Here is a 52,559-nt window from a genome sequence, read left to right as displayed (position 1 = left end):
TTTGACACCTTTATTGGCAGTATCAGGAGAGAGGCTAAGGACTGAATCAGCAAAGAAATCAAATAACAATCTCAGTCCTTTCAGCACAGAGTGTAGGTTCACTAACATGGATGGGAATTCCCCCCCCCCCCGATTGATGGCAGTCTGTTGTATGGCATTGTTGACATACAAACTGTGCAAAAACTACCAATCTGTCTTAAACTCAGCCAACTGTACCTAGGTATTGCAGGGGTTTGATAACGCTGGGTGATCTCCCATAGCATCTGTGCTTCACTATTCATACCCCACAAGGTAAGTTAAGGACAGAATGATAGCCTTAATAGGAAACTCTTCTGTAGGTGTAATGCATCTCTCCAAAGTAGGTATTTTCTAATGCACCTGTTACTGTGGTATCTTAGTGCTGATGCCAACGGTTAGTGACATTCTCAGATGTCCTTGTTTTAAATTTGTCTTATTTTAACAGTAGAACATAAGCAAAAGGGGAAAACAGGCTTTGAAGTCCTACAAAGACACCGTTCTTTATCCTGCATGTCATTGTGCGGCATACAGCAGAAAGCGTGCAGCTGCTATAGGAGGACATGCATGGGCACAAATAAGGTGACGTGCTAGGTGCAGGCAGCCAAGTGGCGGGAAGTGTCAATTCCATTGTTTATTTTCTGTAGTTAGCTTTTTATTTATACTATGCTAAAATGTGCGCCTGTTCCCTTATTTGCAACTGTGCAGGATGGGAAAGGGGCAGACACATCTGAGGAAATATGGATGTGTGTGATCCAAATGAGACACTTAGAAGAAGGGGGTAAATTGGCAGCAGGCTCACTGATGTGGGATTTAGGTTCCCTGGCGCTTCCCACTCCTTGCTGCATGCAGCTCTCCTCTCCTGATATGTTCAGCTTCATATCCTCAGTATGGGCTGAAGGGGACAGAGAAGATTGCACCACAAGGCAGTGAAGCTGAGCTCCCTTCCAGGCCATTCTACCCTGTGGGAAGGGGAGACTGGACAGCCAGGTAGAAGGGAGACCCATGAGAATGGCCTCTCCTCTTTATTCCCAACATATCTGCTCACCCCAAAGGTCACATGCCCATCCCCAGCATGTGGCTGTGGAATCCTGCACTCTAAGGGGAAGGCAGCCCGGGCAGTCGATAAGTTCAAAGCTATAGCAGTTTCAGTTCATGTTGCATCATCTCTTGGGTTTGTCCATGGAAGAGCAATACGTGGCATTTAGTGATCTTTGCCTAGGTATCCAAGCAGTGCATTTTATAGCCATGTGGTTTGGGGCCCAATGTGTCATCATGCCAAGTAGCTCCAACTAAACAGGTGCAGGAACCACATTTCCAACTGTTCTAGAAAATGACGACATCCACATTATGAGCCAATACTCAATGTTATATAAGCTTTGGTTAAGCAGAATAGTGCAAAATATGTGCCAAGATGATCCTGAGTTCCTGCTGACTGGGAAAAAGTCGTCACTGGATCAATATAGATCAAGCTGCTTTAAAAAATCACAGAACAAGTCTGAAAGATTTAATGAGTTTGTTTTCCAATAGCACTGTAATGGCTTGTTAGTACAGTATTATTTGAATGTATCAGACTTTTGGGTGATTTTTTTTTAAATGCCTTTAGTCCATTACCAGTGCAGGGCCTGAGCCTGCAAGGTCTTCATGTGCAAAACTCCTTGAGAGTTCTGCTCACAGGGCCATGCGGTCTGGAGTCCTAGCTTTGTTAAAACTAACTCGAAATACAATGATGTGGGCATTGCTGGGATGGATTATTAGGAATCTGAACCTGCAACTACATAGCGCTTTTTACAATGAGTAGTCATATGGACTTCTTCATACAGCTTTTGCATGATTGGGGCTATAATTTGTAAATGCATTCATTATCTATTTATGCCTCTTTCTTTCTTAGATGACCCAACCAGCGGCTTTTCTCTAGAACCCTGCAATATCTTTATATAACTATTGTGTGTGATGCTCTGAAGCTTTTGATGGGATTCTGTTTGTATTTTCCTTTAAAATAGTAGCGTTTCTGCTTTATCCTGCCCAGCTTCTTGTTACTGACTAGGAAGTTCAGAATGGTTTTAAAATTTCTAAATAACTTTCTTACTCACATTAACACAAATTTAAATACTCACTTTATAAACCTGTCATATACTTACAAATCTTTAAGTTGTGAGGCTTTCCTTACAATTCTGAAAGACTTTTTCGTAAGCCATTATAGGAATAAGATAAGACTGTTTTGCAGCATGTTAATTTTTTGTAGCATGTTCGTTTATCTAGAGAAAGAAGCAGACTGTCAGACTAGCACTGACTCGTTAGTAACTGGTATAAGCTAGCTTCATTTCCCACATCCATCTATGCTATTATTCTTGCACGGTGCACTTGTTACAATTTTTCTTTTTGTTACAGTTGGTCACATTTCTGTGGACAATAGATGACACTTAACTCTTCTTTTCCAGCAAAAAACCCAGCGCTAACATTGCAGCTTTGGCCTACAGAGGCAAGTGTTAGAGATTCTGTGCAAACAGCGTACATATGTAGTTTTGTCCCAGTTTATTTCTAAGTGGTTAATTGTGCATACATTTGAGTTCACTCCCATTCCAAAAATACTTGTGGTTTAGCCTTATCATACTGCCAAGTTAACAGTAAGAAATAGGCTCAGGTGGCTCAGTAGGGATTAGATTTACCTGTTATGCAACAGAGTATAGGCTGTAATGAGAACAATGAGGTTATAGACTTGAGATGGTAACAGCTCCCATCCACACAGGTCAGGGAAACCCTGAGCCCACCTCTGAAGCCAATGGGATATTTGCCATTGACTTTACTGGGAGCAGGATTAGGTGTTGGGTCTGTTAGAGAGGTACTAGCATGTTTTGTGAAGCCATCATAAATAGCACCTGAAGATTTCTGATGTTCAGTGTCTTTAATTCACTAATGGATTTCATTGTTTTGTGGCTTTTTTTCAATAGTGAGATTTTTTTTAAGCTGATTCTCTTCCAAGTAATTAACAGTGACCCATTCAACAGGGCACATTTCCCTCCTCCTTTGCCTAAAAAAGGGATTGGGACAGCGCCAATTCCACAGAGAATTCCCCTGGCTGCACAGTGCGGTTTCTGAGGGTGTGACAATGGCATGATTTTGACAGTGTCTGTGACACTGGAGAAGTGTCTAGTTCTGACTGCCTGATGCTGATTGACTCTTCACTCCAACCACCACCCTCTGTCTCTTCACCTCCGCCTCACTTCACATCTGCCCCCTGACCCTCCTCTTCTCCCCAATCAGCTGCTTTCCCTTCAATGTCTCTTCTCCCTTCATTTTTCTTTCCATTTAGCTTAGCCCCTCCACCTACCCCTCCAAAAGGAGATGGTAATCATGGAATTAACATCACATTTGTTGCCATCACATCCTTCACTCTGCTTGTGTTAAGTCCCTTATCCCCTCCCTGTGTCTGTCTTGTCTACTTAGATCGTCTGCTCTTTGGGGTGGGGACAGTCTGCTACTCCGTGTTTGGTTGGTCCTTAGGCACGGCCATCATAAACGTGATCACAGCAATATTCAGGTTACTCCCAGTTTCAAAGTACCAGTCACTTATCCCAGGTCAATTGTACCTGCAATCTCACACCAAGGACAACGCTTATAGCCAATCCTATACTAAAACATATAAAGATTTATTAACTAGGAAGAGGAAATGAGTTATTTACAAGGTTAAAACAGGTAGATATATAAACATTAATGAGTTACAAACGTAAGTTTCAAAAGGTAATGGAAGCGACTATAATCAGCAAGCTCTATATGTCTGTAGGCCTAACCGAGGCTAAGCAGCTGGGGATTTCTTGCTTATGCCACTTTGCGCCCCCAAATCCAAGTAGCTTAGCAATACCAAGTTCCTTCTGTATGGGATTTTTATCCCCCTCCTGCCATGTGCTCTGAGCAGCAACCTCAGCTGATAGAAGGAGCCCACTTGCATGACTCATCTTCATGGAGAGGAAAGCAGAGCAACACCAAATCTTGTCCTCTTCTTGATGATACATAGGGAAATTGCAGATGCAAGATGCCACAATAGTTGATCTGGGGAACAGTGTAATACTTTCTGTTGAAGATCAACCTTTCACACTAACTAATGTCTCTCTCCCGTCTGGTGATTTACAGTCTCAGAGGTTCCCAATCCTCAAATATGACCTCACAATATGGGATACAAATGTTGTAAGTGAGATTAATTTATGGAGCAACTCAGAAGCATGCAAAAGTCTAAACGTCAATCAGATTCTTATCATTCTAATGCCCGTTTTGACAATACTAACACAGAGGTGAGCCAGACTGATTTCAGCTCTGTATTTGTCACTGTTCAATTGAGACATCAGGACCTTGGCATGAGCTGGCACATAGGCTGCCAGCCAACAGCACAGTTAGCAATGGGCAAAAAACAGAACCTTGTTTTCTAGACTTTTGAATGTGGGAGATACAGATTCAGATCCCTCATCTGAGCTTGTCCCTACAAGATGGGTTCCAGGCCAAATCCAGAACTAAGAGGCCTGTTTTCTAGTTCTGGTCAATTAATTCTTGTGAGATTTTCCACCCAATGTGGCAGAAAGTCTGAAAGTTCAATGGAACTATGTGCAGAGTAAGGAAAACTTGGTGTGAGTAAGGATAGAAGAATCAGGCCCTTCGTACAGAATTATATATTGTGTGTTTTACTGGAGCACCGAGGAGCCCTAGTTATGGACTAGACCCTCATCGTGCTAGGTGCTGTACACACACAGAACAAGCTTGCCAGTCTTGGGTTTTTTTTAAATCACAGTTACAAATATCCTTCCTAAGGTCCCAGTGGCTAGTTACCCATAGGAAGAATAGCATCTACTGTAACATTTTTTAGAAGAATCAGTATTCTGCATTTGGACCTAAAAACCACCCAGAGTGACAACCACCTAGTGGGTTGTCATACTGAGACCTATGACATTGTTCTACCAACAGACTTCTAATGTTCATGTAGTAAGCATGGGCAATTTTTTCCTGACATTTAATTTACTGTGGCTCTTTTCATTTAAGGATCTCAAAGCAGCTGACAAATATCAGTCAAGCTTTGCAATATCCTCTTGGCATAGGTCATATCCTACCTATTGTATAGCTAAAACAACTGAGGCACAGAGAGGTGATTTGCCCAAGAATCCGTAAACCCTGACTACCGTTCCTCAGCTCTGGAGGTCACATTAGACCCTGGGTATACCTAGTGCTTGGTCATCTTTTTGTGGGAGCGGAGGAAAATGAAGCAAAAGGCTCATTTTCTGAACTGGGTGAAATCAATCCCTATGCAGAGGTCCAGTCCAGGGCCTATGTACTTGTTAAGGCTTGTACTCCTATTGTGCGGTCTTAGGTGGTGCATAGACCTTGTGCTGGTTTTCCTCACAGGGGTAACTGTGCTCCACTGTCTCTTGTAGGACTGGATGTTCAGAGATGCCTGCTCAAGACCCAGGCTATAAAGCCTTATGCCAACATGTAACAGCTTTTTGTTCTTAAATTTGACATTTTGTTTCCACCTCTAAGCCAGAGGAAAATAGTGAAATGCCAATCACTGGTTTTATTTTAAAATACACAAAAGCCAAATTACATCTGTGATTTAAAAAACAATCAAACCAAAAAAATAAATCTCAAGTTTCCAAATTAGAAAAACACTTAATGGCTAAAACCTTGAAGTGTCTCCTCTCCTAGTCCTCTTAAAACCTGCAGGTTAAAAAAAGGCTAAATTTGTTCTAGCTTTCCATCTATGTCTACAGTTCAGTGTTGGGCTTGCTTATTTTTTTAAATCCTTTTTAAAAGCTTTAAATCCCCACTGCATAACCTCCTCCGCGGCTGAAAAGATGGTGGCTGATCTTTTGATTGGTGGGTAATGGATTTGGTTTGATTGCTTGACACAAGAACAATAGAAGGATAAACAATTCCATTTGTGGCCGTGAAATTCCCCATCTGTTGAGTATGTCCCTGTTCGGAGAGAGACAGATGAACACGCCAGTCAAGCCTGATGTTAATGACATCAGTCATACAAGCAGAACATGTGGCACAATAAATCAAAAACTAATTGAACTTTTGGTTGATTATATTGCCGTCCCGCTGATCATTTTAAACACTCCAGCATTTTCTGTAACAATGGATTGCCTAATAGCTTTGCTTTCCTGAAACAGCAGGAAACTGCCCTGGAAGGTAACAAGTGATGCCAGCTTGTTCTTCGTCCTCTTATGAAACCCCCTAAAGCTGAAACAATTCTTGGTCCAGGATTATAATTGGTTAAATATTGGGTGGGAGGAGAGTTAAAGAAAAAAGATTGTATTAAAATGACAGTGACAGCTGGTATTTCTCTAGCACCTGTCATCTGGGGACGTCAATAATGGATATTACACTAGGTGGATGAGGTAATATATTTTATCGGACCAATTCTGTTGGTGTAAGAGAGAAGTTTTCAAGTTTATGAAAAACTCCGCATACACTAATGGATGTTAACAATTCTGGCGGAGGGCTAGCTTAACTTCTGCGTCAATTATATTTGCATGCTGGTAGTGAATGTGCCTCTCACTGGACTGATATAATAGTAGCACAGTAATTAGGGGTAGCTATTACACTAGTTATGTGAGTGCTCTAGCAAATCTATCCAAGGCATTTCTAATACACCCATCACATGTGGTATCTAGGGCCAAAATTTTCAAATATAGGTACCTAAATCTGTATTTACACACCCAAAAAATGTTCAGAGCATTGAAGAGCCACAACTTCTTTTGATTTCAATGTGGGCTCAGCACCTTTGTCAATTAGCCATTTATTAAGGTGCCTGAATATGGATTTAGATTCCCAACTTTTGGCACCCACGTTTGAAAATTTTGGTCAAGATACCAAGGATCCAGGCACTATCATCTGTACATATGCAGTTATAGAAACTTTGAAATACAATATACCTTTTTACTATATGTGTCAATTACTGGATTCCCATTATATGGAGAGACTTAAAAATGTAAAAGAATATATAACATGAAACCTAAGAAAAATCATAATAAGAATGCCTAGCAGTAGCTTTTCAAAGAACAGATATTCAATTTGATAATTCACCAGCTGTACAAAACAGAGCTAGCTTGCTTACATTACTAACCACTTTTATTCCTGAGGCTTTGGCAACCTGTATAGGAGGAAGGACACACAAAACAAAATGTGGCAAAGGCTTAAGTAACAGCTAAATTAAATCTTTGCATTAATAGAATTCATATAAAGACAGATGGTAGTAGAAAATGTTGCAATTAAGAATATGGAATGAGATGAGATCACAGCATCAGTCTGTCTTTTGTAGACCTGGACAATGATCACAGAGCCAGATTGGATTAGTGAAACCTATTTACCAGAAGTTCAGAGCAGTTGCATGAAGCCGACAGGCAGTCGGAAGAGAGAGGTGAAAAATGCACCAGATTTACAGCTGTAGCGATGAAAATTTAGAAGTTTTCACCACTGTGATTTCATCCAAATGTGAGTACATGTTAAAGCAGAGTAGCAGACAGTGCTGTCTTTTATCTAGAATGTTTTACCGGTAGAGAAATCCTTTCAAGTGATAAACTCATCTCTTCGTTCTACTGTATTATACTTGCACTTCTGTGTTCTCTAGTTGCTCTGAAGCTAATGCATGCAGATGCCTGGATAATGTAGATATGTGAAATATTTCCACAGGAAAAAAATCTGAGATGAATGTTCTTGATGCCATGTGATTGTTTATATTCTGAATAGGTGATCAATAAGGCATAGCTCACAACAGTAGGGCTGGTTTATGACATAGAAAATAACAATGTAATTCCCTGAAGAGTTATTCACTCACTGGAACTGGCTATATATTGATCTGCTGGATCAATAAAGGGAACATTTCCAAAATCATGTCTTAGGAATGAATGTGTATTAACCTGACTTACATCTGATAATTTGAAGAATAAATACCAGACAAAACACAGTATGCATTTCAGTGAAGAACATAGTTTAAACTCAATAACTGCTTATACCAAAAGAAGCCAGATAAAAGCATGAAAAACTATTTATTTGTGGGGGACAGATCTAATTTGCATTTGCAAGCTGTAAACGCAGGCACTCTGCTGCTTATTTTCACAACATGAATAGACCCACTGATGTGGCCAGCATTGTAACTGTTTTCATCTGTTAAATTCTGTGGATCATTCATATAAACATCCTTTCAGCAGGCAAATTACAGAAGCATGTTTCTGCTAGAATTTATATCCCCCATCAAGAAAAAAAAAGGTTCACAATGGTCTCTCCTCTGTTTTCCGTGCTGTCATTGTATTCCTGTGCAAGTAGGTCACTAATGTCTAGCTTCATGATTCACTCATACTTCAATGGCTATTCAAGTAGCTGTATGTTTGCCAGTACCATGACTTCCCTTTCATGCAGTTTCTTTCCTCAGCTCATGTAGGCTGATTGCTACTTACATTGGCAGAACACATGCAATGATTTGGCCAGTGGCTCACAAATAAACTGAAAATGTGCCCACACCTTTATCAGAAACTCACCATGGAGTATCTGGGCATCAGCGACATAATTAAAATAACAAAATATTTCCCCAAATTAGAGAAAATATGGAAACTCAACACTACCCTGCACTGTCCAGTAAGACATTAAATAGGTTAACTGCCCTGAGAGACATGGGTAATTTTTCTATCAGTTAAACTTATCTGCCTCCTCTTTAATTAAATGTTTTGTTTGTAAGGCATCAGTGAATGTAGCCATTACTTACCCAGTGAAATCTAGACTTGTGTGTGTGGTTTTTTGTTTGTTCATTCCATTGGACACCTCTGGACAGCTTCAAAAATGAGCCATAGCTTATTTATATCATTTATGGAAAATCCCCTTCACTCTGGTCAATTGATTTTGTCTCCCTCTTGCACTGTCTTCAAATATAAACCTCACAAGGCAAAAGGTTGTAGGGATGCTTGTGAATTCCCTCCCACTTCATGAACTTGGTGAAACTGGAGCCATAACCGCTTAATGGCATGTGTATTATTTTAACTGATGCTTATACAGCCCCCCGCCTGCAGCTGAACACTGTGTCACATTTTATACATACCTGTAACTATTTCTTACCTGGGAGCATATTCTCAGTGTAGTGAGTCAAGTGAGCAAGCACCATGTGTTATAGGGAGGCAGTATTGTCTAGACGAGGTTAGAGTGTGGACCTGGAAATCAGTGGAGTTTGGACCTATTCCTGCCTTTGCTACTGTCTTGTTGTATAACCATGGAAACATAATACAGGCCAAAATTTTTGAACCTGGATTGCTAAAGTTAGACACTTAAATCCATATTAAGACATCTAAATAGTGGCCTGATTTTCTGTGGCAGCTACAGGTACTCTGGACCTCTAAAATTAAGCCACTAATATGGGTCTAGGTGCCCAACATTAGGCACTCAAGTTTGAAAACTTGGATCTTAACTTCACTGTGCTTCAGTTTCCCTCTCTGTAAACTCTACATGGTCAGACACATTCATCTCTGCAAAGCCCTTTCAAGACTATTGGATGAAAAAGTCTGTGTAAGAGCAAAGTATTATTAATGGGAGATGAGTGTCCAATATTAACGATACCTCATAGTAGTATAGAGAGAGCCAGAATAGTAGCATTAAATGATTCATTAGTCAAATTATAATACCTAGAGTTAGCACATCTTCAAAGTGCCTTACAAACATTCATTTGTGCTGGTAACCCCTGAATCTGAATGATTCCAAGAACGCAAAGCAAAACTCAACTGGAGATTAAGAGTTACACCTGATTTTGCAACAAACCATCCAAAACTGCAGGTTTCATTTGGTTTTGACCAGAGTTTAAGACTGAACAGAATCCCTGGACCCCAAACCTCCTCAAACTACAGCAAAGCAGATTTAGATTAAAGTTTAGGAAAAACTTCCTAATTTAAGAACAGTAGGACCATAGAACAGACTGCCTAGAGAGGTTGTGGAAGATCCTTCATTGGAGATTTTCAAAAGGAGGCTGGATAGCCATCTGTTTTGGATGGCTTAGACGCAACAAATCCTGCTTCTTAACAGGGAGTTAGACTTGATGAACCTTGCAGGCCCGTATAACCCTATGACGCCCCCATTCTCAAAGTTTGGCTCTGGATGAAGATATGGATTTGAATTTTGCAGCTGCAACCTACCCCCTTTCTCTGTAATGAGCCTGAATGCGAACACCAAATCCTGCATGTCTGAATGCTGGAGAAATGATTAATTATTCCTACTCACTGCATAGCACTCAAATGTGTGCGAGGCACTTGACAGCACAAAGAGTAAGACCGGGGCCAAACCTGCCCCAGAAAGTTTACAATCTAGCTTTAAAGATACAAAGAAAGGCAACAAGTAACAAGAAGGGGATGGGGCGAGGAAACACAAGACCATTCAGCTTAAACATACTGGTGTGCTGGAGGGTGTTGGTGGCTACCAGCAAGCATGTCGTTGATCTATGGGCAAGCAAAGCCCCCATTGAAGCAGCTGGGTATGCTAGCTGCCTTCCATTCTGGCCAAATGGAAGAAACAATTGAGCTCCTTTATGCACTAATATAGCTGCAAGTATAGAAGCCACTACCCACAGCACTGGCCATATGGAATTCCTGAGCAAAAACTAACTCAGGGAGAATAAGAGGGGTTTCTCTGGGAATGGATGGCAAAAACACAAGGGCATTGACTGGATTGCAGGTTTGTGTGTCAGTGGCAGAAGCAAGCAGCCAGTGAGAGAAGCCTGGGTAGCATGGCTCCAAGAGGAAGCCAAGAAAAAGAGTTTCTTTTGGACAGAGTGCTGGCTGCATAGGCAGGCTTAGAACTGTGAGCAAGGACACTGCCTGCTGTTCTTTGTTTCCACTGTGTTCAGGGTAACAGGACTTGTCTACGTTTTTTGCAAATAAAAGGGATTGCACCAAAGAAATCTCTCTCTCTCGTACTAACAGTTTTCTCTCTGAACAGAAACAATACAGCTAGGCCCAGAATAGTGGTTAACTGAGCAAGCCAAAGGGGCTTATTAATAAAAAGTCATTAATATTGTGATGGGATCCCTGGGGTACAACCTGGAACTGAGGTACCGCCTAGAGTGTCTTTCCCAATGTTTTGCTAGTGACAAGCAGCAAACCCTTCGGGAAGCTGTTATCACTCAGCACAACTGCAGGTGGAGCCCCACACCCAGCTAGATTGCATGAAAATCCCCCCCGTTCCCTGACTTTGCATCCCTGAACTGTACCATGCTGCCCTGGTCAGAAGCCTGTATTGTAAGTTTATAGCCCAGTCCATCCCTCCTTCAATGGGGAGAGGACACACACAAGCCTTTGTAACTGAGCTGAGAATTCCCTAGCACTTCAAGCAAATACACTGTTTTAGGTAAATATAAAACAGGTTTATTAACTATAGAAAGATAGCTTTTAAGTGATTATAAGTGGTAAGCATAAAAGGACAGAGATGTTACCAAAGAAAATAAAAATAAGCACAGAGTCTACACCTTGAACCTCATTACACTAGGCAGTATTTAGATCAAGCAATAGTCTCACCCCCTGGATGTTACAGTCCTTAGTGCACAGACTTCCCCCTGAAGCCTGGCCCAGTCTCCTCTGATGATATTTGTCGTCTTGGCATCCCAGTTGTGTCCAGCGAAGGTGCGGGAAAAGAAAGGCTAAGACGCTTGTTTTATACCTTGGCCTGTGTGCCTCGCAGCCCCTAGCCCAGGCATGGCTTGGTTGGCTTTGCTGAGCCACAGTGAACAAGCAGCCCCCAAGTCACAGTGAGCCAGCAGTTTCCATTGTGTGGGGCTTGGATAGTTGACTCACACAGTTGAGAAACACCCACCTGGGCAGGGATCCTTTACATGTCAATAGCAAACTTACAGCACCTTTCAGTAACAACCATACAGCACAATCTTATAACTTTATACACGCTAATGAGAGACATATTTGGACAGAACACTGGGTTTCAGTAGATCATGACTTTTCATAGGATACCTTACATGGCATGATTTGTACAAAATATCACAGCGATATCTGACGATGGGGGTTACAAGGCGTCATTCTGAGGTACAGTGTGTCACAAATATGTTCCATCAGCACAGCTAGATTACCTGGCTTTGAAGTCCACAGTTCAAACCTACCTCTCATCTCCATATAAAACTATAAACTGGCCCATGTTTACTTGAGTCTGGGCCTAGGCCCTCTCCAAAAATGTCATTAGCTTGGCCTGTGTCAACTGGGTAATGAAACCAGGTGAAATTTGAAAGGAACTACTCGCACAGCTCTAATTAATGAAGACTTCACTATATGGCAGCTACACAGTGATCCTAAAAATCTGAGAGGGATGGTTTTTCCAGGCAATGTCCCCTCTTGTTTTTATTTCCCAATTAGAAGAAAGCAAGAGGTTGTGTTTCCTCTGCGAGGTCACTTGAATTGAAGGTCCTTCTCTTGGTGGCATTTGATGTAAGTAAAAGCATTGTAGATTTTGAAAGCCATATTAGCCCCTGTTTCTTCCTCTAAGAAAACCAGCTTCATTTGGAGACTTTGTTAGAAGCACCATCTACTACTATAGAGACTTTGTATCCGCTTCCTAAATTTCATGAGTAAAAGGAATGTGCACAAACTACTTTCAAGTGCATATTTCACCTAACATCACTTGCAAACCCCAGTTTAAAAAATCATGACATTGGCTTAAAAATAGTTGCATGAGATATTACTAATGCCACCTTTTGGGTTCTTTTTATTTATCTTCTAGTTTTTTAGTCTTTCGGGTGCATTGTGGCCACATTTTTTCCAGCTTCTCTCCTGAATTACAAGAGCTAGCAATTTACATTTTTTTTAAACGAAAGCCAAGAATCTCATGTAATTACATGGCACTTCAAGACTATCACAAATATTGTGAGAGTGGTGCTGCCAGCTACATCCACCAAAACACAATTCCAATGTTGCCAGCTATGCCTGGTACCCCATGGTTCTTTCAGTGGAACAAGAAATATGTCCCAGCACCGCATGCTATTGTAGGCAGAGTGAAGATATAACCCCCACACCTCCTGGGGGTGGTGCTCTGTCCCATCTAATGGCACAGAGAGAGAGAGAGAGAAAAAAATGAATCTGCTCTACAGCCATCACAAAGCACCATAGGGTTTTTAGCTCATGCAGTAGAGGCTCATGCACTACACTTCAGAAGCCCCAGGTTCAATCCCACCCACCACTATCTGGAGTCTGTTAGTGTTACAAAGACACAGCCTCAAAGCTGGTAATGACATTTCAAATAAATTGTGCTTGCATTTTTGATGATCTCATAACAAATTACACCAGCCTGAGATTTGCCAGTTTCTATTGCTAATCAACAAAAACCTAAATAGTATATAATATACATCTGTGTCTGAAGCTGTCGTCTCTGGTGTCAGCCACTATTGCACGCTGATCGTGTTTCTTTCATTCTCTTTGCAGCATGTAGTCCAGCCAGAAGAAAAGACAAAAGCACGCAACACATCCTAACAAAGAGAGTAAGAAAAGTATCCATTTTTTTGTATTCAAGTTGGCTTAACTTCTCCTTGAAAGTCTCATGGATGGGAAAGCAGACCTTTCCAGATTGGGGCATGGGGAGCATAGAACTGAAATGGTGTCTGGAGCTGGGGAAAACTTTTAGAAACGTTTCTGGAAAATTGCAGGTATTTAGAAAAAGTGTTTTTGAACTCTTCAAAAAGATTGTTTTTTTTCCCAAGCAAAATTATTCAAAATTAATTTAAAACATTATAACAAAATAAACGACGTAATATCTTGTCAGAAAATGATTGTCTGAAGGAGCTGGGAGGGTCGTTCACCTCAGGAACCAGCCTGTGACTCCCTCTGAGACTCACACTCTGGTACTTCCCCTTGATCGAGGGAGATGCAATCTGTGCCAGCCCTTTTTGCTAGCACAGCTTGCTTTCCCCTCTGTGCCAGTTCTGTACCATTAGCTTGTGCACTGGGGGTTGGAGCCAAGGCTGTGTCCACTCCTGATTACCCACTCCTCACTCAGCTGCTAAAGAGAGAAACAGTCTGACAGCAGTTGATTCCCCCTTCCCCCCACGCGCGGATACACAGATGCACACACATAAGCTCCAATTCTGGATAGCCCATGCAGGGAAGTAGTGGGGTTCCTTACACCTTTTGACTCCCTTGTGTGGGTGTGAAGGAAGCTAACAAGTGAACCCAAAGGAGGCCGAGCAGTTAGTTATTAAACTTTTTAACTTTTTCAAAAGCGTATTGTGCAGCTGTGTGAGCCTGCCCTCAGCCTCACTTCTCCTTTCCCGCCTACTGGTTCTTACACTCATTTGTTGCAGCTGTCCCTTAAAGAGCCTGTAAGTTCTTCACGGCAGGGACTGTGTCTACTTATGTGTCTGTACAGCTCCTGGGGGTCCCAGACCTGACTGCATCTTCTCCACACTGCTGCAGTGGAAATAACACAAGTGTTAGCCTTAGCCCCTGTGAAAGGCTATTTGCCAGGCTTAGATACTCTGGCACAGCTATTTGGGCCTGGCCTTCTTGTCTTAGGACCCCCTTTTCCCTCCCTTGCCCTCCCAAAACCCATCTAGCCAGCTCATAGACCCTTTATTGGGTGTCTCTCTTGCTCTTTCTGTGACAGTTCTGCTTTATCTTTCTCTCATACTGTGCAGACCCCTCTTTATCAGCTTTGGGACTTTGTCTGGAAGGTATTTGTGCTTGCCCCAGACCTGTTTCTTCTGCAGAGCTCTCTACATAGAAATCTCTCACCACCATCTTCCATTGTCAAAGACATTCTTCTCCAGTTCCCCGGCTGCTCCCTCCCTTCTAGCTTAATCTCTCACTCTGTGCTCCAGAGTCAGCAGGCTCCACTCTCTACTTCCGGAATCCTCCCTATTTCTGCAGTGTAGCACACCTATCAATGGACTGAAAACAACACCACACTACATTTCTTGCAATCCCAATGCCTATTCTTGGTTGCCCCAGTCAGCCCATTGCATCTATATATCTGAATGGGATGGTCTTAAATGGAACATGAACCTCAAAAAGATCTGTCCCAGAAGAAAGTCTACACTCAGGGTGTTTGAATGAGTAAAAACATTCTCAAACATGCATTCCTACAATCCTAAATCATAATTTAAAATGGCCAAAAAATGGAATTTCCACTCCATGGGAAATTCAGAGATTTCAAAATCTGGTTTTGTCCTAAATCAGGACAAAAAAGTTGAAATCTCAGAATTTTTCCAGAAACAAAATACTGTGACATACTTCATTTGGACGTTATCATTTCATTTGGACTTCATTGTTTTGACTAATATACAATATAAAAGTTGAAATGATGAAGTCGAAACAAAATACTTCTACATTAGTTTAAACCTGATCAAAATGAAATGTTTAGGTAATCTCCTTTTGAAATTTTTGACAAAAATCAAGACGTTCCTGCAAAACATTTTGATTTTACCAAATCAGCATTTTCTGACAGAAAACTTTTAACCCGCTCTAGTCACAATCCTGTTCTGCTATTTTTATCCTTTAACGTGATCATTATAATCTCAATATACATTTATCGCTACTAATCAGGCAGTGGCTTCTGCAACATTTAATTTGAGCTGCGTGTGCCTGTCTTGTCACTTTTTAAAAGAAATCTTTTGCATATTTATAGTTTGTTTTTCTTCCATTCCTAGAGAATAACCCTCTTGACTGTCCTCTTTTGTCAGTGCTGATGATCCCACGTTTACAATCAGAGTACCACAGCACAAGGATAGTCTGTGCACTGCAAATAAGGACATAAACTGGGCTTTCAAAAATAACTAACTACCAACCTTGTAGTTGTTTATTTCCATGTTTCAGTTTAGTGCAGCTGACTGCAGCTAATGTGTAATCACCCAATAGCATTGTATGTGCTGGAAAATACAAGCCTTTGAGGATATTGTGGTGATCAACTTTTTCTTCCACACAAAGAAAAGGAGTGGTTATATTTTTTTTCATTTGTACATCTGCCTACTGTTAGTATTGTAGGTCTGCCAGGGATGGCATGAGGTCTTCTACCTTGGTAATCACCGTGGATGCACAAATTTAATCCCAGACAAGAGCAAAAATAGCAAGCAATGTGGAAACCTGCCAGGTTCTTTCATAGCAGCAGCACTTGAGCATGCCAGTGCTGTATTAAGTGATTTATACATTCATGTGACTGACCTTGTGAGGTAACCTCAATCACTTTAAAATTAATCCTTTCCAAGAGGGCAATCATGGAAATTAAAAAAAAAGATGCATGATTTAAAAATTCAAATGTTCCCTCAATATACTCGTTTTTGTCCTTCTGACATTTTCACTATAGCTCCAACCCTCATCTGTTCCTTCCATTCTCCCTTCTTCATCCCCCAAAATGTGGACTGGAATTATATAAAAATAGTCTTGACTGAAACTGACATTTGATTACACGGCAGAAAAAGTGGCAAATATTGCTGTACATTCTAGCACTTCTACTGCTAAAAGTAGTGCCCAATCTGCCCCGTGACAAGAACGTAGCTCATAAAATATGGCATTTTTCCATTGACCGCATAATTCTTTAGAGGCTAAGCCACAAAATCGCAATCAAAGTCATGTCTTTAATTGCTTCACTTTTGTTTGTTTGCTCGGCTCTTTGGAATGGGAATGCTGTTTGTTAATTCCAAGAGCAGGGGTTCTCAAACTGGGGGTCGCAAGATTATTACCTGGGGATCGCGAGCTGTCAGCCTGCACCCAAAACCCCGCTTCACCTCCAGCATTTATAATAGTGTTAAATATTTTTTAAAGTGTTTGTAATTTATAAGAGGGGGTCGCCCTCCGAGGCTTGCTGTGCGAAAGGGGTCACCACTACAAAAGTTTGAGAACCACTGTCCAAGAGTGTTTTTGTGTGTTGTTGCTATAGCCCACAGGTCACTGTACAGCACTCCTGGATCCTACCTTGCCCACTCTTCCATACTCGTTTCAAGCTAATTTTAACACTGGGGCTGCGAGACAGCACCTCTATGTACTGCCTCACTGCTTTTAAAGCATAACTCTCCGTGGTCGAACTCAGTAACAGAAGTCAGTGGAATTTGGCCTCAGGATTCACGAGCATGGGAACAGGATAACCCAGTAAAGCATAGTAAAAACAGTAATCAAATATTGAGAGAGCAGCTTAGTAATGCTGTTTGGTGTGGATGATTCTGCCAATAATTGGCAATTCACCTGAATAACTGCAAAACCCACATGGATTTTGATTTACTGTTACATTTAGAAAAGTGATTTCAAAATAATCCATGTGATTTACCCAGCATGTTCCTGATGACCTAAAGAAGTGTCAAATCTTGTTTAGATCTAAACTGGGCTGCAGCAGGTTCGGTTTCCTGGCCTATCTATATCTTGCCTTCTTATAGTAACACGTTGGGTAGGGTCAGTCATGATGACATCATGCTGGGAGATAAAAAACTGTGAAAATGTACTGCTATTAGTTAGCAGTGTGCTATTAGTACGTGTATGTGAGAATGTTCAGTAGGGGGTTGTGCTGTTACATTTGAGTTAGTGTGACAGAAATATTATAATTTATTGCTATGGTTCCTCATGCTTCAAGGCCTCTTGTACCTAATATAACTGGAAATCTTAAAAAACATAGGTAACAGGGCTAAATAAATAAATCCTACAGTTAGCACAGAGTTGAAAACAAACCACCCACCTATGTACACATAGAAGCCTGAAATTTACAAGGCACAGGTGTACTGCTGGGCCTATGCAAAGCTTTCCTGAAGTCAGTGAAGCTCTGTGCAGATGCAGCAATCCACCTGCATGTCATGAATTGCATAAATCAGAACCAATCACATACTCTTTCTTGCCCTCACAACTAGCATCGTGCTTACCAAAGACACCCTCTCGAGGCCAACATCAAAGTAAAGGATCTGAAGTTCCTCCAGTCTGACAGAAGGGTGTAACACATCCTCTGTCATACATCCGGGGAAGAGCAATCCGCTCCATACCCTGTCCCCAGTGCCGGGGAGAAAAGATCACACATCTGGCCTCTGGCAGAGCAAGGAGGAAAGCGAAATCCATAGTTGAGGGTCTGAATGGAGAATGCCCTGCCAGCAGCAGCTTCATCCAATTAATAATGGTGCAGTCTGCATGTCTCTGCTGACCAAATTGTGGCAGTGTGTGATGGGGCCTCTGATAACCAGGTTCCAAACCATCCGGGGTTTTGTTACAGCTTGGATTGCATGCACCTTTAGTCACAGCTGATGCAGATCCTCAAGAATGTGGATAATGTGCTCTTATCATCAAACTCCACTTAATATGTGGGCACAGCATTTGGGAGTTTGCAGAGTGTGAGTAGCTGCTACAGAGGGCCTGGGAGATTGCAGCAACTACATGAAAGCCAGTAGTGACTGCTTGAGCTGCAGCAAGAGGCCTACGGCTATTGGCATCCTTGGAATCAGGATTTAAATCAGCTGGAGCTGTCTGGAAGAGGGCTGGTAAATATTTTCAAATGCCTGGGAGAAGCTGAGAACCAGTTTCAGGAGCTCTGCAAGGCCTCATGGGGGAACCCTCGAACCCCAGCCTCCAGCACACCCCACGAGGCTGAAGCCTGCAACCCAGGCACCCCCATAGGATTGAAGCCCCGAACACTGGAGTGCCCCATGGGGCTGAAGCCCTGAGAACCATCATTGCAGCTGAAGCATGAAGCCCCAAATGCAGGGTGCGGGGAATCCAGGAAATAATCTATGAGAATTTAAACCCTCCCCGTTTGTCGTCTTTGCCCACTACTGCCTTTCTTCTTGCATTCTCTCCTCGTCTTCTGGGAGAGAAAAGCAGAGCTGAGAGCACGAAGGTCTCCCCTCACGCTACCGTTCTGCCTCACATAGGCAGCATGGCCATCCCAGAGAAAAACTAAGGTGTAGGGGCCAGTGGTGCAATGGATAATGTGTCTGACTATGGCTCGGGAGAGTGCATGGTTGACTCCTGCCTGGTTTGTGGCGTGTGCCTTCACCCCTCTTGTGGCAGCCCAGCTTCTGAGCTCCCCTTTGACCTCTTCCAAGCAAAAGCAAGCTCGTTGTGCTCTTCAAGGGGCCACTAAAGCAAGGAACCACATGTACACCCCTGTAGTCTATGGAGAGGATGCTCCCACTGAGACGAACGGGGAAGAAGTCTGCCCAAGGTACAAGGCTATGAAGAATTATATCCACAGTGTTTCAAATTGGGCATCCAAAAACCAGTGTTTTCAAAATCAGTTGTCATTTTTAAAATGTTCACTTTTGCCCTTGAGATAAATACGGAAAGATGCACATACATATTGCAACTGCAAAGAGAATGCAGGTTATTTTCCACCGTGTTTATCATTCCTCATGCTCACACTTCAAAATCAAAATATTCCCCTTTCATTTATGGGGAAACAAGTTGAAGGACTAAATGCAACAGAACCAATGACAGAGATTCCACTGTAATGACTCGAATGCCTTACATTCATACCTAGGTCCAACGAAGGATGTTTGTAATTGGACAGTTTTGTCTCTTTCCCGTAGGTGGTGACAGTGTCTGATTATCGGCCCTACAGGACAGAGGACTTGCTTCCAAGCCAAGGTGATCTCACCCAAGTCCTGTACAAAGATGTGGTGAGGAACTTTGGCCGCTTGCAGAATGAACAGGAAGGATTCTGTCCTGCCAAGCACAGTAAGTCCTCAGCTATGACTTCGTTACTCTGCCATCTCTGTGCTGATTGCTCAGAACATTGTTTGATGTTGCAGCCTTCTAGTTGCATGAAGTTTTCATTAAAATGGGTATTTATCTCAAAAAAATTCTGTGCCAAAAAATTAAAAATTCTTCAAAATTCTGCATATTTTATTTGTCAAAATAACACAATGTAAAGATGCCCTTTTGTATTATTTTGGTAATTTATTTCAAAATACCTATCAACAGCTATTTCTGTAACAATACAGACAACAAAGATGATTCAGAAAATGTTTTTTGACAAATAGATTCCTTACTAGGCATATTTATAGAGAACTCTGAGTAATAATTAATTTAAACTACAATACTGAAATGTATTTCCCGCACCCCTCAAGGGCACTGCAAAGGCTTCAGGGAGTCAGGGATAGCCAAGGAGCATGTGTCCTTGCACCCCTCCCTCACCCACTGCTCCTCCACCCATCCTTACGTGTCCCTGAACCTCCTTCCCCCATCCCCATGTATCCCTGCACCCCCACTCTGATACCTCTCCCCCCAACCCCATGTGGCCCTGCTCCCCCTTTCAACCTCACCTACTCAGCCCCCACCCATCTGTCCCCCCAACTACCCCTTCTAAACCCCATTCTGTGACCCCCCAGGAGCTCCATGTCTGTCCCCCCATATCCTGTGCCTCCTAACCTGGCCCTATGGCCAGGCCACTGTGAAAAAGGCAGCCTTTTCTCTTCCCTATCCACAGCTGGTGCTGGCCCATGAGCAGCTGCTCTCTGTTCTGGTACCACAGTGGCCCCTGGTGGGTGAAAGGCATAACCACAGTACCTTTCTTGAAGAATGTATTTTCTGTGGAAAAAAATTCTGCATGGCAAATGAATTCTGCACATGTGCAATGGCACAGAATTCCTCCAGAAGTACAAAACAGGTCAGCTGTTTCTGAGAACCAGGCAAGAGAGAGAAATTTTTTTTGCCATTGTTAAAAAATTCTTGCAACTTTTTTTTTGAACAGTTCTAAGTGCCCTTGTGCTTTGCAGCAGAGTCATGAAACTTGGCAGAGAGGTGGTCTGTGTGTCATGAATGTGCCCTTAGCTACTCATGACAATCCACCCAAATTTGGTCAAGTTCTAAGCCTTTGAAAAAACACAGTTCACACATGATCAGTAGAGACTTCATAGATTTCACTGAGCCTGCTCAAGCCTGACAGGGGTGCACATTCACTGTGACCATCCCCAACTCCAGCCCAGAGCTACTGGGGCTCAGAAGGACTTTCCCTGTGGCTGTAATGGGTACTCCAGGCCTAGTTGAGGCCAGACACTGGAACTGATAGCAGGGAGCCTTTCCGTCCTGTGCTATCAGTGAGCCCCCTGCACCCAGGCAGTTTGAAAGAGGCAGCATCTGATTTGAATGAAGAAGAGACAAACGCTGGGCCAGCAAGGAGGGAAAGGAGTAGATAGGGACAAGGAGTCTGGGGAGACTGGGACTAGAGGTGGGGAGAAACTATGACTGGTATTGGCTGGGCAAGGAGACTAGGAGCTGGAGAGGGGAGGCAGGAACTAGGAGCCAATTACGGGGAAAGGGGAGGCTGGGCTGGTTGGGCAAGGACACTGGGACTGGGAGCCACTGAGGGAAATGATGGGGAACTGAGAGCCAGTTGGCTGGGAGTTGGGAAACATAGATAGGATAGTAGCTCGAGAGGAGACTGACTGGACAAGGGGACTCGGACTAGGAACCAATGAAGGGTGAAAGGGGGGAATGAGACAGATCTGACAAGGAGCTGGAGCGTGAGGAAAGAATTGGGAGTGGCTGGGCAAAGAGACTAGAGCCTGGTCTACACTAGGCGTTTAAATCGGTTTTAGGAGCGTAAAACCGATTTAACGCCAAAACCGTCCACACTAGGAGGCACCTTATATCGATTTTAATGGCTCTTTAAACCGGTTTCTGTACTCCTCCCTAACGAGAGGAGTAACGCTAGTATCGGTATTAACATATTGGATTAGGGTTAGTGTGGACGCTGATCGACGGTATTGGCCTCCGGGAGCTATCCCACAGTGCACCAGTGACCGCTCTGGACCGCAATCTGAACTCGGATGCAGTGGTCAGGTAAACAGGAAAAGCCCCGCGAACTTTTGAATATTTCCTGTTTGCCCAGCGTGGAGCTCCGATCAGCACAGGTGGCGATGCAGTCCGAAATCAAAATAAAAAAAGAGCTCCCGCATGGACCATGCGGATGTGATCGCTGTAAGGGCAGGCAAATCCGTTCTATCAGCGCTCTGTTACAGAAGATGAAATTCAGAATCCTTTTTTAAAAATCTCCAGACAGACGCCATAGCAGGGACTCAGCGCACTGCAGCGTGACAAGCGTAACGGAAAGCCAAAGAATCAAATGGATGCGCATGGACTGGAGGACTGAAGCTATCCCACAGTTCCTGCAGCCTCCGAAAATTATTTGCATTCTTGGCTGAGCTCCAAATGCTTCTAGGGTCAAACACAGTGTCCACGGGTCAGGGCATAGCTTGGCAATCTACTCACCCACCCCCCACCCACCCCCAGAAGCGAAAGGTAAAACAATCCTCTGACTCTTTTACATGTCACCCTATCTTTACTGAATGCTGCAGATAGACGCGATAGTGCAGCACTCAACACCAACATCCTTGCTCCCCCCCCCCCGCCATGGGCGGCTGATGGTACAATACGATGGAAATCCATCCTCATCATCAGCATAAGCTGATCGTACAAAAAGATGGAAATCCATCCTCATCATCAGCCTCAGCTGATGGTACAAAAGGACTGGTAACCGTCCTCGTCATCAGCCTATTGGCCCTAATTTTTTCTGGTGGATGGATGGTGCAATATGGCTGGTAACCATCCTCATCATAGCAACAGGGGGCTGAGCTCCATCAGCCCCCACCCTTCATGTGTAAAGAAAAGATTCAGTTGCCCCTGGACTAGCAGTGGGATGCTGGGCTTCTCTCCTACACACTGCTTAATGTCCTGTCTGGACTATCATAGCAGCTGGAGGCTGCCTTCCACTCATTTCTCACTAACAAGTCAGTGTGTCTTATTCCTGCATTCTTTATTAATTCATCACACAAGTGGGGGGACAATGCTACGGTAGCCAAGAAAGGCTGGGGGAAGAACGGAATCAACAGGTGGGGTTGTTACAGGAGCACCCCCTGTGAATAGCATACAGATAATAATTTCTGCAGGCTCTGACACAGAGCAGCTGTGCTCTCTGGTTCTATGATACGGTGGTTCTCTAGCACACTTGCCTATATTAGGCAGCACTGATTCTATTTTTAGATACCAAAAAGGAGGGATTGACTCAGGGAGTCATTCCCAATTTTTGCTTTTGCGCCCCTGGCTGATCGGCCAGGGGCACTTATGACAGCAGCTAATGGTACAAAACGATGGAAGGTGCAATATGGCTAGTAACCAATCTTGGCTTTTGCGCCCCTGGCTGATTGGCCAGGGGCACTAGCAGCAAATGGTACAAAAGGACTGGTAGCCATGATCATCCTCAGTTCCAATTTATGGAAGGATTTGGATGGTGCAATATGGCTAGTAACCATCTCTGCTGTCATGCAAAAGCAAAAGCATGCTTCTGTGTAGCGCTGCTGAATCGCCTCTGTGAGCGGCATCTAGTACACATACGGTGAGAGTCACAAACGGCAAAACAAGCTCCATGATTGCCATGCTATGGCATCTGCCAGGGCAATCCAGGGGAAAAAGGTGCGAAATGCTTGTCTGCCGTTGCTTTCCCAGACGAAGGAGTGACTGACGACATTTACCCAGAACCACCCGCGACAATGATTTTTGCCCCATCAGGCACTGGGATCTCAACCCGGAAGTTCCAAGGGGCGGGGGAGGCTGCGGGAACTATGGGATAGCTAGGGAATAGCTACCCACAGTGCAACGCTCCAGAAATCGACGCTAGCCACGGACCATGGACGCACACCACCGATTTAATGTGCTTAGTATGGCCGCGCTCCACCCGATTTTATAAATTCTGTTTTACAAAACCGGTTTATGCACATTTGGAATAATCCCGTAGTGTAGACGTACCCTAGGACTAGAGCCAGGGAGAGGTAGGAGGCTGGGGCAAGGAGGCAGAGACTTAAGCTAGGTCTACACTGGGGGGTGGGTCATTGACCTAAGATACACAACTTCAGCTACACGAATAGCATAGCTGAAGTCGGCGTATCTTAGGTCGATTTACCTGGCCGTGAAGACGGCGGCGAGTCAACTGCTGCTGCTCCCCCGTCGACTCCGCTTCTTCCTCTCCCCGCGGTGGAGTTCTGGAGTCAACGGCAGAGCGATCGAGGATTGATTTTATCGCGTCTACACTAGACACGATAATCGATCCCCGATAGATCAATCACTACCCACCGATCCGGTGGGTAGTGTAGACGTACCCACAGATCAGATGAGGAGTTTTAGGAGTAAGACTAGGATTGAGGGACAGTAGAGGAGGGTGAGGGAGAAATCAAACAAGGAGCCAGGAGAGGGGTACTGGGACTGGCAGGCAGGGAGAGTGGGACTGGGATGAGAAGCCTGAGGAATGGGTAGGTGAGGGGAATGAGACAGGTACAAGGAGTCAGGGATGGGAAAAAAGGCAGGACTAGGAGAAGGACAGGTTGGAGGGTATGGAGCAGACTGGGACAAGCTTGTGGGAAATGGGCAGAAGTGTCTGTGTCCACCAGAACGCATTCCCCTCCAGACCCTGGAATGGAACTCAAGATTCCTGAGTCTCACCATTGCTCTGCTATCAACAAATATCTGCACTCTCCTACCTCTCTAGATCTGGTCCACACAGAGGATGACAAGCTACTTCTATCTGTTGCTCCTTGGCTCAAATGGAGGCGATCCAACCCTGCTGATGAACCACATGGGTGTCAATATGATGCCATACGATGGAATCTCTGTTTTTACTATTTGCTTTTTAAAAAAAAAATCTAGGAAAATACACACACAAAAACAATGTTAAAAGAACATTATTAAGGTAGCAAAAAGTGAAGCTCTCAAAAGTATGAAATGCCTGAATTGAGGGAGGTGGGGGAAATGCTCTTTGCAGCTTCCTTTTTTGCCTCCACACAAGGCCATGCACAATGAAACATGGAGTAAGGACGTGAAGGTTTGGTCCATTGTTAATAGCTGAAGTTACCATTTCAAAAGCCAAAGAATGGGAGATTGAGTGATTTTGCCCTACCACATTGCAAGTCTACTTTAGCAATTCCAAGTCCTCCCATTCCTGTATAACAAAAGGTAGTCAGCCCTTTTGTGATATAGATCTTTGCAACTGGCCATAGTGAAATCTAATAGGACTATTACTCTAATTACTGGCTCTTTCCACATAATCTTTTAATTACACAAAGTCCAAGGGAAAAATAATTACCAATAATGGCATCTTAATTATGCATTGCAGTGGGAATTTCTGAACAAGAGTCATCAAAGTCCTGTGATAACCAGTCGGATGGAAAATCTTCTGTAAGTAAAATTCAGTAAGACCAGCTACCTGTATGTGATGTGCTTTAAACTAGCACATGAAATTCAATGGTGAGAAGTGCAAACTAATGTACACTGGAAAAAATAATCCCAGCTAGATAAATGATTGGTTCTAAAATGCTCGTTACAACCAGAGAAAGTGATCTTTTAATCACCGTGGATAGCTCTCTGAAAAACGTCTGCTCAAAGCGCAGCAGCAGTCAAAAAGACTAAGACTATGTTAGTAACTATTAGGAAAGGGATAAAAAATAAGACAGAAAATATGATAATTGCACTGTATTCACAGTGTGAGCATACCATGGATTCATACTGTGCCCAGTTCTGGTCACCCTATCTCAAAAAGGATATAGTGGAACTGGAAAAGGTTCAGAGATGGGAAACAAAGAGGATCAAGGGTATGGAACAGCTTCCATATGAGGAGAGACTAAAAAAGATTTGAGCTGTTCATCTTAGAAAAGAGATGACTAAAGGGATATATGGTAGAGGTCTATAAAATCATGAATGGTGTGAAAACAGTGAATAGAGAATTTACTTTTTCACCCAATACAAAAATCACGTCACCTACCTGCATTTAAACTGGTCAAATTGGACTAGATTCGCAAAAGTAATGTCTGACATTTTTAATGATTGCTTCTTGGAACAACCCTAGAAAACACAAGAAGGAAGGTCTAGTCTTCTCAGTTTAATCCTATGTGACACACATAAATTGGTTTAAGAAAAGTGGAGCCACTAAATAATAGTGACCACAGTGAATTAAGTCCAACATCCTCAGCAAAACTAGCCCCTCTAGTTGTAGCCTGAAGTAGCGGTAGTAATAATACCTCGCTCTTATCTAGCCCTTTTCATCAGTAGGTCTCCAGGTGCTTCACAAAGGAGGTCAGGATCATTATCCCCACTTTACAGGCACAGTCAGGGCCCAATATGGAGTTGCACCCACTAACAGCAGGTGAGTAGTTGTCCCTCAGTACTGAAGAAATGATTTACCAAAAAGCAATGAAACCTACAGGGTTTTTTTAGGCATCAGTCTCACAACCCTTGTTCACACAAGTAATCCTTGCTCACAAGAGTGCCTCTATAGAAGTTCCATTCTATGCATCCGAAGAAGTGAGCTGTAGCTCACGAAAGCTCATGCTGAAATAAATTTGTTAGTCTCTAAGGTGCCACAAGTACTCCTGTTCTTTTTGCGGATATAGACTAACACGGCTGCTACTCTGAAATCTATAGAAGTGACTATTCATATTAGTAAGGATTATTTTGTGGTTAAGGGTTTAAAAACCTCTCCCCTTAAGTCCCCAAGTAACCTGCAGTCCCCATTCATTAGAGAAATGTGTAGAAGTTTCTTAATGACCTTTTTCTTCCCCAGCAACCTTCGACATCCCCAGTCACCCATATCACAGTGAAACGGGCTGCAGCCATAGAGCCAGCTATACAGGACAGTGCTTCTGCAGAAGAGTAAGTCAGTCCTCTTTCACTATATCCACCCACTCTTAGTGCAGTTCTGCCTGGGGCTTTAAGGCTCTGTCTGTAAGGAAAAGCAGCAGGTGGCCCAGAGTGTAGGTCATCAATTCACACACACATATACAAAAAGTCAGTTGCAAATTACCCATGACTGGAGTAATAAATCTCAATGATCTATAGTAGATGAGTAATTAATTTCCAAAATATTTGCCTAAGGTGTTATTTTATTGATTATGCACTATAAACCTAGGCTATTTTAAGCGTGGGACATATGTCAATTTAATTTCTCTTGCTTAATCAGAAAAAAAGTTAATGATGTCTGAGTAATTATTTATAAAAAGAACAGGAGTACTTGTGGCACCTTAGAGACTAACACATTTAAGGTGCCACAAGTACTCCTGTTCTTTTTGCTGATACAGACTAACACGGCTGCTACTCTGAAACCTAATTATTTATAAACATCTAACTAGTGTGACATCATGAGTCCAATTTACTCAAGCCAAGGTCTCCCTTAGAAAGAAAAAGAAATAGCCATGGTCAGTATGTGGAGATACTGGGCCAAGTTCTGCTCTTGATTACATCCTTCAGACCCCTGGATTACATGACTTCAGACTGAAGTCATCTGCAGAATTTAGCCCAAAGCACTGAGCCACCATAAGATGCAGTTTCCTTATATTTTCTAAATAGATAATTATATTAAATAGAAAATGGCTCCTCTGGGCCAATTGGACTCCTCACGTAAATTAATCTGTCAATCAAGTTACATCAGAGATGAATGTAGATAAATGGATTGCTATGTGGAGGCAGTAACAACCAGCCCATATTTATTCTCATCATTATTTAGACATGTCATGGGCATGCCTTTACACTCAAATTATAAACCTGGGGGCTGTTCCTCTGGTGTATCTCCACTGAAATAGATGGAGCTACACCAGTTTACATCAGCAGAGGATCTGGCCTATGGTCCCTGCTGCAGAGATCTTACAATCTAAGGATGTCACAAACACTACTGGGCCTAGTGCTTACCACCAGACTTAGGGGCTGTCTACACGGGAGTTGGCGATGTGAATTCCAGCTTGAACAGGCATACCTGTGCTAGCTCTGATCAAGCCAGTGTGCTAAAAATAGAAATGAAGCCGCGGTGGTACCAGTGGTGGGAGGGGTTAGCTGTCCTGAGTGTGTACCTACAGTCTTGGATAGGATATTACTCAGGGCGGTTAGCCCTTCCCACCACACACATTGCTATGACTACTCTTTATCTTTAGCAAGCTAGCTTGATCAGAACTAGCATGTGTATGTCTACTTAAGTGGGAAATTACACCTCCAGCTCCAGTGTAGGCATACCCATAGTTAAGGCTAAGATTTTGTCATGGTTATTTTTAGTAAAAGTCACGGACAGGTCACGGGCAACAAACAAAAATTCACAGAAGCCGTGACCTGTCCGTGACTTTTGCTGCTGCAGCTCCATGGCTTCCTGTGCCGCTGTGTTGTCTGGGAGCTGTGGGTTCCCCCTCCACCCATGGTGGCTGGGAGCTGCAGGGTGACCATATTCCCAAAGAGAAAATGGGACACCCCCAGCCGCTTGCCTGAGGTGTTCCCTTTCCCCCGCACAAGGCTGTTGCCCATCGCTGGAACCCCGAGGGCCTGCTCAGGAGTCTGTCACCTGTCGCTGAACCTTGCAGGGGGCCCCCTGTTGCTGGAACCCTGCCAGGGCCCCATTGGCTGCCAGCTCCAGAGTCCTGCAGCCCCTGGAGCTGAAGCAGAGAATGTCATGGAGGTCTCTGGAAGTCACAGATTCTGTGATTTCCATGACCTCCGTGACATAAACGTAGCCTTTCCCATAGTCCAGTGTTTCCCAAACTTGGGATGCCGCTTGTGTAGGGAAAGCCCCTGGCAGGCCGGGATGGTTTGTTTGCCTGCTGTGTCCTCAGGTCCTGCTGATCGCAGCTCCCACTGGCCATGGTTCACCGCTCCAGGCCAATGGGAGCTGCTGGAAGCGGCGGCCAGTACATCCTTCAGTCCGTGTCGCTTCCAGCAGTTCCCATTGGCCTGGAGCAGCAAACCGCAGCCAGTGGGAGCTGCGATTGGCCAGACCTGCGGACGCGGCAGGTAAACAAACTGGCCCAGCCCGCCAGGGGTTTTCCCTACACAAGTGGCATCCCAAGTTTGGGAAACACTGCCATAGTCCATTGGCTTTAATGGGGAGTAGTAAACACTGTACCCATTAGTGTTTTCAGGATTGGGTTGTAATGTAGGATGTGATCCCGCAACCCCATGAATATTCAAACTCACATGAATATTCAAACAAGGAAGTGATAGAATTGAAGTAATTGGACTAGACTGGGGGGTAAAGGCCCCACCAGGGGTCAGTCTATCAAGAACTTGCTTCTGGGTCAGGTGCAGAGCATGGCCCCTGCTCTCTAGATACTCCCACCTTGCAAATAAATGGATGAGAAGGAGGCAGAAAGGGGAAGGGAATGGGCAGAGCCTCCTGGGCCTCTCTTCTTGCTGATTTGAACGGAAGGCCAGGCTGAGAGGGAAATAATCTGCACTCTTTCCAGAGCTGCAGTCACTTCTCCTGGAGCAAGAGGGAAGAAAAGGAATTGTGGGGCAGACCAGTCACGAGCTGGCCCTTAGTCGGGGCTGCGTCTCGGCTCAGTCTAGCCTATTGAGACTGATGTCATGAGCAGGGAGGTTTGTGGAATCAAGCCTCTAGACATGACAACAATGAGGTCAAAGAGGAGTCAAAGGAAGAGGTGAGGTTTGCACAAAATACAGTCCAGCTGTCACTCAGTTTTGCAGTGTTAGTTTCACTATTTTAATTGTATTTATATTTAATCCGTATTTTGCTCACTTGGCACAGAGGGTCAGTGTTGGAGAGAGTCGAAAGAACAGGAGGCTGGAAGAGGGATCTGCTTATAACAAATGTAATTACATCCCAGTTTAAGCAGCTCTTTTCCTTATGTTAAAGCAAGGTTATTTCAGCTTGTTTAGTTAGTCATTGAAAATACAAATGAACCTCGCAAAGGGCCACAAGAGAGAAACATTTTGTGTGTCCTGCTTTGTTCTCTAGCCATAGACGGCACTCGAGGAAGAACACTGAGCATGACTTAACCCTCGCCCCAGAAGCAGATGCCTCTTTACCTTTGACTGGCAACAACTTGTGCGGAACACCCAGCATCCTGAGGAAAATGTGGATGAAGCACAAGAAGAAATCAGAATATCTGGGGGCAACAAACAGTGCCTTTGAGGCCGACTGACAAGCCTCAGCTTTGCTTTTGCAGGATGAATATTCCTTTAGCAAGGGCAGAAGGCTTCAGGATTTCCCTAGGGATGGATGTAACTCTGTTGATGAATATCTGAGGACATAACATTACTTGTGCTATTCAGGGCATTTGCCTAACCCGGATAGATGGAAGGATAATGGAGATAAAAGGTGAATATGAGTTAATTCAACAGCCATATTTTATTGGAATATTTCTGATACCAGTACAGTTGTAACAGATTCCACCTTTGATTTGCTAATGCTAAAACTACTGTTGACTCATTCTGTCCTAATTAACTTAGATTCACAAAGAGAAAAGCCTACAAGAAGCTTTGTATATTCCTATGAGACCTCATATCAATGACGATGTGCCATTAAAGCCAAGTCCTGCTGTTCATTTTGTACCACTGCCACCACTGAATTCACGCTCTCCCCAATGTCATTTTCTCTGAGGTACAAGAGTTAAAAACCAAACCTTAAATCAGGTACACTTTGCTGACGGACATCCACCAGTACATTTTTATTCACTTTTGATGTTTATTAGACAGGAGTAAACAAAGGGAGGGTGAGACAGAACTGAGGTTATTTAAGCACTTAGCTCCCATTGATTTCAATGGAAGTTAGGCACCTACAAATACCTTTGAGGCTCTGGGCCTGAGTGACTTCCAGGTGCATATTTACTGAAACTCTGATCCATGACAAATGATCAGTCTATTAAAATTTCCTGTCCAGATCAAACTGTACCAACAATGGCACATCAAATACAGACACTTTGTTCTGAAGAACCTGCTCAAGTGCTAGGTATAACTGTAATATGTAACTTTGTGCTACAGAAAATTTCACCATGTGCATGTGATGCTAGGAGGCAAGAAAGGATGTGTAGATTGCAAAACTGGACTACTCGGTAAAGTAGGTTTGTTCTCAAGAGGCCTGATCCTATAAGCCAGTGTTTCTCAACCTTTTTGATACCAAGGACCAGCTTCCTGCCTTCCTAAACTGCATCAGGGAGATCGCAGGAACCAGCGCCAGTCCACGTACCGGTCATTGAGAAACACTGCTGTAAGCTAATGACTTTAATGGGATTGCTCAAATGGAGGAAAATTGCTGACTATGCATTTCTCTCAGTTTAGGAGCTGCCAACCTTGTTTCCTTTTCTCTGTCCCAGAGGAAAATATGCAAAAATTGAAAGAATGACAAATCCTGGGCCCAATCTTGCAGCCCTAAATCACATGAATATTCCTAATGGTTATTGCAGGATCAGGTCCTTCATTTGCCAGAATGAAGGGATTTAAATTTGTCCCAGTGCAGGACTCCAACATGATTTTGTCTGACGCACACCTCCCTGTGAACAAAATGAACACCTACAAGGATGAGCTTTTGCATCTCAATCTTAATGCTCTAAGACTTACATTTAAATAAAAAGTTGTGCAAATGTGTTCATAACTCTACACTTTAACAAATATTTCTACAGGCATCTCTTGTGAGGCAAGCTAGAGGTAGCCTAGAGTCTCAGAGTCAGAAAGTGATCAAAAGATGATGTCAAATGCCAGCAATATGTGATCAGACTATTCCTAATAAAGGAAATGTGACAGCTGAAAAGTAAGACACACGTCCCCATTTGCATTTGTTAGAGGAAAAATGTCCTCAGTTTTTTAAATCTTTGAATGACTCCTACAGCCAGAGGCTAAAATAAGGTGGTGCAAGGGACTGTGCAACTCCCCTTCTCTGTCTTGAGCTAGCATCTCTGCCCCACCCCACCCAGCTCCTCCTCAGCTCATGTGGTAAGAGCTCCCCATTCTTTTTAGGGCCATCCAACCTAGAGAGTACCAATACTAAGCCGTCAGCAAACTGGTCAAATCCATCACACCTATTGTCTTTAAGAAGACTGTAGGAGAGACATGGAGCAGCTTGAAAGTGCTTGTTAAAAACAGTCTACCGCGATGTTTCCTTTTCAGCAGATACAGATCCCACTCCAGGGTCTTATATCAAGCTTTAACAGTGAGAAACTAGACCTTCATAATGTACCTCTGCTATCCAGTGCACTTGGCCTCCGTCACAGCTGCGTCCTTTAGAAAGAGGTGCTGAATTGCTCTAGAAAACCTTTGAAAATCGTTGTTTAGAAACAATTCAGCCTAACATGTCATTTTCTTTCTTGCATTTCTCTTTGCTTTTTCTTTCTTACTAAAGGCAAAATGCTCTCTGGTCCAGGATCCACACACAGACTCAGTCCAGAAGAGTGGATCCCGCACATGGGAAAGAAGCAGATTTCTCTGCATGCTCCATGTAAGATGTGAAGAGAGCCTGTAGCCCTGCCTCAAAAGGCCCAGACTCTGCCCATGTTTTCTGCTGAAATAGGATAGTAGCCAGGTGTTAAAGGGGTGGGCTGCCGGGCAGTGCAATGGGAGAAGGCATCTGATGCTGAATGAAGGGAGACATCTCCAGTGCTGATGTCTGTGGCTGAACATTGCTGCTGAGCAACTTATTCACAGAAAGACCTGCAGCAGTTTATGCTATAGAAGTTCTGTAAACCAGAGAGGAGCATCCTCGCTGGAGTATTGTTAGCAGTGGCCCTAGCCTTTGAGCCATACCCTCAGTGCCTGTGCTTGGGGCCGTGCGTGAATTAGATCAGGGGCCATGGCTGTGGAGGAGCAGAGCTATTGCCAATTGCTCAGGAAAGCTGAGTGCAGTCTCACCAGCAAGGGATGCCATTAGCATTTAGCCTTCAGGAGATTTGTATGGAAACAAGCTTTATTCTGCAAAGGCACATCCACTTTGTAAAGCGTCTCGTACACTGGGAGTGCTGCACACCTAAACTGTAACACTCCTGGGGCATTATAACCCACCTGAAGTCAAAATCCTCTGTGACTACACTTGGTTGCAGTTTAAACAAAAGATCAGGATGATTTCTGCTAAGGAAGGGAAGACAGGAGCAGATTAATAATTTAACAAGATTATAACTCTTCTAGGGACTGATCAGATGATCACCCTCCAATCCTGTTGACCTCAGTGGGAACTGAGGGGGCTCAGCGCCTTGCAGGATCAAGCCATTAATGCAAATACTCTGAGAAATAAAAGACGATGAAAGAGAAACAACAATAACTTATTCTGGAAACAGAACTATTGCCACTAGAACTCTTTCCCAAGTTTTTCCACGAGGCACCAGCAGCTCTTCAATGATTTCCCCATCACGCCACTTCCCACAATTACCTAAGCTGTGCACATGGAAGCGCTATCATAGGCCTCAGCAAACATACACATGCTTAATTGTATCCACTCAGCTCAACAAGACCACTCAGCTGCGTAAAGTTAAGCATGTGCATACATATTTGCAGGATCTATGTCTATCAGCTCCCCTTCTTTAGGTCTAGTCTCTTTAGATTGAGCCAAACATAACAACAAAAAACACCTCACTAGTAACGACAGACTAACACGATGTGGGGAAACAGAGAGGGCTAATGCTCGCCTATCTGGTAACCTGATCCATACAGCTCCATCACGTTAGCCCCTAATCCAAAGCATCAAACGTATCTATTGAAAGGTCTATGTTTTAGCATTTGGGTCTGTTAAGTAGCAGCTTTGAGCAGTATGGGAAGAGGGGGATGGGGAAGAAGAGCTAATACATGCTGTACCTAACAGTCACTGTATCTTGCAATGTGTTGTATTTCTGTTCTCTTTTCATTTGTAAATGCAATCGGTGTGACAGTGGGGGACTGACAAACAGTGTAAATTATTCAATTTGTACTCCCAAAGGTACTGTGGTGATTTCTTGTATCGTAGCACGTATCTGTTTTATTGATTGAAATAAAGTATGTCCTCTTCATACAGAATAAAACAAATAGGTAGCACATGGCAGCATGTGGGTCTTGATTATTTTTAAAAAAAATGGATTCCTTTCATGGAAAATACAGGCAACTCTTGTGGTACCTTAGATCAGGGGTTCTCAAACTGTGGGTCGGAACCCCAAAGTGGGTCACGACCCCATTTTAATGGGGTCACCAAGGCTGGTGTTGGTGCAGGGCCTGAAGCCCAAGGCCCACTGCCCAGGGCTAAGGTTACATGCCCCCCCCCCACCCAGAGCAGAAGCCCTTGAGCTTCAGCTTTGCCTCCCCCTCTCCCTCCCTGCCCAAGTGAGATGAGTATTATCCTCTCCATTCAAGAGATGAGGAAAACCAAGGCAAAGATTTCCCAGTGTCCCACAAAGACTGTGGCAGAGCACAGAACTCCTGGTTCTGTGCCTTAACCTTAATAAAGCATAACACGCTGTGCTGAACCACAAAACAATCCGTGGCCTCAAGCCTACAGTCAGATCCACCAGCATGGATATCATATTGAGACGGGGGTCCCATGCTAATGGTTTTGACCGCAGGACTGGTGCTTCAGGATGCAACAGAGAATGAAAATCTCTGTTTTTTGACATCATCTCACAACTTGGACTTTCTGAGTGAATTCAGCATGACTGGCCCCATCTTTCAGTCTAGCTACCTTTATCCCAGACAGCTTCAGTTCAAACTTATTTTCATTAGCCGTGCTTCAAAGATTTGCAGAGCCTTAGGACAATATGGGTGGGGTCTACATTTAGAATGCCTTAAGATGGAGTTTTCTTTCAATGAATCATTCAGGCCACAGGTTTCAATTTTTCCAGGACATGTGGCTTTTTCTAGGAATTCGGTTGACTGCATAATTTTTCAGTTTGGTAACAATACCAGCATGTGTGCAGTACAACACAGGAATTTCCAGATGGACAATATACAGAAAAAAGGTTAAAACGCTCAAGTACGTCAGCTTCAGTGCATTAATACAGGGGATTATAAAGCAGCAAGAAAAATGTATGGTGCTATTTTGTCCAGCAATTGAAAGTCAATATTTTTTTTTTCATTTTCAGGGAACTGGGGCCTAGTTTTTCAACACTACTTCACAATATTTAATTTTGAAAATGGGCTATTGCTCATGAAAATTTGCATAACTTATTTGCATATCACTGCTGAAATAAACTATATTGTTAGCAAAGCTGGGAAGTTATCTCAACATTTTTGTCCACTATGCATTGGCTTGAGTAAAATCTTAAATTTGCTTTGCCTACTTCCTCTTTTATGTTCATTTTATGACTACTCTAGTGAATGAGTAGTCACCCTGGCATGGTCACAGGAACAGCACTGTTTGGGGAAATTGTGACAAATAAGTGCAGAAAGTTAATTTTTAACTCAAACATTTGTACCGTAACTCTAATTTCCAGCAGTGACACTCAGCCTGTCAAAAACCAGCTATAACACCACCTGACCTATGAGACACTATGTGTCCAGACACTATGAACAGAGCTCAAATATCCCATATCAAACACTTGCACAAAGAGCTACTTGTGAACACTCTACAGACTATTATATGTAAAAAATATAATAAAGTCAAATGATATTTGAGAAAAATCATAAGCTTTTTGTGACCACTCCAAAAATAAAAAAAAAAAGCTAAATTAATATAATAAATTATTCATTACAAATTATAGGAGCAGCTCCAACTTTTAGGCTTGAACACCGCTTGAACCTTGCTTGAACGCTGACTCCTATTTAAATTAATGGGCGTCTCATTAAAATGAGGAACTAAAATTGGAGGGTGGGGAGAACACCAACCACCCTGTAAAGTTAACAGAGTGACACAACTCACAAAACCAAGGGAGCCGCAGCTGAGCTTATAAACAGAGCAGTTCAGCACTATACACTATCAGATGGGAGCCCACGTGAAAGCAGTTGACAGTTTCTTGTCTGTTCCCAGGGGACAGGTTGTCTTAGTCACAAAAGACAACATCACTGTTGGTACCTTTGTTGGTAGGCTCAGCACACTGACCAAGACCTGAAGACTGAACTCTGTGGAGACTGTCAGGCCCTGAATGCCCTGGTTTGCGTCGGATACTGAGTGAATACTGAACATCAATTGTACATTCACCCGCAAGTTCTGCCTAAGTACTTTGTCGCCACTTTATTTTTAGACTAACATTTTCCTGCTGCCTAGTCACATTTTGTATCAGGGTGAAATGGCAAAGGGCAACACTCGCCCAATGCCTCCCTCTTCTAGGTGTGCACTGAACTGTGTAATAGAAAAAAAGGTGCACAAGACAATTGCAAGTGCACAAGACAATTGTAAGTGCAAAAATACCCCACCTCACATGATGAACTGTGCACTTTTTAAATGTAGTGCGCCTCAAAGGAAACTTCACTTGCTTAGTTGAGTGTAACTAAGCAGAGCGTTGACATTTCATAAACAAAACATCCCTCCAAGGCATTTCCTGCTAGCCTCTTGTGCCAGTGAAAGCAAGGTAGACCTCAGGAACCAATGACATCATTGTCAAACCAGTTGTCCTAGTAACAAGAGTCACTAAACATACAGTAAATACTTCATAAAACACTGTCTAGTTGAACTTGGCAGTTTAGGACTAATTTTATTTTATGGTTAAATTATTATGTAGCAGGGTGCCAGCCCTGCTATAGTTAAGGTGAAGACCAACTTTCGGTTTAAAGTTTGACTCTGTGCTCTACAATCTGCACGGTCAGAGTGCCTTGAAGTTTTGTGTGCCTCATGGAGTTGGGGGCGGGGGGGGGGGGTTGGTCACTGATTCAAATTTTGAGCCATGTGAACAGTGCCATGAGAATGCCTGTTCTCACTTTCAGGTGATGTCGTAAGCATGAAGTGGGCAGCATTATGTAACGCCCCCCTCTCCACCTGGTTACCTTCTTTAATGCCAATCTGCGTACAGGTTTTGATGGACAGGTCTGGGTTCTTCTGGCTCACGTCACCCACTCAGCAGGGTGATTCTTCTTTATTTTTCCCTATGAATTTATTTGGCGGTGCCTCCACCCTGCCTCGCTCCTTCCAGGCAGAGTCACCAGGGCAGCTTGGGAGAAAAATTCTAACCACAAGGTAATCGCCACTTACTTGCCAGATAGTTGGGAGACTCCCAAGAAATAACACAAATACATACAATATATTCAACCCAGTAATTATATTAAACAGGAGACAAATATAAGAGGGTCACTGGTGCCCACGCTGCTAATACCTGTGACTTTCCCCAGTCACGTGACCTGATGTAGCAAATGTAGGATTAGTGTCCTGTTGGTATGCATACTTTGTTGGGGCCCTTGATGACCTATGACCAAGATGTCTTCTCTGCAGTGGTTTAGCGGTGTGGCTGACTGGGTTCAGTACAGCCCAAAGGACTCACAAGTGGGGGGAGGTGGGAAGTCCCTCCACAGGTTTAATACACAGCAGGTTATAAAATCCCCAGACCCTTACTCCCTGGCTTGAGGACACAGTTCAGGGAGTTGGGAGTCCCCAAAACAATTTCCCTGACTAACTAAAAGATGGTGCACTCTCAAACTCCATGAATGATCCTCAGGTTCAAAGATGACGCTTCTGTCACTGCAGAAGGGCTGATGTCTGCTGGCAGGGATCCTCTTCAGGCAGAAATCAGGCTGCTTCGGTCCCAGGATTTCCCCTCACCACAAATGGGTGCAGGGCTACACTAAAATCCAAACTGTAGTCTCCTAGCCCAGCATCCAGACACACTCGCAGCAGGCAGCAGCCCTGGACTAGCAGAACTGACCATGTGGTAACTGGTCTCACCTAGGGAGCTGGAGGGCTAACTCAGCCTGGCTGGGGAAGTTTCCCAGCAAAACTCTACAAACCAGGAGTCATCAGTGGAAAGGGAAAAGCCCAGCTGAGGGATCTTTCTTTCAGGTCCTTAGAGGCCAGTTCTAAGGAGGAACCCTGCATTGAGGCCTGGGACTCACCAGCTCCCCACACAGCCAGTCCTGCCTTTGCCGTGGCTGGCTCCAGACTGCCTCAAAAATGGCTGCTCCCCTTTCCTGAGCTACCTGGGAAGGGCATCTCACTCCCTATTGGTTGCCAGGCAGACTGAGTTTGCCTTTGCTCCCCCTCCCTTCCAGGGACAGTGTGCATTAGGACAGTGTGCAGACAGAGCTCCAGGAATCTAGGTAATCTCCTTGGGGGTTACAATTAGCTCCTGCAAACATAAACAAATTTGTCTGTCTGAGCAACTGACTGAACAAGAAGTAGGACTGAGTGGACTTGTAGGCTCTAAAGTTTTACATTGTTTTATTTTTGAATGCAGTTATTTTTGTACATATCTACATTTGTAAGTTCAACTTTCATGATAGAGATTGCACTACAGTATTTGTATTAAGTGAATTGAAAAATACAATTTTTTTTTTTACAGTGCAAATATTTATAATAAAAATAAATATAAATGAGCACTGTACACTTTGTATTCCATGTTATAATTGAAATCAACATATTTGAAAATGTGGAAAACATCCAAAAATATTTATATAAATGGTATTCTATTCTTGTTTAACAGCGCAATTAATCACAATTAATTTTTTTAATTGCTTGACTGACAGCCCTAGTTCAAACCTTAGCAACAGCAACAATAGCTCAAGCCCATCTCAGCTAAGGCCATGTATACGCTACAGTTAAGTCGACTTAAGTTACGTCAGTGCATTGACAGAGAGAGTGTTGCATCATGGGTAGCTACCCCCTATACAACTCGCCACCCTCTGCTGCTGGGAGCTCTGAGAATGGATCACAGTGCATCATGGGGGCATGCTCACCATCCCATGATGCAATTCCTTCCATCTCATCATTCCATGGGCTTCTGACTTCATTTTGTGCCATTTTTCAACAGCCCTTGTTAACTGTGTGCCCACCCTCTCTGCCTGAAAGCATGGCTCCTGAACTGCTGACCAATCTGGTGATGAGCATTATGAACACAACCCAGCTGGTCGTGCAGTATTTCATGAATTGCGAATCAGAAAGTGAATCAGTGGCACCTGCCCTGCTCGTGCCATGGAAAGAAATAATTCAAGATTGCTGTTGGCAGTCACAGAGCAGCTCCACACAGTGGACCGATGGTACCAGGCTCGGGAAACAAGCATCGAGTGATGGGATTGCATTGTGATGCATGTATGGGGTGACAAGCAGTGGCTCTACAACTTTTGGATGTGCAAATCCACCTTTCTGGAACTGTGTGTGGAACTCGCCCCAGCACTGAAAGGACCAGAATGAGAGCTGCCTTTACTATGGAAGAGTGAGTGGTGATCGCTGTGTGGAAGCTAGTAACTCCAGACTGCTACTGGTCAGTCGTGAATCAGGTTGGAGTTGGAAAGTCCATGTGGGGGTAGGAGGTGAAGGCATGCGGTGATGCAAGTGTGCAGGGCCATTACTCACCTCCTACTATGAAGGACTGTGACTTTCAGTAATGTGCAGGAAATGATGGCTTTGAAGCAATGGGATTCCTTAACTGTGGCAGGGGCGATAGGTAGAACGCATATCCCAATTTTGGCCCCAGGCCATCTTGCGAGGGAGTATATCAGCTAGAAGGGCTACTTCTCTATGGTCTTGCACGCACTTGTGGTTCACTTGGGCCGTTTCACTGACATCAATGTCAGTTGGTCAGGAAAGGTGTATATCTTTAGGAACACTGGCCTGTATAGAAAGCTGCAAGCAGGGACTTTCTTTCTGGACCAGAAGACTCAAAGGGGGGATGTGGAAATGCCAGTTGTGAACCTGGGAACCCAGCCTACCCCTGGCTCTCGTGGCTCATGAAGCCTTACATCAGAAACCTAGACAGCAGCAATGAGCGCTTCAACAACAGCCTCAGCACGTGCTGAATGACCACTGAATGTGCCTTTGGATGATTAAAAGGTCACTGGTGCTGCCTTTTTGGCAGGTTAGACCTCAATGAGAAAAAAAATATTCCGATGGACATTGCAGCCTGCTGTGCTCTACATAACATTTGGGAAGCAAAGGGGGGAAAGCTTCCCCAGGGGGAGAGCACTGAGGTGGCTACTGATTTTGAGCAGTAAGATACCAGATCCATTAGAGCGATACAGCAGGTAGCTATTTGAATAAGGGAGGCTTTGAAGGAGCATTTTGACAATGATTCCCAGTAATGTGTGTGCATGTGATGCTTTCGGCCAGGCAATGTTTGCTTGTCGCCTTGAATTATCCCGGTAGTGCTTGAGTCCCGAGCATTAATAGTACTGAGCAAATATTCCTTCTCTAGCCACTGTGTCTGAATGTTAGCACTGATGGACGTATGTATGACATAAATAAAGACTTATTTTATTTCAAAGACTAAAGTTTAACAATAGGACAAAACAAGAATTTTGTGAAACAGACGACATGGTAATGAAGAACATTCTCTCAGTCATGGCTCTCAGAGCTGCATGTAACTCCGGCTTTCATTGTGAAACCAGTCGCTAAGGCTGAGTGCACAGGTTAATGTGAGGGAACTGGGAATGCGAGAGGAATGTGGTGGGGGAGTTTGGGAAGGGCATGGAACAGAGTTCTGTATTGGCTGCAGGAGGAGTCAAGCACAGATGCAATGAGAGACTTAAGCATCTCTGTCTGGCCCTCTAGTAGCTTTATCATCCATTCCTGCCCATGTCCTTTCCAGGCTATCCAGCCTAAGTCTTTCATTAAATTGTTTCCCTCCATGCTCCTGTTTCACTATGTGCTACATCTGTTGACTGCAGCACTGAGCGAATCATATCATCCTTACTCCTCCTGGTTCACTTCCGCCGGTATGGAGAAGTAGGTCCTCAAGGGCACAGCTGCAGAAGCCAAAGCAACAATGAACAGAGACAGTATTGTGAGTTTGCTCACAGCCATGAATCACAAAAGTTACACACACGATGCCTTGGCTAGCACACAGCTCGGCGAGAGGCTGGAAAATGGTGAGTTTGGTGGGGTGAGGAACGAGTACGAAAGGACAAAGGTTCTGGATGGTTTGCAAAGAGGGTCACTACAAGTGACTAGGGAGACTATTCTGTATATTGGCACCGTTTTCCACAGGATAATCAAACCCGATCTCACTCCTGAGGGTAACCCAGGATGCAAGGGTGGCACGGCAAAGTTTCCTACAGTGGTGGGAGAAACAAGGCAGCTCTGCCAAGGCGCCTTCAACAGAGGATTGCAGAATACTTACAGGAAAGTTTCCTGGAGATCTCTATGGAGGATTCTCAGGACATCCTGGTGTATGTTAACAAACTTTTCCGCCAGGCCCCCCACACCCACTGCATAGCTGCATAGCCTATTTGTTAATTTCTATCCCTTATCCCTCCTCTACCATACAACAAAGTACATGAGAACTCAATCTCCTCTCATCCTGCAGTGTCAAAGCAAATTGTGTGCGGTACCAGAGCTTATGTCCTCTGCTTCAGGCATGCCAGAGCTGGAGAGCAGAGACTGACTAGAGCACTCCGGACTCAAAAAGAAATCCTGACTCGCCGTGCCACCGGACCCCGTTGTGTGTTCCACATCCTCCTCCAACTCCACTTCCTCATCTATCACTTTGTTCTCAGCATAGGTTCCGACTTCCCCTCTGCCTACTGGGTGCTCGACCCCCCCCCAACTCTGGCCCTACCCCTTCCCCACCTTTTTGCCACCCCTGCTCCACCCTCACCCCGCCACCTCCTCCCCTGAGCACACCACATCCCCCCTCCTCCCCCACCCTCCCAGAAAGTCCTAAGCACTGCCAAACAGCTGTTAGGTGGCAGGCAGGAAGCTCTGGGAGGGAGGGGGAGGAGTGAGGACACAGTGCACACTGGGGAGGAGGAGAAGAGGAGGGGGCAAGGGGAGTTTGGCTCCCGCTAATTTTTCCCCGTGGGTGCTCCAAGCTAACAGGAAAAGGAATTTCAAAAATTCCTGAGCCTTTAAATGGGGGAGGGGGGGTGGCACATGCCTGTGTACCTTCAGGGCAGCGGAGTTCAAACTGCTGACCAGAGTGGTCATGACGGGCATTGAGGAACACTTCCTGGAGACCAATTAGGGTGATGTAAGCAGGCACAATGTGTGCACTGACCCTGAGTCAATCTAACTTTGTTGCAAAAAGCTCTACGCGTCTCATCGAGATGGTTTTATTTTGTCAGTGTAGCAGGCGAGTTAAATCGGCAGCAGGAGCATTGTAGCGTGTACACCCAACGAAAGCTGACTTTTGTTGACAAAACTGTGTCATGTAGACAAGGCCTAATGTCTTCTCTTTTTCCCCACAAGGACAGTTATTACCACTTTAATACCATCTAAGTGGCTGTTAAGTAGGGGGTTCCTTTCAAAATCCCCGCAAGGCCCTGTCTACACTATAAGAGCAACTATGTTTTTGATACAAGGTCATGATCTTCTCATTGGAGCCAGTTACAACAAATACAGTTGAGCTGTGTCCACACAGCAGCTTTTTTCACAACATAACCAGGTGACGAGTGTTTTTATATATCGATACCTGTCAGATGCCTCACTGGATTCATACCAGTGAATTCTGGAAAAACTTGAACAGCTACCCCATTGTACCTCAGCAAGGGATAGACATCTATGGGTCATGCGCACATGGCAAAATCAGGAGCATTTGTAGCAATGCACTGTGGGACATCCTACTCCACAGAACACTGGGAGGAAGGAGGACTGGCCAACCTGGTTACATAAGCACTTGTATAGGGCCTGTCAATAACGTAAACCAACAGACCTCTGGGCAAGGACAACACAGTCAGCTGCCACAGTTACTACTATACGTGTGAGGGATCAGAAGCCAAAGTTAGTACCAATTATGCCACTAACTGGTTACAACCTTGGTTAAAACTGAGTGTAGGCAGAGAGCAGGCTCCCAAAGTTCTATCCTCCCATGCACAGGGCCCACTGCAAAATCTGGGAAGGATTCTCTGTGGTTGTTGAGCATCTGGTACAGATATAATACATAGTGTACGGGGTGTTACATATCATGTCTCTTCCTCTAACCTAAGGAAATCATTCCTGACCCTGAATGGTATAACCAAGGAAAGCAAAATAATTGTCTGTTATTTGCTTTAATATCCTTGGGAAACAATCCCCAAAAGGGACTTGGTGCTCAGTCTGTGAAGAGATATGTTAAAAGCGTAGGATGTTTTTGCTATGGAAAATCTCACATCACATATATTAGCTACACGCTAGGTCCTACCTTCGTTCAACTCAGTGGGAGATTTACACAAGGGACACAGGATCAGGCCCTAAATGAAATAAAACCAGAATTGTATTACCTTAATACTTTAATGTCTTCCCCATAGAATATTTTCCTGTTTCTTCTTGATATTGTTCTAGTATTTAGCCTAGGGGAACATGGGACAAGATTCACTGAGTCTGGTGCTAGAAGGAATACTTCACACCTCCCAATGCAGGTTCAGCTTCTTGTGTTGAAAGGGAGATTCACCCTTAAAGAGAGCAGGTTGGAGTACCCCTTTTCTTATGTATTAATCAAATACAGTAAGCCTGAGTACACAGTGTACAACTTCTCCCCTCAGCCAGGTTTTCGCTGTATGGACTGTTCTAACAGCACATGGGGATTTGCAAAGTCTAATTTTGTGACTGCTGAGACAATGACCACCTCTGCAAGATCCTGTGGCATTTTTAAATTAAATGTATCTGAAAATTGTGTGGCTTTCTGATAACTCTCTACAAATGAGGGCTCCAAAACTGCACAGCATGGTCACAAAGCTGGTAATCTGAGCAGCATAGCAAGTGTATTATACCTCAGATGACATGTCCTTTTCTGACTTTTCTGTAACTAAAAGAAATAGGACAAATATCTACTGTACCCAGAGGAGATGTGCATTATGTTCTCTATATGCATAGCAAAACAGGTATAGCTGCTTGGCATACAACTCCCAGCAGCTGTTTGGTTTACACTTCAGTCCTCCTAGCACATTAGAAGCACAAGACAATAATCTGGTTGGTTGCTGTGCCTGATGCTAATTTTCTAAAAGCATCTAGAGATCCCATCATCTACATTCATCTCCATCCAGGGGCGGCTCTAGGTATTTTGCCGCCCCAAGCACGGCAGGCAGGCTGCCTTCGGCGGCTTGCCTGCAGGAGGTCCCCAGTCCCGCGGATTCGGTGGCACGCCTGCAGGAGGTCTGCCGAAGCCGCGAGACCAGCGGACCCTCCGCAGGCATGCCGCCAAAGGCAGCCTGTCTGCCACCCTCACGGCGACCGGCAGAGCGCCCCCCGTGGCTTGCCGCCCCAGGCACACGCTAGGCGTGCTGGTGCCTGGAGCCACCCCTGTCTCCATCAGGAGAAAGGTCCAGTGAATACGGTAACATGTGAGTGGTAATAGCATCAGGAGCCTCAATAAGAAGCTCTATTTCCTCTTGACAGGAAGCAGCAAAATATGCAATGCACACACTTCTCATGTGCAAACATGCAAACCAGTTTCTAGTCCAATTTGCATACCAACCACAGCAGCTGTCTGGGACATATCAAAACTCCTTCTACAGACCCACTTAACTTTACCTCAGAAATATGAGAGTTAAAAATACTTAACTGTAGCTGATGGTTTCACGCATCTTTGCCTTGATGAGCAATGCCAATGTCTCTTTTCATTAGAAACGAAACCTCTTTTCTAATTTGTTTGTCTCTTAGCAGCACTGACATACCTGCTGGCCTGTGAACAATGCTCAGGAGCCATCAGGCTTTTTTCTCATTCTTTTGCAACGTCACTGTTATGTGTCTAAGGTTGGGAATGAATCATTCTGATCTGAAAACCCTGAAAGGTGTAAGATACCTTGCTGAGGGAATATTGAATATTTACAATGTCCAAATACCTACTGCGATGCTTCTTAAGGATCTGTTTGGGACTAAGCAGTAGGTAGCAGTCTGAGCCACAATGTAACCAGTGCCTCATCCCTGTGGGGCACTGTACTGCTGTCAGATGAGATACAAAACAGAGTTGGTCATTAAAGATCCCATGAGGCTGTTTGTAAGGAGAGGGGTAATAACTTCAGGCAAAATTCCAATTGGGTAATTACATCCTTATGTATTTAGTAAATTCCCCCTTTTGCTTTAACTAGACATAGTATTCTTATTCACATTCAGCTCCTAAATCGTGGTCTAATGTTGCTGGTACCATTATGCTGGCTGTCATGTTGCACTCCAGAGGTGGCTGCAGTTTGTTAATCTGTAAAGCTCTTTGAGACTTGCAAAAAAAAACACAGTGTATATTTCAAACAAATAACCGCCCACAGATGTCACTTTCCATGAATAGCTAATGTAGCTGCCTGACAGCTGAATGAGACAACACTAGGTTACTGTCTGAATTCCTGTGAACTTTCTTCCTAATCTTAGGAAAGCACTTTGGATTCTAGTATACTAGAATTTCAGTACGATCACTTAATTTTTTTTTAAAGATTTAGGGACTAATAAAGAGCCGTGGAAAATATAAATCAAATTCCAAGGATCTGAGTGAGCCGATACAAAGCAAAAGATGTACCAGCAGCTTTCTGGTGGCCCCCATCGTTGTATGCACAAATTACATTTTAATTTAAAAAAAATGTTTTTAGCCCTTAGGTTTGTGAAAAACCTTCCAAATGTGACCATATAATGAGCTGTCTCCTATTGAGTCTGCAAATAGACAGAAACAATGGGCCAGATTCCACCAGCAAAAATCAGGGCCCTCAGTGGAAAGTTAGACTTACCTATGCATGCAAAAGTAAATCTAGCCCAACATTTTTTTTAGAGGTTTAACCTGCCCTCATCCATAACAAATGAACATTAGGACTCAGTCAACACTTAACAGTGCACATGTCAACGCTGTTAAGTTCTTAACTACTGGCAATTTTTGAAGCAATATTCAAGTACTTTTGGTGGAGTTGGGGTTTTGCAGCAGATCTTCAACAGAGCTGGACTTCCGCCACTCTCCCAGTATTTGATCCATAAAGAATACCCTGCTTGCTAATCCTCTAATCAGGTTTTTTAAATCAAGATTGAGTGTCTTTCTGAAAGATATGTTGTAGCTTTAACAGAAGTAGTGTGTGACGTGGCCGAAATTATTGGGTGAAGTTCTCTGGCCTGTATTATGATCATCTAGTCTGACCCCCTGCATAATAGCCCCTTCTGCACATAGAAATCTATAAGTCATTAAACAATCATGGTGACAGCAATTAGAGACCTCTCCCTTGGGCTCCACGGATGGAAAGGAAACTCCAGCAGGTGGTACTTTAATACGTCGTTATAACTTTCCATACACCAAGGGCAGCTATATACTTTCATCTTAGATTAAGGAACCAACAAAAAATAAATAAAGTTAAGTCTCCTTGAAAGAGCACAAGGTGTACATCAACCTGTATCGGGCTGCAGCAATTACAGGAAGAAAATTGCTGCCTCCTCTGCAAACAGAGATTTTCGACATTTAAAAAGTAAAGTACACAGAAAGTGAAAGAAACAATTTAATGCCTACAGTCCCTATATTATGAAACTGTACACTGATCCTAAAATCCTCCTATTATGGGCTTATAACAATTTATGAAATACTAAGCAGGGAAAGTTGTCCATGTCATTTCTAATTAGTCAGGCTGTGGAGCTCCCAATGTTTTCTTCTGCGAAAGGCACGCCTTGAATTGAGCCTACGATCAATCAACAACATGCTTGACAAAAAAAACTGCAGAAAGAAATTAACTTTGTTATGTTAGCTTTTATTTATGATCAGAAAACAAACAGAAAACTGGCAGGACATCAAAGCCTTCATTAGTATCCAATCTGCCTATAAGCAAACTCATTTAACTGGGAAAATCTGCCTGTAGGCAGGAGTTTTACTGGACAGAGAACTGGTGCAGATACCAGACTCAAGAAAGAAAATATGCTTCATGGGCTTTCCCTGAACATTTTAAAAATTATCCAAGTAATTCTTATAAATGCCACCTTACACTACACAATCCTGTGTGATGAAATGCCTTATTCATAATCACAAAGCAAAGCCTTGCATTAATATTTTACTGATACAAGTAAACCATGATTATCTAAATGTAGAAGTAAACTGAAATAATTTTTTTATCTGTCAGACCCGTGTTCAAGATTCTGGGCCAGATCCTGATGTACATCTGAGCACCACCGAATCCACTTGAGGAGGGGAAGTTAGGTAAAAAAGAGGCTGGCTTTCCACTCCCCCTCCCTATCATGGGGGCAACTGTAACTACTTCAGCCCCCAGTTCATGTTGGAGCACCCTTAGGGCTGCTCTAACTTGTACCAGAAGTAACTGTCATGTTCACCAAGACATCATCTGCTCTATCCATTGCTTCTCCCATCCACACATGCCCACTCTGGTGAGAAAGGAAGGCAGAGGCCAGAAGCAGATGGTGCAAAGCTGGCTCCATTGTTTTTAGGTCACCAGGGCATTCTCTTGTGCCAAGGGAATCACCAGTGCTTTGTCAGGGCAGCTTTCTGTCACCTTTGCTCAGCAGGAGAAACACAAAGGGATAAAGTAGAGACCAAGGATCTCGTTCTCTGTGTTTTTGAGCCTAAAGGCCCAATCCTGCAGGCCCTCCATGCAGAGTTGTCCCTGACTTCAATGGCAGTCCCACAAAGAGAGGACCTGCAGCAACGGGTGCTTACATTCAAGGCATCCGGGCAGCTCCATTTCTAACAGGGCATTAGCTGTTGGTGAGTATCTCAACCCTTGCACTCAGCTCTAGACAGTGACTTCCAAAGAGTTTGTTTTAAGGGTGTTCATCATTTTTAGTGTCTCCTGTTAGTGATGTATCTTATGTACAGTAACTCCTCACTTAAAGTCGTCCCAGTTAATGTTGTTTCATTCCTGATCAATTAGGGAACATGCTCATTTAAAGTTGTGCAATGCTCCCTTCCAACGTTGTTTGGCAGCCGCCTGCTGTGTCCATTGCTTGCAGGAAGAGCAGCCCGTTGCAGCTAGCTGGTGGGGGCTTGGAACCAAGGTGGACCGGCAGCTTCCCTATCAGCTCCCCATGCCCCTAAGTTCCCTGTGCTGCAGCTACCAAGCAGGCTACCAGTTGCAGCTGTCCCTCCCGCCACTGCCATGTGCTGCTTCTGCCCTCTGCACCCTAATCCCCAGCCCAGGATCTGCACCCCAGACCTCCCCCGCTGAGCCCCCTCCCAGAGCCTTAGGCAGGTGGGGGCGGAGTTTGGGGGGGCGGAGTTGGGGGGGGGTTCTGGGCACCACCAAAATTTTTACAAACTTGCCACCCATGTAGGGCTTCACATTCATCTATTCTACACACATTGGCTACATGTACTTCAATGTCATCAGAGGGGAGCAGAACTCAGGATCTTCTGTTTAAAACCTAGAATAACCCTACACTTGGTCAAAAAGAATTTATTAGAGACTTGTCTGTCCTTCAGAAGGCCAGTCTCTAGACAGTCACATCATCACCAATCCCAGAGCAGGCTTCACATTCCCTCAGTCGAGGGCAGTGGAACATAGCCAGGGCAGAACTTGTGCTGTTTAACATTCAGCCCACTACCCCTCCTAAATGCTGTATCAACACCCCTGACTCTGTCTGGTCTCTCTCTGCTGTTCCTTGCAAGGTATGGGCTCTGCTGTACATTTAGTTAGCTCAGATAACCTTCTGCCCAGCATAACCAAACTGCATCATCATGGCATCTAGTGATCAGGAACAGCATCGGGGCATTTCAACAACTGCTGCAGAAATTGAACCCTCTCCCTCACCCAAAATGAAAATGCCAACAGATTGGTCAGATTGCCCCAGGCTGCAGCCAAATCCAAAAATCTCTTGGAGTGCCATTAGCATTCAGTTGAAATGCATCCTTTCCTACTTTCCTTTGGTCACCCTGGCACCCTACAAGCCTCTCATGAACCTGCCTGGGGGAAAGAAAGACAAGAAGGGTGATTCAAATGGCACAAGCTGCAAAGAAGAACCCTACTTGCTGTGGTAAATTGCGTTGAGGAACAGAAAACATAAGCAGGGGGAGTTGAAAGGGGAATAGAGAGAGAAAGGACCCATGGGAGAGGCCACAGCAAATCTGTGAAGGAGTCTAAAAGCAAGCAGGGCAGTTTTGAACTGGATCTTGAAATGAATGGGAGACCCTGAGATTGGTTGAGGCTGGGGGTCATGCAGTTGTGTGGATAAGCTCTTTTGCCAGTGTGAAAAGCGGAGCAGCAGCCCTCCAAATATACTGTTGGAATTTGGGGTAGGCGATAGAGAAGTGCATAATAAGAGATGAGATCATGACTAAGTTGCTAAGGCAGCAAAAGATATAAGCAGTGACAGAGAGATGGCAAACGGTGCAGCAGAATTACAGAGAAGGAGAATCCAGAATCAAAGATAACACCAAGGGGAGGGAGGAGGGGAAGAGAAGTACCCGTGACTGGTGCTTTCCAAAGCTCTCCACTGGGACAGCTCTAAAGCAAGGCTGGAAATTTAAATTCAAGATTTTTATCTTGAAGTCAAATAAAGACAAGCAAAGAAAGTGAAATGTAACTACCCCCGGCCTCATGGGAGGTGGCAGAGAGCAGTGGCTGCAGGGATGATTTCACTCAGATATCACCAGGATTACTTGGCAAGACTCACAGCCAGCGCAGACAACCTGGGTGAAGTCATTCAGAAAGCCCCACTCCAGACAACAGTGGAAATGACACTTAATCTCAATGGCAACATTACTGGAACCAATCAGTGCCCGGGCCTCAGCTCCCCCCACCCAACTTTTGCCCTTAGAAATAAAATGCTGGTTTTCACTTGCATCAAACCAAACTGCAGCTTTCCCCCCATGCTCCCAGTTCTGGCAGGGCAGAGGGAGTGGAGGGGAGAGAACAGCCTTCCAATGAGGCAGTCATGGGAGAGCAACAAGTCTGGCAAATCACCCAGGGAATTCAATTTGATTCTCTGGAATAAAGGTTCATTCCTTTTGAGATGATCTGAGTCTGAGATCATGTGTTTTAAAATTCAGTTCACCTGCCTTGCAGCTGACATATTGCTCAGGCAACTCAATAGCTGGCACAGCCTTCTTCATGATCAGTGGAGACTCAGAGAGAGCAGGAGAGAGGATGTCTGGTGTGGCTGAGGTTCAGGTAAGGGTTTGTGGTGTTCATGTTAAGGAACTAAACTAGGTGTAGCTAATGCAATGTGATAACTTCCATTCCATTTATTAAACATTTCCACAAAAACAACAATCAATAAACGTGAAATGTTTTCCCAGTTGGGACAGTTAATGCAATCGAGCGAAATCTTACTCAGAGATGGGTCTGAACAAAACCCAACCCCTGATCCAAACACTTTCCAGAGTTTGGATACGGAGCCTGAAATAAACTGGCCTAGTAAAAAATTGCCAAGGGACGAAGCCAAGTCATTGGGGGATTCTGTATTCAGATTCAGCTGCAAACTTCATGGCCTCTGTCTATAATGGGCAGAACCAAAACGGTGGATCCAAAGCCTTGTAAACACCGAGAACATTCAGCTCTGTAGCCCGATTTTGTAACTATTCAGATTGTCACTTTGGGATCATTCCGCGGAAGTGGCAGCTTATTTTGCCACTTGTTGCTCATTCGTTTGACACAGGAAGCATAGCTTGCTTTTACTAAGGCCCATTACCTGCCCCATCATAATTAAACCATCCACATTGTTCACTGAACAATTTATTTTGAGATTATGACTTCTAATTTTTAATTTTGAACAGGAAGAGCGGCCTGCAGGGCTGGATGTGGGCATCCTTTGAAAAACTATTAGCCTGCCTTTGCAATGAGTGCATTGAGCCCACAGCAATAGAGATCGAAGGAGGTGGAGGGTGTCTTGTTGGACCAGATAAGTCAGCACTATTTTCCATTCTGCTGCTGCTGGCCAGGGCAGGTGTTGTCTCTTTCCCTTCTGCAGAGCTCCATGGTCACTGTGACAAAGGGAGCCAAGCTGAAAGCTTGCTGCCTGAATTGAACTGTCAAGGCAGAACTGTGCCGTGAATTTTCAGGGTGGGATCAGGATGGGGGTGGGGAGCTGAACTATAGTATAGATGTCTGAGGTTACAGAAGCCCTTAAAAACTCTCTGCCACAGGTCTCACCCTCCCCTTTGAAACTGCCTTTTTTAGGCTTCCAAGCCCCCATCACAAAAGCTCGTCTCACTCCTTGCTTTACCAGCCACCTTTTCACTTTTACAGTCAGAAACGTTTGGCAAAAACATCTGCTCTGGCTCTTCCCCAGTTGAGCACAGTATATGGGGGGAAGGGATAGCTCAGTGGTTTGAGCATTGGCCTGCTAAACCCAGAGTTATAAGCTCAATCCTTGAGGGGGCCACTTAGGGATCTAGGGCAAAAATTGGTCCTGCTAGTGAAGGCAGGGGGCTGGACTCAATGACCTTTCAAGGTCCCTTCCAGCTCTAGGAGATGGGTATATCTCCTTTTATTACCGTTATCTGTTAAAACACAGCCTATTATGCAAACAGAGATGGGCCCAATTGAAATCTATATATCCAAGCCTTGTTCCAGCCTGTGACCTTTGGGAAAGTTCAGATCTGGAGCTGGTCAGCCTCTACAATGAGCTGAGCCAAAGCTTTTAATCTGAACTCTCCTGAATTTTGAGAGTGTTCAGATATGGATTCAAACTTTGCAACTATCTAGCTATTTACTATATACCATTCTCTATAGCCATGGTGTACGAGCACCATGAGTCCTCAGCTCAGGAAAATCGAATTGCAAAGTGTTTAGGAGTGTTTACATACACTAATGAGTCATTATTGAAGACAAAGTAGGGAAATTAAGTCAGGGTAACCCATGAGTGTTTTTGCCATTCCCCCTTCTGGTGGTGGTGATGCAATAGTGAAAATCCTCTCAGGTACCAGGAGCTGCCCCCTCTCTTGACCTGCAGAAAGATTGCATGTGCTCTCTGTGGGCTTTTCAAATTTGAGGTACAACCATGAAAATGTAACCTCATGCAACACACTACGTGTTGGTTTTCCTTTTTCCCAGGTGTGATAGGGTATGTCTACATAGCAACTAGTCACTCATGGTTGGCCTGTGAGAGCTGACTCAGGCTCACAGGGCTCAGGCTGTGGGGCTGTTTCATTGGTGTAGAGAACTCTGGGCCAGGCTGGAGCCTGGGCTCTAGGACCCTGTGAGGTGGGGACTCCACAGATCAGCACCACCCCTCCTTCCCTTGGCCTGCCTCCCACCCGCTGTGAACAGCTGTTTCGCAGCATGCAGGAGTGGGGAGGAGAGAGGAGGAGCAAGGACATGGTACACTTGGAGGAGGGTGCAGAACTGGGTGGGAAGAGGCGGGGAGGGGGCAGGAAGAGGTGGGGTGAGCTGGGGACTTGGGGGCAGGGCACGGGACAGAGCCGGGGGGTTGAGCACCCCCGGCACTTTGGAAAGTCGGTGCCTGTGGCTGAAACTGCTTCCAATTAGTTCCCTGCTCCCTGGCTTTTCCTCCAGGTGCAGCCTGTGGAATTAATTGGCCAGCCTGGCTACCATAACCCCTTTCAGTCTTGTGTGGGTTGTCACCCCATCACACAGCCCGAGCCAGCTGGCATGGGCCAGCCATGGGTTTTTCTTTGCTGTGTAGACATACACGTTCTATTGCTTTCCTTTATGGGCAATACATATTTTGTAGTGCAATTAGCAACGTGTATTCATTGGAGGGGCTCTGTTGTTGAACTCAGCTGGAGTCAGCCAAGCTAATTTGTCCCAGATGACATAACTTCTCTTTTGCAGGCCAGTCAAAGAACTGTACTCTGTACATAGATTTAACATGGCCCCAAAAGGGTGATCCAGACTTAGTGAGTTTCTTCATCTGGTCCTGCCATCAGATGGGGAGATCTGGATAGGTGCCGAGTTTCTTCCCCCCTTTCGTCTAACCCTCGGAGGGAGAGATCTGGACAGGAG

General features: G+C 44.3%; 1 protein-coding gene across 1 annotated transcript; it reads left to right on the top strand.

Annotated features, from left to right (window-relative positions):
• The first annotated feature begins 4,164 nt into the window (after positions 1-4,164).
• Positions 4,165-33,736, top strand: VXN (vexin). Its single transcript, XM_045002909.1, has 7 exons — positions 4,165-4,200; positions 7,325-7,497; positions 13,455-13,510; positions 19,520-19,667; positions 25,096-25,157; positions 26,539-26,627; positions 29,707-33,736. The coding sequence occupies exons 2-7, from the start codon at positions 7,431-7,433 to the stop codon at positions 29,891-29,893; spliced, it is 609 nt and encodes a 202-aa protein (XP_044858844.1). The 5' UTR covers positions 4,165-4,200; positions 7,325-7,430; the 3' UTR covers positions 29,894-33,736.
• The last annotated feature ends 18,823 nt before the right edge of the window (positions 33,737-52,559 follow it).

The sequence above is a fragment of the Mauremys mutica genome, chromosome 2, assembly GCF_020497125.1.
Source record: "Mauremys mutica isolate MM-2020 ecotype Southern chromosome 2, ASM2049712v1, whole genome shotgun sequence".
Classification (NCBI taxonomy): Eukaryota; Metazoa; Chordata; order Testudines; family Geoemydidae; genus Mauremys; species Mauremys mutica.
The sequence above is the reverse complement of the archived record's forward strand: the minus strand, read 5'-3'. Positions and strand labels throughout refer to the sequence as shown.

Excerpts from the sequence above, each read along its gene's own strand:
- VXN (XM_045002909.1), top strand. The coding sequence starts at position 7,431 with ATGCACCAGATTTACAGCTGTAGCGATGAAAATTTAGAAGTTTTCACC. Across the intron at positions 19,668-25,095 it reads ATTCTGTCCTGCCAAGCACA|TGGGAATTTCTGAACAAGAG; the intron begins GTAAGTCCTCAG and ends TATGCATTGCAG. Across the intron at positions 25,158-26,538 it reads AGTCGGATGGAAAATCTTCT|CAACCTTCGACATCCCCAGT; the intron begins GTAAGTAAAATT and ends TTTCTTCCCCAG.